The sequence below is a fragment of the Cherax quadricarinatus genome, chromosome 3 (genome assembly GCF_038502225.1).
Source record: "Cherax quadricarinatus isolate ZL_2023a chromosome 3, ASM3850222v1, whole genome shotgun sequence".
Taxonomy (NCBI): domain Eukaryota; kingdom Metazoa; phylum Arthropoda; class Malacostraca; order Decapoda; family Parastacidae; genus Cherax; species Cherax quadricarinatus.
The window spans coordinates 10,670,756-10,742,844 of NC_091294.1; the positions used below are offsets into that span (position 1 = coordinate 10,670,756).

General features: G+C 40.5%; 1 protein-coding gene across 3 annotated transcripts; it reads left to right on the forward strand.

Annotated features, from left to right (window-relative positions):
* The first annotated feature begins 11,485 nt into the window (after window positions 1-11,485).
* On the forward strand, window positions 11,486-40,828 carry LOC128705434 (uncharacterized). Of its 3 annotated transcripts, none has more exons than XM_070090146.1 (3): window positions 11,486-11,732; window positions 37,298-37,442; window positions 37,751-40,828. In XM_070090146.1, the coding sequence occupies exons 2-3, from the start codon at window positions 37,305-37,307 to the stop codon at window positions 40,751-40,753; spliced, it is 3,141 nt and encodes a 1,046-aa protein (XP_069946247.1). In that variant the 5' UTR covers window positions 11,486-11,732; window positions 37,298-37,304; the 3' UTR covers window positions 40,754-40,828. The 3 variants fall into 3 exon arrangements, with proteins under 3 accessions (XP_069946247.1, XP_069946243.1, XP_069946252.1); XM_070090142.1 differs by having other exon boundaries at window positions 11,487-11,736; XM_070090151.1 differs by lacking the exon at window positions 11,486-11,732 and adding an exon at window positions 16,942-17,050.
* Window positions 40,829-72,089: the final 31,261 nt, after the last annotated feature.

Genomic DNA, 72,089 nt, shown 5'->3' on the forward strand with positions numbered 1-72,089 from the left:
TTCGGTACTAGTCCCTCTAGGATTTTCCAGGTGTATATAATCATGTATCTCTCCCTCCTGCGTTCCAGGGAATACAGGTTTAGGAACCTCAAGCACTCCCAATAATTGAGGTGTTTTATCTCCGTTATGCGCGCCGTGAAAGTTCTCTGTACATTTTCTAGGTCGGCAATTTCACCTGCCTTGAAAGGTGCTGTTAGTGTGCAGCAATATTCCAGCCTAGATAGAACAAGTGACCTGAAGAGTGTCATCATGGGCTTGGCCTCCCTAGTTTTGAAGGTTCTCATTATCCATCCTGTCATTTTTCTAGCAGATGCGATTGATACAATGTTATGGTCCTTGAAGGTGAGATCCTCCGACATGATCACTCCCAGGTCTTTGACGTTGGTGTTTCGCTCTATTTTGTGGCCAGAATTTGTTTTGTACTCTGATGAAGATTTAATTTCCTCATGTTTACAATATCTGAGTAATTGAAATTTCTCATCGTTGAACTTCATATTGTTTTCTGCAGCCCACTGAAAGATTTGGTTGATGTCCGCCTGGAGCTTTGCAGTGTCTGCAATGGAAGACACTGTCATGCAGATTCGGGTGTCATCTGCAAAGGAAGACACGGTGCTGTGGCTGACATCCTTGTCTATGTCGGATATGAGGATGAGGAACAAGATGGGAGCGAGTACTGTGCCTTGTGGAACAGAGCTTTTCACCGTAGCTGCCTCGGACTTTACTCTGTTGACGACTACTCTCTGTGTTCTGTTAGTGAGGAAATTATAGATCCATCGACCGACTTTTCCTGTTATTCCTTTAGCACGCATTTTGTGCGCTATTACGCCATGGTCACACTTGTCGAAGGCTTTTGCAAAGTCTGTATATATTACATCTGCATTCTTTTTGTCTTCTAGTGCATTTAGGACCTTGTCGTAGTGATCCAATAGTTGAGACAGACAGGAGCGACCTGTTCTAAACCCATGTTGCCCTGGGTTGTGTAACTGATGGGTTTCTAGATGGGTGGTGATCTTGCTTCTTAGGACCCTTTCAAAGATTTTTATGATATGGGATGTTAGTGCTATTGGTCTGTAGTTCTTTGCTGTTGCTTTACTGCCCCCTTTGTGGAGTGGGGCTATGTCTGTTGTTTTTAGTAACTGTGGGACGACCCCCGTGTCCATGCTCCCTCTCCATAGGATGGAAAAGGCTCGTGATAGGGGCTTCTTGCAGTTCTTGATGAACACAGAGTTCCATGAGTCTGGCCCTGGGGCAGAGTGCATGGGCATGTCATTTATCGCCTGTTCGAAGTCATTTGGCGTCAGGATAACATCGGATAGGCTTGTGTTAATCAAATTTTGTGGCAATCTCATAAAAAATTCATTTTGATCTTCGACTCTCAGTCTGGTTAGCGGCTTGCTAAAAACTGAGTCATATTGGGACTTGAGTAGCTCACTCATTTCCTTGCTGTCATCTGTGTAGGACCCATCTTGTTTAAGTAGGGGCCCAATACTGGACGTTGTTCTCGATTTTGATTTGGCATAGGAGAAGAAATACTTTGGGTTTCTTTCGATTTCATTTATGGCTTTTAGTTCTTCCCGCGATTCCTGACTCCTAAAGGATTCTTTTAGCTTAAGTTCGATGCTTGCTATTTCTCTGACCAGTGTCTCCCTACGCATTTCAGATATATTGACCTCTTTTACCCGCTCTGTTATTCTTTTCCGTCGCCTGTAAAGGGAGCGCCTGTCTCTTTCTGTTTTACATCTACTCCTCCTTTTTCTTAGAGGAATAAGCCTTGTGCATACATCGAGTGCCACCGAGTTAATCTGTTCTAGGCATAAGTTGGGGTCTGTGTTGCTTAGTATATCTTCCCAGCTTATATCGGTTAGGACTTGGTTTACTTGGTCCCACTTTATGTTTTTGTTATTGAAGTTGAATTTGGTGAATGCTCCCTCGTGACTAATCTCATTATGTCGGTCTGGGGCTCCGCGCATACATGACTGAACCTCAATTATGTTGTGATCTGAGTATATTGTTTTTGATATGGTGACATTTCTTATCAGATCATCATTGTTAGTGAAGATGAGGTCTAGTGTATTCTCCAGTCTAGTAGGCTCTATTATTTGCTGGTTTAAATTGAATTTTGTGCAGAGATTTAAAAGCTCGCGTGAGTGTGAGTTTTCATCAGAGCTGCCTCCTGGTGTTATTACTGCAACAATATTATTTGCTATATTCCTCCATTTTAGGTACCTTAAGTTGAAATCCCCCAGGAGTAAGATGTTGGGTGCAGGAGCTGGAAGGTTTTCCAGACAGTGGTCAATTTTTAACAGCTGTTCCTGGAATTGCTGGGATGTTGCATCCGGAGGCTTGTAGACTACCACAATGACTAGGTTTTGGTTCTCGACCTTTACTGCTAAAACTTCCACTACATCATTTGAGGCATTTAGCAGTTCTGTGCAAACAAGTGACTCTGCAATGTACAGGCCAACCCCCCCCCCCCTTTTTCCTGTTCACTCTGTCACATCTGTATAGGCTGTTTGGCTTTCTTTATTAATTTGGTGAGAACTGTTGAATATTGTTTAAGAATATCTTTGTGTATTAAGCCCTGTCTATATTGCTTTTCATATTGGCGTTTCTTATCAATGGATTTCAGAATGCTGCTGGTTAGCCATGGGCAACCAAGCCGTTTATTCGTGATCTGTTTCGTTTTTATAGGACAATGTTTGTTGTATAGTCTAAGTAATTTGTTAAGAAAAATGTCTTTCCAATCGTCAATACCATTGGCATTGGAGAATTCTGTAGGCCAGTCAACAGTCTCAAGGTCTGCTGTGAAATTCCTTATTGAGGCCTCGTCATGGAGTCTGTTTGTTAAGAGGAAGGTTGGGTAGTGGTCAGTAGTGCTGTCTGTGATTATCCCTGATTTAAGGGGGGCTAGTATATTGGTCCATATGTGGTCTATTATGGTTGTACTTGTCTCAGTCAGCCTGGTTGGTTTAGTTATTGTTGGTATGAGAAGTGTGTTGTTCATATTGTTGATGAAATCAGTTACAGTTTTCTGAACCATTTTAGGCCAAGTTATGTCTAACTCACGACTAAAAGGTTAATAAGTATTTTACATATATGAGTATAAATGCATTATTAAAGATATACACAGAATAAAATTAATTAAAAAAATATGACAATAGAAGTAAATAAAAGCATAGTGTGACAACATAACAATAACAACAATTAATTAGTTATAATAATAACAAATAAAAATTTATTTTTTTGTTAACCTGGAGAGGGTTTCGGGGGTCAACGCCCCCGCGGCTCGGTCTGAGACCAGGTCTCGTGGTGGATCAGGGTCTGATCAACCAGGCTGATACTGCTGGCCACACGCAAACTGACGTATGACCCACAGCCCAGTTGGTCAGGTACTGACTTTAAGTGTCTGTCCAGTGCCTTCTTGAAGACAGCCAGGGGTCTATTGGTAATCCCCATTATGTATGCTGAACCGTCTTGGGCCCCTCATACTGTGTTGTCTCTCAGTGTACTCGTGGCGCCCCTTCTTTTCATTGGGGAATGTTGCATCTCCTGCCGAGTCTTTTGCTTTCATAGGAAGTGATTTTCGTGTGCAAGTTTGGTACTAATCCCTCTAGGTTTTTCCAAATGTATATTATCATGTATCTCTCTCGCCTGCGCTCCAGGGAATACAGATCGATGGCCTTCAACCGTTCCCAGTAATTTAGGTGCCTTATCGTAATTATGTGTACCGTGAAAGTTCTTTGTACACTCTCCAGGTTAGCAATTTCCACTGCCTTGAAGAGGGCAGTTAGTGCACAACAGTATTCCAGCCTAAGGTTACAATGTGTGTTTACATATCTTAATATGATTGGAACAAAGAAAGCCACTATCATGCCGTGGTATTTCTGGCAGACTTAACCTAATACTTATAGACTACTTAAGTCTAGACAGGTGGAGAGTGGTAGAATACACATAGTCAATATTTCACTCTATTATTACTTTGAGTTAGTATAATTTATGATGAAATCCTACATTTTTAAGTTTGTAATTAAGTTCTTTTACAGTGGTTCCCCTCAAGGAAGGTTCCTTGACGTTGGTGGGGGCTCTTGATCTAGGAAACTGGATCTGTGCTCCAGTTCCCTGAATTAAGCCTGAATACCTTCCACATCCCTCCATCCCCACAGAGATTTTTAGATTTTGCCACCGAAGTGGCTAGTTTATTGTGCACCCCATATCCATCCTGTGGACGGTAGCGCGAGAGCATATGGATACACAAAAGGCCTAGGAACTAGGTCCCAAAGGGTTAACAGGAATACATATGGATTTATATCTACATATCTATAGTTCACTTATCTGTTACAAGCAAATTTAGGAAATTTGCTTAGTATATCTGGTATCTTATTTTCATTAATAAGATATCTTGACATGTCACATAGGTTATTATACTGTCTGTCTCTGTATTCCTCAATAAGTGGGCAATTAAGCACATAGTGTTCAAGAGAGTGACCATATGCCTGATCACATAATTTACATTTAGTTTGATCATCATCTGTGTGTCTCCCAAACTGCCAGAAGTACTTGTAACCAAGCCTAAGCCTGGCCACTACAACATCAGTCAGTCTGTTCACATTGCAAGTTGCTCCATAAACATACTTATCTACGTTCATGTTATCATAGTGGGTTATAGATCTACTCAGGCTTCTAACTGCATTCCTATAACAATCATTTTCATTATTTACTTCTCTCCTAATATTATTCCTAATGCTAGACACAGTTATACCAAAGTTATATTCTACATTCTCCTTCTGGATACTCTTCTTGGCTAACATATCAACTTTATCATGAAGGAGTAATCCAATGTGTGATGGGATCCATAGCAATTGTACATTAATTCCTTTGTCCCTAATTTTTGAGTATCTATACCTGGCTTCCCCAATGAGCATGTTGTTGGAGTCATTATATGAGCCAAGAGCCTTCAATGATGACATAGAATCAGTAATGATGATAGAGTCAAGCTCAGTGTCATAGGTTAGCTTTAGCGCCATTAGGATTGCAAACAATTCAGTTTGCAGTGTAGACGCCCAGTTGTTAATTCTTATGCCTAACTCAACAAATTTATTATCGTTCTTAACTAGGGAGGTGGCAACAAGAGCAGATGCAGCCCTGCCAGAAGATTCCTGTTTAGATCCATCAGTGTATATAACTTGTGATAACTTGTTACTACCAGCTAGGTGAGAAATTTCTTCTTGAGCAGTTGCTCTAACAAGAGATTTAAGGAAGGGATTACTAGCAATGAGCTTCTTGGGAGGGATTTGTAGGTATGTGATATTAAATGAACACATCTTCCATGGAGGGGTGAAATGCTCTTGTTGCCTACAGTGATACAGTTCATGCAGGTTATAAAACTTAATGCAATTGCACGTTTTCACAATCCATTTAGATCTGTGTGTATTTACCTCTAGACACTTGGTAAGATTCACTGTGACAGTGTCTGGTTCGTTTCTCAACATTCTAATACCGAGTACAGTGTTAATTTCAACAATCCTATCACTGATACTAGAAATCCCAAGCTCCTTCCTCATGTTAAGAACTTTTGTAGATCTGGGACAGCCAAGAATAATCCTGAGAGCTTCATTTTGCATTAACTCCAAGGGTCGGAGAGAACTTTCTCTAGCTAATATCAACATGGGAGCAGCATAATCAATTAAGGACCTAACATAGGCTGTGTACATCATTCTCACGATTCTCATATTAGCACCACAGTTGGGATTGTAGCCAGCAACAGCTTCGAGAGCATTTAGCCTAGCTTTACGTTTCTTGTTTAGTTGTGGTAGAGTGGATTTGTTAAAGGGTACATCTACACCAAGATATCTGTAAGTTTTAACGTAGCTAATGATTTCACCCTGCAAATAGATGGGTGGGGGATGTCGTTTGCTTGTTAATATCTTAGTTTTAGAGGAAGATATTATGAGGCCTAGTCGATTACAAATTGCTTGAACTTCATTAAGAATGGTATTCATCTTCTTATGCCCTGTTGTATGGATCATGATATCATCAGCATAGCTTATAGCTATATGTTTAGGTGAGGCAGGTAGAGCATTTAGGAGAGCATTAATCAGAATATTAAATAGCATGGGACTAAGAACTCCTCCCTGCGGTGTACCTAAAGACATTTCTTTAGAATAACTTCTGAAGCCTTGGTAAAGGACAGAGGATACTCTATTTGACAGGTATCCCCAAAGTTATATTCTACATTCTCCTTCTGAATACTCTTCTTGGCTAACATATCAACTTTATCATGAAGGAGTAATCCAATGTGTGATGGGATCCATAGCAATTGTACATTAATTCCTTTGTCCCTAATTTTTGAGTATCTATGCCTGGCTTCCCCAATGAGCATGTTGTTGGAGTCATTATATGAGCCAAGAGCCTTCAATGATGACATAGAATCAGTAATGATGATAGAGTCAAGCTCAGTGTCATAGGTTAGCTTTAGCGCCATTAGGATTGCAAACAATTCAGTTTGCAGTGTAGACACCTAGTTGTTAATTCTTATGCCTAACTCAACAAATTTATTATCGTTCTTAACTAGGGAGGTGGCAACAAGAGCAGATGCAGCCCTGCCAGAAGACTCCTGTTTAGATCCATCAGTGTATATAACTTGTGATAACTTGTTACTACCAGCTAGGTGAGAAATTTCTTGAGCAGTTGCTCTAACAAGAGATTTAAGGAAGGGATTACTAGCAATGAGCTTCTTGGGAGGGACTTGTAGGTATGTGATATTACATGAACACATCTTCCATGGAGGGGTGAAATGCTCTTGTTGCCTACAGTGATACAGTTCATGCAGGTTATAAAACTTAATGCAATTGCACGTTTTCACAATCCATTTAGATCTGTGTGTATTTACCTCTAGACACTTGGTAAGATTCACTGTGACAGTGTCTGGTTCGTTTCTCAACATTCTAATACCGAGTACAGTGTTAATTTCAACAATCCTATCACTGATACTAGAAATACCAAGCTCCTTCCTCATGTTAAGAACTTTTGTAGATCTGGGACAGCCAAGAATAATCCTGAGAGCTTCATTTTGCATTAACTCCAAGGGTCGGAGAGAACTTTCTCTAGCTAATATCAACATGGGAGCAGCATAATCAATTAAGGACCTAACATAGGCTATGTACATCATTCTCACGATTCTCACATTAGCACCATAGTTGGGATTGTAGCCAGCAACAGCTTTGAGAGCATTTAGCCTAGCTTTACATTTCTTGTTTAGTTGTGGTATAGTGGATTTGTTAAAGGGTACATCTACACCAAGATTTACAGGCGCTGCAAAATCCTACGGGTTTAGGTCTCTCCCTTAATAATAACTTTACAGTGGTTGAATACAAATATTCTGTATTTCACTCTATTATTAATTTAAGGTAATACAATTTATGATACATTTTTAAGTTCGCAATTAAGTTCATACATTTTATTATTAATATGAGGAAGTGCAATTAGTGATACAAACATACATTTATATGTTTGTAATAATGGCTTAACAGTTAAGAGATAATAAAATATTTTGGGGAGTTGCTTTGAATTTGGTTGGGGAGATGATTTTTGAGTATGGTCCTAAACTGTTTTATGGGCAGGGGACCTCATGCTGCTTCAGGCAAAGAGTTCCAGATCTTCGGGCCCTTTATGTGCAATGGATTTTTGCAAAGTGTTAAACGGACACGAGGGATATCAAAAAATGTTTTGTGCCTCCTGTTATGCCTGTGTGTTCTGTTGAAGCTGTCGAAGAGAAGTTTGAGCGGAGGGTTGATATTGGAGTTTAATGTTCTGTATATGTAGTAGGCACAATAATAAGTGTGTATATTATATGTATATTAAGTTCATGTTTTTTTAAAGAGAGGTGGGGTGTGTTGTCTGGCACTGGAGTTTATGATCATCCGCACTGCCGCTTTTGTTGGGTTGAGGTGATTGGGTGTGGCAGATCACCAAGCACAAATACCATAGGTGAGGTAAGGGTTTATTTGACAGTGATATAAGCTAAGGAGGTGCCCTTTGGTGTATATAGTATCGTATCTTGGAAAGGATGCCTACTGTTTTGGAAACTTTTTTAGTTATATACTGGATGTGGGTATGAAATTACCGTCAAGGTGGAGACCTAGAAATTTGCCCTCAGTGTGTCTTGTAATGGGTGAACCATTTATCGATATGTTTAGCTGGATATTTAATGCTCTGTTTCCAAAAAAAAAACATGAAGTAGGTTTTGTCTATATTGAGAGTAAGTTTGTTAGTCGTCACCCTATTTGATATTTTATGTAGCTCGCTGTTTAGTGTTACTAAGTATAGCCGGGTTTGGGTGGGAGAAGACATAAGTGGCGTCATCTGCGAATAGAACTGGTTTAAGGAGTTTACCTGGAGTTTACCTGGAGAGAGTTTCGGGGGTCAACGCCCCCGCGGCCCGGTCTGTGACCAGGCCTCCTGGTGGATCAGCGCCTGATCAACCAGGCTGTTGCTGCTGGCTGCACGCAAACCAACGTACGAGCCACAGCCCGGCTGATCAGGAACTGACTTTAGGTGCTTGTCCAGTGCCAGCTTGAAGACTGCCAGGGGTCTGTTGGTAATCCCCCTTATGTGTGCTGGGAGGCAGTTGAACAGTCTCGGGCCCCTGACACTTATTGTATGGTCTCTTAACGTGCTAGTGACACCCCTGCTTTTCATTGGGGGAATGGTGCATCGTCTGCCAAGTCTTTTGCTTTCGTAGTGAGTGATTTTCGTGTGCAAGTTCGGTACTAGTCCCTCTAGGATTTTCCAGGTGTATATAATCATGTATCTCTCCCTCCTGCGTTCCAGGGAATACAGGTTTAGAAACCTCAAGCGCTCCCAGTAATTGAGGTGTTTTATCTCCGTTATGCGCGCCGTGAAAGTTCTCTGTACATTTTCTAGGTCGGCAATTTCACCTGCCTTGAAAGGTGCTGTTAGAGTGCAGCAATATTCCAGCCTAGATAGAACAAGTGACCTGAAGAGTGTCATCATGGGCTTGGCCTCCCTAGTTTTGAAGGTTCTCATTATCCATCCTGTCATTTTTCTAGCAGATGCGATTGATACAATGTTATGGTCCTTGAAGGTGAGATCCTCCGACATAATCACTCCCAGGTCTTTGACGTTGGTGTTTCGCTCTATTTTGTGGCCAGAATTTGTTTTGTACTCTGATGAAGATTTAATTTCCTCATGTTTACCATATCTGAGTAATTGAAATTTCTCATCGTTGAACTTCATATTGTTTTCTGCAGCCCACTGAAAGATTTGGTTGATGTCCGCCTGGAGCCTTGCAGTGTCTGCAATGGAAGACACTGTCATGCAGATTCGGGTGTCATCTGCAAAGGAAGACACGGTGCTGTGGCTGACATCCTTGTCTATGTCGGATATGAAGATGAGGAACAAGATGGGAGCTAGTACTGTGCCTTGTGGAACAGAGCTTTTCACCGTAGCTGCCTCGGACTTTACTCTGTTGACGACTACTCTCTGTGTTCTGTTAGTGAGGAAATTATAGATCCATCGACCGACTTTTCCTGTTATTCCTTTAGCGCGCATTTTGTGCGCTATTACGCCATGGTCACACTTGTCGAAGGCTTTTGCAAAGTCTGTATATATTACATCTGCATTCTTTTTGTCTTGCGATGCATTTGGGAGGTCATTGATGTAAATAATAAGAAAGAGTAAATGACCTAGGACACTTCCTTGTGGCATTCCAACAACTACAGGCTGAGTATCGGAGGTCACACCATTTGTGTATACATACTGGTGTCTACAACTAAGATAAAATTTTAGGCAATTGAGTGTCCTCTAACCCCGTAATGCTCTAGTTTTAGGTGCAAGATATTGTGGTCTACTGTATCAAATGCTTTCTGGAGGTCTATGAAGAGCCCTAGAGGATATTAATTTTTTTAAGTGCTGTATATAGTAATTCGAGCATCTTAATAATTTCATCATTCGTGCTTTTTTTTCGGCCTAAACCTCAACTGGCAGGGTTCAGTATGTTACGTGATAGGAAATAGGAGTAGATTTGTTTATGTATTATTTCTTCGAAGATTTTAGAGAGTAAAGGTAAGTTAGATATTGGTCTGTAGTTATTTAGTTCTGTAGGTTCGCCTCTGAGGATCGGGGTGATCCTTGCCATCTTGAGTATAGATGGGAATGTTGAAGATTCAACAGATTTGTTAAATAGTGTTGCAATAATGGGGGGACAGCACATGAACTGTTTTTTTTATACATGATTGTTGGCAAGTTATTTAGGTCTCCTGCCTTGTTTTTTAACTATTTAATTAGTGAGACTTCAATAGGATTTGTTGGTGCTATATATAGAGTATGTGGGTAATTACCAGTGAGGTAGTCTTGTGGCTGAGTATTTCCGTTTGGGATTTTTCTTGCTAGTTTTGATCCTATAGTAGAAAAGAAGACATTAAGTTTGTTGGCAGTGTGTTTAGGCTGTATGTGTGGTTCCTCTGTTTCGCTAAGTTAATCTCTGTTTCTAGACAGTTTTCTAGAGCCCAAAATTTCAGAGTTTTCCAGGTCTATTTCGTATCATTTTTTATTTCATTAAATCTGTTTACATAATACATTTGTTTGGACTTCCGTATTAGATTAGTAAGTATTGAGATATATCGTTTAGTTAGGTCTTGTGTTATTAGGCCTGTCTGAAAGACCTCAACGGATATGTCTGCTGTCGTCCTGGCTACACTGGGTTGCCTTGGATTATTAAGTCTCTGGGTTCATTATAGTTTTAGCTAAATATATGTATTATGCACCTCATACCCATCCTACGAGCGGTAGTCAAAAATTTACAGACACACAATGGGTCCTGGTACTGGGCCGCAAAGTTGTGACAGCTAAACAAGTTACAGTGGCAATGAATTATTTATGTTTATATCTGGTTACAGTCGTAATGAGTTATTTGTGCAGACATGAATTAGGTCACACACACACACATGAAATAATCCGAACAAAATTTTTATTTTCTATGATACGCGTAGAAATTTGTGCGGTAGCTAGGTTGATGCCGGTTGATGATTCAAATAAGGTATCGACGTCTTGTTCGACCAGCGTTGATATATTGGATCCATCCTATCCAGTTGGAAACATTTTCTTTCTTTAATATTTTTTATGAGGCTTGTCCCATTATCCTTCCTGACCTAAGGTGTCGCTCCGTAGCTCGATTGCCAGCGCACTCATCTCACACATTGAGGTCCGTGGTTCGATCCCCGGTACAAGTGAAAACATTAGGATGTGTTTCCTTAAGACACCTGCTGTCCCTGTTCACCTAGCAGTAAAATGGGTTCCTGGGTGTTAGTCGACTGATGTGGGTCGCATCCTAGGGACAAAATTAACCTAATTTGCCCGAAATACTCTGCATGACAAGGGACTCTCTATATAGTAGTATGTTATTAATGTTAGCTAGACCTGTATACCTTGTACTCGCAGAAACAATAATAATAATAATTATTATTATTATTAGATTTGGTCAGCAGGGTGGATACTGCGTACTGTGTGATGGCCCTATAAACCCACAACAAAGGAAGAACAAAGAAAAAAGGAGTCGAGACATTTCAGTTTATGTCTCAATTTGCAAAAAGAACTCCTGTTCTCTTTTCTTTCATTGCCCAGATTTGGGCAATAGTTCTTCCCCGTTCTTCGGGAAGCAGGACTTTAAACCTCTAAGAAGAAGAAAAGGAATAAGAATCTAAATCTAGGAAGGTGTAGGTATGAAGATTATTTTCTCTAGTACTTACCTATTAGTGGTTGCAGGGGTCGATTCACAGTGCCTGTTGAAAGTGTTCTTAGTGTATCTGAGGACTGTGCCACCACAGCTCATCTGAATGATCAATACGGGTTTAGTGCTTAAAAATTAAAACGATGTTATACTGATGTCATGTTCCAGTCTGTGTGGAAGGTCCAGGACACAACCTGTCGGGGCTCCAGGGCAGTCAATCTGGGGCGCCCCAGGACAAAAATGTTTTTTGGGCCTCAGAGTAAGCAGCCTGTGCAGGCGTCCTGGGTCTTGGACAAGCAATCTGTTGTGGGGTTCCTGGAAAAAATTCTGTGGGGACCCTAGGGCAACCAATCAGTGTGAGGGACCCCAAGAAAGAATTCTGTGGGAGCCCCAGGGCAATCAATCTAGAGGAATACAGCAAGCATTCTGTGGGGACCCTAGAAGCAAGTAACCATTTGGTGGTCTTTCCACTAAAGCTTTATTGTTAAACTGGTCAGTATTGGTAAAGTTTCTTAGTGCTAATTCAGCAATATTTCTTGATTAAAATCATCCAAAATTGATGTTGTTGGCAGAAAACATTCTTATCTGTTGTGATATTTTTTATTAACATATCAGCCATAATAACACAATAATATTTATTTATTTTTTTATTTAGTAATTTTAGCATACATACAGAGGTACAAAAAAAATACAGGTAAGAGCAGCATGCCAAAGCCACTTATACTATGCATAGCATTACGGGCTGGCTTAAAATTAACTTAAGATTAACTAAGCAATGATGAAATCAGTGATAATACATTATTGTAAACAGATAACTATAAAGTACAAGTGAGTATTACAAAGACAGGTCATATGGTTGCATGCATTGTTGTACATTCAGTAGAATGGAGTATTCTGTTAGGTAGTGTATTTAAAAAATAATAAAGTTAGATTGGGTTTTAGGTTTAACATTTATGTGATATAATTGTGAGAAACATTTAAGATATACAATTTATAAGGTTCAGTTATTCAGTATTTATTTGGTTTTGAGAGAGTAAGTGATCTTTGAGAAGAGACTTGAATTTATAAACAGGTAGTGTTTCTTTTATATTTACAGGTAATGAATTCCAGATTTTAGGGCCTTTTATGTGCATTGAGTTTTTGCATAGTGTGAGATGGACACGAGGAACATCAAAGTGTGATCTGTGCCTTGTGTTATGGTCATGTGTTCTGTTGAGGTTGGCAAGGAGATGTTTGAGGGGAGGGTTAATATCAGAGTTAAGTGTTCTATGTATGTAATAGGTGCAGTAATAAGTATGGATGTTTTGTATGGTGAGTAGGTTGAGTGTTTTGAATATTGGTGGAGTGTGCTGCCTGTAGTGAGAATTTGTTATCATTCTAACTGCAGCCTTTTGTTGGGTAATTAGTGGTCTGAGATGGTTAATTGTTGTTGAGCCCCATGCACAAATTCCATAGGTGAGATAGGGGTAAATAAGAGAGTAATAAAGGGCCAGGAGGGCTGACTGTGGAACATAGTACCGTATCTTTGATAGTATGCCTACAGTCTTGGAAATTTTCTTAGAAATTTGTTGTATATGTGTATGAAATTTGAGTCTATTATCAAGGTGGATTCCTAAGAATTTTCCCTCTGTTAGCTTTGTGATAGGTGATCTGTTTATCGTTATGTTAAGAGGTACATCTGTAGCTCTGTTACCAAACTGAATGAAGTAGGTTTTGTCAATGTTTAGTGTAAGTTTGTTAGTCCTCATCCAGGTAGATATTTTCTGTAATTCGGTGTTTACAGTATTGGCTAGCGTGACTGGGCTCGGGTGAGAGAAGACGTATGTAGTGTCATCTGCAAAAAGTGTGGGTTTGAGTAATTGTGAAGCATTTGGTAGGTCATTTATGTATAGGAGAAAGAGAAGAGGGCCAAGGACACTTGCCTGTGGGACACCAACTGTAATTGGTTGAGCGGAAGAGCTTGCCCCATTTGCGTACACATATTGGCTTCTGTTGCTGAGGTATGACTTGAGGTAGTTGAGGGAGTGCCCTCTAATACCATATTGTGACAATTTTACGTGGAGCAAGTCATGGTCAACTGTATCAAAAGCTTTACGTAAGTCAATGAAGATCCCCAGTGGGACTTCTTTTTTCTCTATTGCAGTGTATATATGTTCTAGCATGTGTATAATAGCATCATTAGTATTTTTATTAGGCCTGAATTCAAATTGGCAGGGGTTGAGAATGTTTTGGGAGATGAGGTAGGAGTAGATTCATTTATGAATTAATTTTTCGAAGATTTTTGAGAGAGGGTGTAAATTGGATATTGGCCTATAGTTATTCAACTCTGTTTGGTCTCCTCCTTTATGGATCGGGGTGACCCTTGCTATTTTGAGAGCTGTAGGGAAGGTGGAGGATTCAATGGATTTGTTAAAGAGTGTTGCAATGATTGGTGATAGTACTTGTGACACTTTTTTGTATATAAAGGGTGGTAAGGTATTTAAATCTCCTGCCTTGTTTTTTAGTGCGTTGATAATAAGGGAGACTTCGTATGGGTTAGTTGGAGCTAGGAACAGTGTGTTCGGGTAGTTGCCAGTGAGGTAGTCATTTGGTGGGGTATCTGAGCTTGGGATTTTATTGGCAAGGTTTTGTCCTATAGTGGAGAAGAAATCATTGAGTCTGTTTGCTGTTTCTGTTGGTGGGAGTTGGGGTTCATCTGATTTTGCTAATTTTATTTCGCTATTTCGTGATATCTTTTTTGTTCCCAGAATTTCTGATAGGGTCTTCCAGGTCTTTTTTATATCACCTCGTAAGTTGGATAATCTGTTCTCATAATACAGTTTTTTTGCCCTTCTTATCAGGCTGGTTAGGATTGACGAGTAACGTTTTGTTTGGTCTCTGGTTATGTGACCAATTCTGTACTGTTTTTCATATCGGTGTTTTGTATTTATGGATTTGAGAATGCTGGGTGTTAGCCAGGGACTGTTCAGTCTCTTAGCTGTCATCTGTTTAGTTTTTTTAGGGCAGTGCTTGTTATAGAGGTATTGGGTCTTTTTTAGAAAATTATTAAAACATTCGTCAATATCTGTATAGATTTCTAGCTCAGTGTGCCAGTCAATATTTGTTACTGCTGTTGTGAAGTTATTAATGGCTGCCTCATTGTGAAGTCTGAAGGTGACTTTAGTAGTGTCTTGGGGTATTTTACCAAGAGTTGTTATGAGGAAAGTAGGGTAGTGGTCTGTGGTATTATCTGTAATTATGCCTGATTTTAAAGGGGATATGGTGTTGGTCCAGATGTGGTCAAGTAGGGAAACACTAGTCTCCGTAACTCTTGTAGGTTTTGTTACTGTTGGTAGCAACATGCAGTTACTCATTGTGTTTGTGAATTCAGTAACGTGTGGGTCCTGGTCTTGCAGGAGATTTATAATGAAGTCACCTGAGAGTAGTAAGTGATCTTTGTTCATGCGTGCATCAGTTATCATACTTCCTAGGTTTTGACTAAATTGGCTAATGTTTGATTGTGGAACTCTGTAGATGTTTATCACTGTGAGAAGTTTTTGTAGGTATTTGGATTTGAATTTAGCTATTATATATTCCCCATGTTCATCCCTTGTGCAAGTATTAGTGATACATTCTAGTTGGTCTGAGTAGTATATAGCTGTGCCACCCCCTTGTTGGTCTGGCCTACAGTTGTGTATGGCTGTGTAACCAGGAATGGCATAGACATCTGTAGTATCAGGCTTTAGCCAGGTTTCAGTTAGTGTAATGATGGACATATTGGCATGCAAGGAATTTAGTAATGCTAGGAGGTCATCGTAATGCTTGCTTAAAGATCTGATATTGTAGTTAAAGATAGTTATGTTGTTGTTGGCTCTGAGAAGTGCCTTTGATTGTTCTGCTGTGTAGTAATTACAGTAACTGTTTGAATCATTTAAGTCATTAAATAAGAGGTTGGTATCAGGATCAATGCTTGTAATCATAAGATTTGTAGTGAATCTATAGTTAGAATTAAGTATAAAACAAAGTAAATATTCTAAAGCTAAAAAAATAGCACCTGAATTTTTTAACAAATGTAAAAATAATGAGCTAAGGTAGTTTTTTAAAGCTAAAATAAAGGAGACAATATAAAAGGGACTAAAATAATTTGTGGTGAACAAATAAAGTGATGATCAAAGAGGTTATATGGCAGTACAAGGTAATTAAGAGTACTCTAAGATAGTAAATGTGGTATTAAAACAGGTAAAGGTAGTTAGACAAGTAATGGTTATTAAATGTCAAAAATGTTAAGAGTAAATTGAAATTATAGTAAAAATGATAATTATTAATTTTAGTAAGTAATATCAATTGATAGTATTTAAAAAAATATGAGGTAGTAATATGGACAGAGAAAGTATCAATTCAGCTAATGTTTAAGCAAACAATAGTAAATAAGAAAATTACATAAGGTGACTTATGCTTACTAGTAAAATCACAAAATGAGGTAGTTGATTATTTAATTACTAAGAGATTGTACAATGAAATTTGAACAATAATGGAGCAAAACATACACTACACTACGTAGGTGGAGGTGGATCGCTGGGATGCTGGTCGATGAATGCTGCCTCACCACCAACAACACTGACCCACATGCTGCTACACACTGTCTTTCATCACTTCCTCTGTCAATATTTTTTTTTTTTTTTTAGGTTTGGTTAGGTTGGGTTAAGCTAAATTATGAAAGATAGTGGGGTGATCTGGGCGTGTGTAATGGTGTTGCTTGTTGGTGATGCTGTGACTAGTGACCAACTGGTACCAGGTCCTGTCATTATTATTATTATTATTATTATTATTATTATTATTATTATTATTATTATTATTATTATTATTATTATTATTATTATTATTATTATGGCTGATATATCAGTAAATAATAATTTCCACGACAGATAAATGTTTCCTATACACCCACATTAATTTCAGTGATTTTGATCAAGAAATAGTTCTGAATTGGGATCAGGGTATTTTATCAATAATAACTGCCTTATTTCATAATGATGTTGTTACACAGCATATTGACCAGCTCTGCCTTTGTTTTCACTAAAGTTTACCCTCAGCATCATATTTTTGTGACTAGATTGTGGGACTTAACAAAAGTACCCCAGTTGTTTCCCTTTCCCTTTTAACCCAGTTCTGGTCCAGTGCAACATCTCAGATGCTACTCCTCTAATTTCCTTAGCTTTATTCCAGCAGATTTGGGCAGTAATTTAACCCCAGTCACTGGAAGGTTAAGCTCAGGTTAACTTGTGCAGTAGTGGCCCTTCTATAAAAGCAACTACTACTATAACAGTAGGTAGACTTATTTCTTGTATGTTCTGTGTTTAAGCACATGTATGTATTTTATATAGTATTTTGGTCATTAATGAATTTCTATAGTAACTTAAATCTAGAAAAAAAAGGTTTCAACATGTATGACTGGTTCAAATTAGCATAAATAATGTTAATACACAGTATGGGTCTTTTGTTTTTTCAATAGATGTGTTCCTGGCCAATGGCACAAAGCATATTCATATAAACCTGTAAAAGATTGGGATTTATTTTGAGACTTGTTTCACACGTGCACCAAATCATCACATAAAAAAGTAAATGAATTTGGCAAAAAAACTGAGATAAAATATAATGTAATCCCATATTCAATCATAATCCCTTTGTAACACAAAACTGGGCAAAGACTACACGTTTTTTTTCTTTTCTTAACACACCGGCTGTTTCTTACTGATGTAGGGTGACCCAAAAAAGAAGAAACTCTTTCACCATCACTCATCCCCATTGCCATCTTGCCAGACATGCACCAACGTTGCAGCTCAGATGTCTCTCCGAACTGCAATATCCCAACCCTCAGGGCTCAAGTTTGGCTATTCAGTTTCCCTGAATCCCTTCATAAATGTTACCTTGCTCATACTCTAACAGCACATCAAGTCATAGAAACTGCTTGCGTCTACTCACTCATTCTTTTACTTATTTTTACTAAAAAAAAAAAAAATATGAGCATACCAGATAGATGCCAAATGTCCATACAACAAAAAGTAAATGCAGCTTGTTAAAAAAATGAGAAAAAAGTTAAATAAAAAAAATCAATCATAATCCTCCTCGCTTTTACCTTAACTCCTTCAGCAAACCAGCCTTTCATTGTCTGAGATGAAATATACTTATGAACCTGTGAATAAGAATCTCCATACTATTATTTCCATATTTCCTTCCACCCCTAGTCCTGCCTCTTTGTTAGAACAATCTAGGTTTGAGTGGCTGGATATCTTTTTTTTTTTTTTTTTTTTTTTGACCTGGTACAAGACACTTACATTGAAAACCAATCATAGGATTTCAGTCGGAACTAGCTCATTGGATTTACCACACCCTCTTCTAATAGGGAGAGTGGGTGACCAGTAATGGTGACAGTGATGGATAGAGATGAGATTGTTTTGCTGTGATTGTAACAATAAAGGTGAATTCTTTAAGCAATGAACTTTGTTTGTTGTGTCCAGATCAACCAACCTGGTAGATTTTGCCCCTTATTTCCAAAGTCCATTAAATTGAGGTCTTTTAAATCGAGTGTTTACCTTTAATTCTTAATAACGTAGCTATCATAAACTATATATTTCCTCTTTATCATTTCTCAAGATCCTCCCTTTGGTTTAAATTAAGAGATACAGTAGTTATGATGAGGAGGGAGACACTATGAAGGATTTGACCACTAGATGCAGATATGAATCAAATGTGCTACCACTGCACCAATATACATGCTACCACTGTGCCAATATATATGCTACCACTGTACCAACATACATGCTACCACTGTACCAACATACATGCTACTGCTGTACCAACATACATGCTACCACTGTACCAACATATATGCTACCACTGCACCAACACACATGCTACCACTGCACCAACATATATGCTATCACTGCACCAACATGCTACCACTATACCAACATATATACATGTACATACATACTACCACTGCACCAACATGCATGCTGCCATTACACCAACATAAATGCTGTCACTGCATCAACATACATGCTACCACTGCACCAACATACATGATACCACTGTGCTAACATACATGCCTCTTATGAATGCAAATTTCAGTCCTGATATCAAACTCTTATAGAACTGCACAAATAATCCTAACAGTAATTGCCATTAGTACACTGCTAGTCAGGCTAAAACTCTACTCAGTGCCAACAGGAACATTACAGTTTTCATCTATAATGTTAGATCATTGAGCAAACACTATGATGACCTCCTTGCATTACTGAAGTCTCTAAATACTACTATAACTTTCATTATTCTTACTGAAACCTGGCTTAAACAAGATATGACAGACATATTTACCATACCTGGTTACACAGCCATACATAACTGTAGACCTGACCAACTAGGAGGAGGCACTGCCATCTACTACTCTGATGAACTAAAATGTACGGAATTTACTTGCACAAGGGACGACAATGGTGAATATATAATAGCTAAATTCACATCAGAAACCTTAAAAGACCCATTACAGTTGGAGCAGTCTACAGACTGGCACACACAAATACAGTGGATCCCCAGTTAACGATATTTTTTCTCTCCAGAAGTATGTTCAGGTGCCAGTACTGACCGAATTTGTTCCCATAAGGAATATTGTGAAGTAGATTAGTCCATTTCAGACCTCCAAACATACACGTACAAACGCACTTACATAAATACACTTACATAATTGGTCGCATTCGGAGGTGATCGTTATGCGGGGGTCCACTGTACTTACACTGTTATTGGTAACCTTAGAAACATGATAACTGAGTCAGAGTTGAATAAACACCACCTGGTACTTACAGGAGACTTCAACATAAACCTCATCCAAGCAACTGACCCTTCAGTAGCTGATTTCACAAACACTATGAACAACTGCTTGCTACTACCTTCTATAACTAAGCCAACACAAATCTCTGAGACAAGTGCCTCATTACTTGACCATATCTGGACCAACACGATATCCCCGCTATGATGTTAGGTAAGACACATATGCAACAGTTAGGTATCTTTATTATGAAACGTTTCGCCTACACAGTAGGCTTCTTCAGTCAAGTACAGAAAAGTTGATAGAAGCAGAAGATACTTGAAGACGATGTAATCAGTCCATCACCCTTAAAGTTTTGAGGTGGTCAGTCCCTCAGTCTGGAGAAGAGCATTGTTCCATAGTATGAAACAATATGGAGATGAAGTGACAGAATGGAGCTTTTTATAGCGCCAAGAGGTGAGACGTAGGCCACTAGGAGAGGTAAGAACTCAGATGTTGAAAGGTCAGGTCCCTCTCAAATCCAGCCGCTCTCACTAGTGGAAGTTGTGGAAGTTGATTGCAGGTCTGTACCAAGATACCCTTGTGTTGCAGTGTCTGACAAATTGAACATTAAAATGGTATAAAATACCGACAGGTTGTTAGGTAAGACACATATGCAACAGTTAGGTATCTTTATTATGAAACGTTTCGCCTACACAGTAGGCTTCTTCAGTCAAGTACAGAAAAGTTGATAGAAGCAGAAGATACTTGAAGACGATGTAATCAGTCCATCACCCTTAAAGTTTTGAGGTGGTCAGTCCCTCAGTCTGGAGAAGAGCATTGTTCCATAGTATGAAACAATATGGAGATGAAGTGACAGAATGGAGCTTTTTATAGCGCCAAGAGGTGAGACGTAGGCCACTAGGAGAGGTAAGAACTCAGATGTTGAAAGGTCAGGTCCCTCTCAAATCCAGCCGCTCTCACTAGTGGAAGTTGTGGAAGTTGATTGCAGGTCTGTACCAAGATACCCTTGTGTTGCAGTGTCTGACAAATTGAACATTAAAATGGTATAAAATACCGACAGGTTGTTAGGTAAGACACATATGCAACAGTTAGGTATCTTTATTATGAAACGTTTCGCCTACACAGTAGGCTTCTTCAGTCAAGTACAGAAAAGTTGATAGAAGCAGAAGATACTTGAAGACGATGTAATCAGTCCATCACCCTTAAAGTTTTGAGGTGGTCAGTCCCTCAGTCTGGAGAAGAGCATTGTTCCATAGTATGAAACAATATGGAGATGAAGTGACAGAATGGAGCTTTTTATAGCGCCAAGAGGTGAGACATAGGCCACTAGGAGAGGTAAGAACTCAGATGTTGAAAGGTCAGGTCCCTCTCAAATCCAGCCGCTCTCACTAGTGGAAGTTGTGGAAGTTGATTGCAGGTCTGTACCAAGATACCCTTGTGTTGCAGTGTCTGACAAATTGAACATTAAAATGGTATAAAATACCGACAGGTTGTTAGGTAAGACACATATGCAACAGTTAGGTATCTTTATTATGAAACGTTACGCCTACACAGTAGGCTTCTTCAGTCAAGTACAGAAAAGTTGATAGAAGCAGAAGATACTTGAAGACGATGTAATCAGTCCATCACCCTTAAAGTTTTGAGGTGGTCAGTCCCTCAGTCTGGAGAAGAGCATTGTTCCATAGTATGAAACAATATGGAGATGAAGTGACAGAATGGAGCTTTTTATAGCGCCAAGAGGTGAGACGTAGGCCACTAGGAGAGGTAAGAACTCAGATGTTGAAAGGTCAGGTCCCTCTCAAATCCAGCCGCTCTCACTAGTGGAAGTTGTGGAAGTTGATTGCAGGTCTGTACCAAGATACCCTTGTGTTGCAGTGTCTGACAGATTGAACATTAAAATGGTATAAAATACCGACAGGTTGTTAGGTAAGACACATATGCAACAGTTAGGTATCTTTATTATGAAACGTTTCGTCTACACAGTAGGCTTCTTCAGTCAAGTACAGAAAAGTTGATAGAAGCAGAAGATACTTGAAGACGATGTAATCAGTCCATCACCCTTAAAGTTTTGAGGTGGTCAGTCCCTCAGTCTGGAGAAGAGCATTGTTCCATAGTATGAAACAATATGGAGATGAAGTGACAGAATGGAGCTTTTTATAGCGCCAAGAGGTGAGACATAGGCCACTAGGAGAGGTAAGAACTCAGATGTTGAAAGGTCAGGTCCCTCTCAAATCCAGCCGCTCTCACTAGTGGAAGTTGTGGAAGTTGATTGCAGGTCTGTACCAAGATACCCTTGTGTTGCAGTGTCTGACAAATTGAACATTAAAATGGTATAAAATACCGACAGGTTGTTAGGTAAGACACATATGCAACAGTTAGGTATCTTTATTATGAAACGTTTCGCCTACACAGTAGGCTTCTTCAGTCAAGTACAGAAAAGTTGATAGAAGCAGAAGATACTTGAAGACGATGTAATCAGTCCATCACCCTTAAAGTTTTGAGGTGGTCAGTCCCTCAGTCTGGAGAAGAGCATTGTTCCATAGTATGAAACAATATGGAGATGAAGTGACAGAATGGAGCTTTTTATAGCGCCAAGAGGTGAGACGTAGGCCACTAGGAAAGGTAAGAACTCAGATGTTGAAAGGTCAGGTCGGTATTTTATACCATTTTAATGTTCAATCCCCGCTATGAGCAGGTATAATCACAGACAATACTACAGACCACTACCCCACCTTTCTCATAACTAGCTTATGTAAATTGCCTCAAGACTCAAGAAAGATCTCATTTCGCCTGCATGACAAGACATCGGTAAATAATTTAATATTAGCACTAGGTGACATTGATTGGCAGAGAGAGCTATCTGACAGCAATAATACGTATTGACAAAGATGTCAAAACGTTTTATATATAAAACATATAAAACCCAAAACCTTTATAACAAGCATTGTCTGATCAAAACAAAGCAGATCACAGAAAAGAGACTAAACAGCCCATGGCTAACAAATAGTATCCTCGGATCCATTGATAAAAAGCACCATTTTGAAAAACTGTCCAGATTAGGCTAATTACTAAAGACGCTTATGCAACATATTCCCATATGTTGCATAAGTGTCTCAATCTTCAACTTGTTGGGTTTCAAAACCATTTATCACACTGATTACTAAAGAATTGGCTAAACGATACACATCAGTACTCACAAAACCAATACGAAAATCAAAGCAAATGTATTACAAAAATAGAGTTATTGAATAAAAGGTGATATGAAAAGTACCTGGCAAACCCTCTCCAAAATTTTGGGCTCAAGAAAACTGTCTGGAAACAGAGAAATAAACTTAACTAAACCAGATGAACCTCACATACAGCTTATAGACACAGTCAACAAATTTAATGTCTTCTTAAAGCAGGGGACAGGCTGTAACTATCAAGTTGCCACCCAGTGGGCCTAGCCTCAATTGTGGGCAAATTACTAGAGTCAGTTGTGGCTGATATTGTGGGAAACCATCTTGATGAGCATGGTTTGATTGGTGATACTCAGCATGGATTCACGAGGGGCCGTTCCTGCCTAACTAATTTCTTAACCTTCTTCAGTGAAGCTTTTGAGGCCGTTGACCATGATAGAGAGTTCGATGTTGTTTATTTGGATTTTGGTAACGCTTTTGATAGAGTGCTGCACCAGAGACTGTTGGGGAAGGTGGTAGCTCGTGGCATGGGGGGGGGGTGCTGTCATGGATCGGGTTGTGGCTCACCGATGGGAAGCGGAGAGTGTGCTTAAATGGGGTTGGGTCCGAGTGGGGATCTGTAACGGGTGGCGTTCCGCAGGGGTCAGTCTTAGGCCTGTTGTTTATAATATATATCAGTGACCTTGATGAAGGAATTGCTAGTGATATGAGCAGGTTCGCCGATAACACGGGGATGGGTGGGATGGTTGATTCAGATGTGGATGTCACGGAACTTCGGGAGGATTTGGACAAACTCGGTACCTGGTCGGAAGGGTGGCGGATGCGGTTCAGTGTGGATGGGTGCAGGGTTCTGAGGCTCTGGAGTGTCCGTAACCCTAGTATTTGTCAGTTAAATAGCGTAGAACGTGGCCATACAGATTGCGAAGGGGACTTGGGGGTTGTGGTGGGCGGCAGCCTTGAACCGGGAGAGCAGTGCCTAAGCACACGTAACAAAGCAAACAGATTACGTACTGGGATTTATATCTAGAAGTGTAGCAACAGAAGTCCAGCGGTTATTTTACAGCTTTATACATCATTAGTAAGGCCTCACCTAGATTACGCAGCTTAGTTCTGGTCTCCATATTACAGAATGGATAACATGATGGAAGTGTATAAGTGGAAGATGGGTATTAACAAAGGGGATATGAATAAGGTTTTGAGGTTATCCCTTCAAGAAAGAACTCGCAATAATGGATTCAAATTAGATGAGTTTAGATTTTGAAAGGATATAGGAAAGTATTGGTTTGGAAATAGGGTAGTTGATGAGTGGAACAGTCTGCCTAGTAGAGTTATTGAAGCTAAAACATTGGGTAGTTTCAAATTTAGGTTAGATAAATACATGAGTGAGAGGGGTTGGATGTGAGTGAGACTTGCATAATGAGCAAATAGAATCATCAAAACTTATTTCCTGGGTAGCATTGAAAATTGGGTTGGGAAAATATTTTGTTAGTGGGCCATGGGCCAACAGGCCTGCTGCAGTGTTCCTCCTTTCTTATGTTCTCTACTGTAGGATCAAAGCTTGCAAGTAATATTCCTAGCTCAGACACCCAGCTGAAAGACTACCTCACTGGCAACCATGCAAATACTCTATTTCTAGCTCCAACTAATTCTACTGAAGTCTCACTTGTAATCAAATCATTAAAAAACAAAGCAGGAGATCTTGATGACTTATCACATTCATGAGAAATTGAGACACTTATGCAACTTACGGGAATCTTTACTGAAGAAACATTTCGCCACACAGTGGCTTCATCAATCCAATACAAAGTAGAAATGGGTAAGGAGAGGAGGAGTTTGAGGTGATCAGTCCCTCAGTCTGGAATCGATGTGTTCAGTTCATCACTCTTGTAGGAAGTACAGCATAGGGCCAGAGAGGTGGCTTAAATACGGCAGTCAGGTGAGTTGAAGCAGGAGGGGGCAGGATCACAGTGGGACCTGCCACTAGTGTAAGTAGATCGTCGTCCAAAGGTTGGACAAGCGTTGAAGAATTCTTTGTACCAAGATCCCATGATGTTGCAGTGTCTGACAGATGTGATGAATGGTCTTGAAAACCGACAAGTTGAAGAATTGAGACACTTGTGCAACATATGGGAATCTTTATTGAAGAAACGTTTTGCCACACAGTGGCTTCATCAGTCCAATACAAAGTAGAAATGGGTAAGGGATCTTGGTACAAAGACTTCAATGCTTGTTCAACCTTTGGACGATGACCTACTTACATTAGTGGCAGGTCCCACTGTGATCCTGCCTCCTGCTTCGACTCACCTGACTGGCCCTATGCTGTACTTCCTACAAGAGTGATGGACTGAACACATTGATTCCAGGCTGAGGGACTGATCACCTCAAACTCCTCCTCTCCTTACCCATTTCTACTTTGTATTGGACTGATGAAGCCAATGTGTGGCAAAACGTTTCTTCAGTAAAGATTCCCATAAGTTGCGTAAGTGTCTCAATTCTTCAACTTGTCGGTTTTCAAAACCATTCATCACATCACCATTCATATATAAAAAAGCTGCACATGTGCTGTAACCCATTATTGCAACAATGTTTAATAAATCTGTAGAGTCCTCAACCTTCCCATCCATACTCAAGACAGCAAGGGTCACCCCGATCCTCAAAGGAGGTGATCCAATGGATTTGAACAACTACATGTATAGACCTACATCAGACTTCCCTTACTTTCTAAAATATTCAAAAAAAATAATACACAAACAACTTTACTCCTACCTTATGTCCAACAACATACTTAGCCCCTGTCAGTTTGGGTTTAGACCAAAAAAAGAGCACGAATGATGCTATTATACAAATGCTTGAACTAATATATACAGCCCTCGATAAAAATGAATATCCTCTGGGGCTCTTCGTTGAGCTACGAAAAGCATTTGATACAGTGGACCACAATCTCCTGCACCTAAAGCTAAATCATTATGGCATCAGAGGACATTCCCTCATTTACCTAAAATCTTATCTTAACCCTTTGAGGGTTTTCGTCGTACTAGTACGTCTTGCGCGTAGGGGTTTTTGACGTACTAGTACTCATAAATTCTAGCGGCCTCAAATCTAGTGGGAGAAAGCTGGTAGGCCTTCATATGAAAGAATGGGTCTATGTGGTCAGTGTGCACAGTCTAAAAAAAATCCTGCAGCACACAGTGCATAATGAGAAAAAAAAAACTTTCACCATTTTTTTTTAATAAATCAGCAACTTTGCAGTGTATTTTCGTATGGTACTTATTGTTGTATTCTAGTTTTCTTGGTCTCATTTTATAGAATGGAAGACATATTACAGAAATTGAGATGATTTTGACTGGTTTTACAAAGAAAGGTGCCTTGAAATTGAGCTCAAAGTAGCAGAAATGTTCGATTTTTACCAAACTTCAAAAGTAAACAAATCGTGCCAAGCGTGCAATACACGTCAACTAGTGAGTCTAATATTCTTTCACAAGTGCACCAATAATATTTATACCATTTTTTACACTAATGCAGTAGTCTGCATAACAGTAAATCTTATATTTTTTGTGAAAATAAAAATTCAAAGTGGAAAGCAAAAGAATATAAGAGGGGCCTTGAGACATGACTAATGACTAGAGGAAATGTCATTTTAGTGCCAGGAATGTCTTTCTTGTTTATTCTGGACCCTATTCGGAAATTGGCATCTTTTGAAATTTGTGTGAAATTGGCAAAATTGCTAAATTCTGACCACTGTACTGGATAGTTGAATTTCATAAATGAGTGGTTTCTTGCACCCATTCGATAGAAAAAATGGAGTTCTAGCGAAATATTCATGTTTTTTGTCGACTAGTACAGGGAAATTGGCCGAAAATGGGGCTCAAAGTGGGCAAAATCGCCGATGCGTAAACATCACCGAGACCGCTAACTTTGCGAGAGCATAATTCCGTAAGTTTTCTATCAAATTTCAAACTTTTGGTGTCTTTATGATCGGAAAAAGATTCTCTATCTTTTCATAAGAGAAAATAATTTTTTTTTTTTTTAAATTTGGCCGACCCTGAGAACGAGTTTTGGAGAGGGCCTGTCGACCCTCAGATGGTTAAAGATAGACACCAGTATGTATATGCAAATGGAGTCAACTCCACTATCTAGCCTGTAGCTGTCGGAGTGCCCCAGGGTAGTGTCCTAGGCCCATTCCTCTCTCATCTACATCAATGATCTTCCCAATGTATCCCAACTCCTTAAACCAGTTCTGTTCACAGATGACACTACAGTGGTTCCTTGACTTAAGAGTTTAATTTCTTCTGTGACCTAGCTCACAACTCAATTTGCTCGTACAATGGAACCTCAAATATCGAACTTTCTTCGTTCCAGACGGCTGTTCAAGTGCTGTTACCAAACGAATTTATTCCCATCAGGAATAATTTAAAATTAGATTAGTTTATTTCAGACCCTCAAAAATACAGTTATACGTACAAGCACTTACAAAAATACACTTCCATAATTGGTTGAGTTGGGAGCAGTTCGATATTTGAGGTTCCACTGTATATCAAATCAGTTTTCCTCATTGAATTTGATTAAAAAGCGATTAATCTGTTCCAGCCCCCAAAAAACCACCCAAATTTTTTTGTTTCGGATTTTTAAATAAGAAAAATGTATTTATGAGTAAGAAATATTATATAAAAACATAATAAAAGAGAATGTAAAGAAATAAATTGGTTTTATAAAGTGTATTTACCTTGGAGATCAGACAATTTGGACTAACAGAAGATGCTGGTGGAAGTGGAGGGTGGAAAAGATAGGCAGAGGAGATTGGAGGTGTTCGTTTCATTTCGTGCTTTTTCAGTCGCTTTCATTCGTCATAAACTCTGTTGCTTAATCACTTAACTTACTTGCTACACTCTTAATGCTACACTTTATCGCTGAACTTAATTGCTACAATTTTCCTTCTGCTTTAGTATGGTACATATCGTAGGAGTACTACGCACGTACTGCCTCCCCAAGTTGACTACATACACACCTCGCTTGTGTTTTTCTGTGATTTCATGCTTTAATTCAATGGATATCATCCTCTTCTTCTTCTTCTCAGCACTGTCCTCTGCACTTACTTTCTTAGGACCCATGGTTAGAAAAAAGAAATTTGGCAAAATAACTGCACAAAACACAAGCACAACACAAGAGAGATGCTTCCACGGCATGGTAACCATGTGCACTGCACTCGGGATGCTGGGTGGATGTTGTAGCATTTGCTGCGCCAACTAGTGGCGGCGTATCTGAAGCTTGCTCGTAACTCGGATTTTGGCTCGCAACTCAAAGTAAAAAATCGACCGAACAACAGCTTGTAACTCGGAAAATTCGTAAGTCGGGGCACTAGTAAGTCAAGGTACCACTGTACCTTGACTTACAAGTGCCACAAAAACCCAGCTAAAAATATATACAGTGGTACCCCGAGTTTCGTACAGCTCCTAACTCGAACAATTATGTAAGTGTATTATTGTAAGTGCTTTTGTAAATGTATTTTTGGGGGTCTGAAACGGACTAATCTAATTTGCATTATTCCTTATGGGAATAAATTCGCTCGGTAACGGCACTCGAACAGCCTTCTGGAACGAATTATGGCTGAAACTCTGGGTACCACTGTGCTTGGATGATGACCAATAAACTCACTCTCAACATAGACAAAACATACTTCATGATGCTTGGAAACAGAGCCTTAAATATCCAACTTAATATCTTCCCCTTGACTGTCATCTTAAATTTCATTCCCATCAAACATATCCAAGAAAATTTCCAAATCAGTAGGCATCCTTTCCAAAATACGATACTATGTACCCCAAATGACACTCCTTACCCTATACCTCTCTTTAATATATCCCTACCTCACCTGTGGTATTTGTACCTGGGGATCAACCACAGCCAGCCACCTTAAACCTTTAATAACCCAACAAAAAGCTACTGTGCAGATGATTACCAGCTCCTGTGCTAGACAATACACACCACCACTTTTCAAAAGCCTGAACTTGCTAAATATACGAGATATACACTCATATTATTGTGCCTTCTACATATACAGAGCATTAAACTCCAATTCAAACCCTCCACTCAAACTTCTCCTTGATAGCTTCAACAGAACTCAGTTACAATACAAGGCATAAGGCACTCTTTGACATCCCTCGTGTCAGTCTCACACTATGCAAAAATGCAATGCACATAAAGGGTCTGAAGATCTAGAACTCTCTACCTGAACTGGTAAAGGATCCCCTGACTACCTATAAATTTAGGACTTTGCTTAAAAATCATCTCATCCCTCAATACTAACCAAACTAACCAAAACAACTTCTAATCAGTTATTATATTATGTGACCTTTAGTTTATTAAGCATCTGTTAATTTATGAAATATTGCTGCTTGAACCATTAATTGTAATATTGTTTTTATTATGTGCATCTTCAAGATTATTTTTCTTATAAACCTCCACCTTGACTACCTCACATTAGTATTAAGATTAAATAAGATTTTAATAAACTTAACCACCATTATCTTGTCTAGATTTATGCAGTTATTATGTACAGTGGACCCTCCCTATTTGTTGGGCTCTGTTTTCGCGCATTTCTGTTATCGCCAATTTTTTCCGTAAAGTTATTGGCTCTGTTTTCGTTGCTTTCCTCTGTTCTCATCGGTGGTATGGTAAAAATATTGGTTCCATTTCTGTTGCTTTCCTCTGTTCTCGTCATTGGTATGGTACATGTCCGAATGTGCCACGCACACACAACCTCCCACATATGCATTCTGAGGAGGCAGTGTCGCTTTGTTTCGCGGTGAGTGAACAGTATCACGTGAGGCCATAGGAAGCATTTCGTAATAATTCATTGTTTTTTTGCACTTGTTTATTCTGTATGGCTGCTAAATAAGCCACCAAGAGCCCAAAGCTAGTGCCAGCCTGTTGATAAAGAAGGTAAGAAACACGATAGAATTCAAGAAAAAACTCGAAGCACAGTACCAAATTGGAGGAGGAGGAGGAGGAGGGGAGAATGTGCCGCCTTCAGTGATTCAGCGATTCTACGATGTGTATGATACTAAAGCAGCAAGAGTCGATAAAGGCTATAGCACCAGCCAGTGATAAAGTGTAGCATTAACCCTTTCAGGGTTTCAGCCGTACTAGTACGGCTTTCGTGCCAGGCTCCTTGACGTACTAGTACGCATAAATTCTAGCGCCTTCAGATCTCGCGGGGAAAGGCTGGTAGGTCTAGATGTGAGAGAATGGGTGTGTGTGGTCGGTGTGCGCGGTAGAAAAAAAATCTGGGACCCAGTGGTGCATTGTGGGAATGCCATTTTAATAGACCTTGTTCACCATGCTTCGCGGTAAGAAGCTCCTCACTCCTTGGTGAATTGGGACACTTTTGTTCCCCAGTGACAGTTCTAATACAGATGGAAGTGCCAGTGAAGATGAGTTTCAAGGTTTTGGTGAGGTTTTGACCGAAACTAATGACCATAATATTGGTAATAGTGAGGAAAGCCCAGACGACCCTCAGCCTTCCACTTCTGCTGCTGGGCTGTCTTGTTCACGTTCAGTTGTACCAGAATCAAAGAGGAAACTCCTATTTTCCCAAATCCCGGACTCAGATGTGAGCATTGGAGATGATAGTGATAGTGAATATGAACTACAAGCTCTTGAAACCAGTTCCAGTAGTGATGGTGAAGTGCAATATTCTCCAGTGAAGCGTCAGTATATACGACGATATATGCGCTCTGGTAGTGTGCCATATGCTATTCCAAGGGGAAGGAGTACATCTCGTAGTACATCCCGTGGCTGTACAACAGGACCAGACAGTGAAAATGACAATGATAGTATTGCAATTGCGATGGAAACTGTGCATGGTGGTGGTAGTGGTGGTGCCGGCGGTGAGGCACCAGCAGTGGGCCATGCTGCCACCCACGCCACTGCCTCAGCTGATCTACAGCAAAGGCCACTATCCCCCACCCACCCACCACACCAGCCTCCACAACCACAACCTCCACAACCACAACCACCTGTCATTGTCCAGTACCCACCAGCAGACTGCACCTGGGATTGGCAGGAAGCTGTTAATTTTGTTCCAAATCCCCACCAGTTTGATGAAAACCAAAGTGGAATACGGCCATGTTGTACACTGGGGAACAATGCCACTGAACTGGAATGTTTCGAGTTATTCTTTGACGAACCCCTGATGAAATTATTGTCAGGGAAAGCAACAGATACTACGAGTACACCATGGCAAACAAAATACTTTCACCAAGCTCATGGCTACACAGGTGGAAGGAGACAACTGTGGCTGAGATGTATCTTTTCTTTGCCACAATAATGCTTATGCCACATGTGTATAAGCACAGTGTGATATCATACTGGTCAATAGACCGCCTGATTGCAACCCCAGGTTTCAGTGATATAATGGGAGTGAATCGATTTGTGCTACTATTACGTATGCTTCACTTCTCAGACAAAACCAGGCCTGACAGAAACGACAGGTTATATAAGATTAGGAATGTGGTTTGTGTATCTGAAAGAGAAATTCAATATGTATTTTTATCCCTTCAGGAAGCTTGTAATTGACGAGTCTTTGATTCTGTTCAAAGGAAAACTCTCTTTCAAGCAGTACATACCAAGCAAGAGGAAATGCTTTGGTATAAAGTTGTTTGTGCTTTGTGATTGTTACACTGGTCTGGTATTGGATATTATTGTGTACACTGGAAGTTATACATTGCAAAATACCAGGAAGTTATTGGGCATCTCTGGTGATGAGGTTAGAACAATGATAGAACCATACCTTGGTAAGGGGCATATATTATATACTGATAACTGGTACGCAAGCCCCTCACTCAGTGATTTTTTGCGAGTGAACATGACAGATGTGTGTGGCACAGTGCGTGCAAATCGTAAACATATGCCCAGGTTTGACGCTGGCACTCGTACAGGTGAGGTGCAGGCGTTTCCTGCCAATGACATCATGGCATTTCGGTGGCATGACGAACAAGATGTCACACTGTTGTCATCAGTTCACCCTAACGAAATGACAAACACTGGCAGGCAGCATAGAGAGAGCAATGAACCCATTCTAAAACCTGCAGCTGTGATTGATTACACCTTCGATATGTGCTCAGTGGACAAATGTGACATGCAGATTAGGTTTGCTGATTGTGTTCGCAAGAGTTATAAGTGGTACATAAAATTCTTTTTACATCTTCTGGACATTTCCATGCTCAATGCTTATAATATGCATAAGATGAGGACCAGAAACAAACCATCATATGGCGAATTCTGTTTGTCTGTCATCAGACAAATAGTATTCAAGCACCAAGGAACAACACCTGCAATAGACCGCCCACTAAATTGTCAACAACTACCTTCTCGTCTGAAGCATGATCACTTCCTAGTAAAACTGCCTGCTATTGCTTTCAAGAAAAAGGCTCAGAAGAGGTGTTACGTCTGTGCACATACAAAAAAACTCCCACAACAATGCAGAGATACTTGTTTTATGTGTGAGGAGTGTAAAACACCATTGTGCATGACACCATGTTTCAAAGACTTCCGCAGCCTGCAGAACTTCTAGAAACATTCCCTGTGACTGTATATGTGTTTTTAAAATATAGAAAAATAGTAATAAACAACATTTTATATCATTTGTGTGTGAAAACAACAATTATAAACAATATAAGGACAGCAGTGTTTGTGGAGTTATTGTGTAGTAAATAAAGAGAAAAAACTTATAAAATAGTGCTAATATTGGTCTCACAGGCCATAAAAGTTACCTGTAAAAAAAAAATTAAAAAATTATAGAAAATAGTACCTAATTGAGGTTCAGACATGTATGCGTGGAGCCCCAGACCGACATAATGAGATTAGTCACGAGGGAGCATTCACCAAATTCAACTTCAATAACAAAAACATAAAGTGGGACCAAGTAAACCAAGTCCTAACCGATATAAGCTGGGAAGATATACTAAGCAACACAGACCCCAACTTATGCCTAGAACAGATTAACTTGGTGGCACTCGATGTATGCACAAGGCTTATTCCTCTAAGAAAAAGGAGGAGTAGATGTAAAATAGAAAGAGACAGGCGCTCCCTTTACAGGCAACGGAAAAGAATAACAGAGCGGCTAAAAGAGGTCAATATATCTGAAATGCATAGGGAGACACTGGTCAGAGAAATAGCAAGCATCGAACTTAAGCTAAAAGAATCCTTTAGGAGTCAGGAATCGCGGGAAGAACTAAAAGCCATAAATGAAATCGAAAGAAACCCAAAGTATTTCTTCTCCTATGCCAAATCAAAATCGAGAACAACGTCCAGTATTGGGCCCCTACTTAAACAAGATGGGTCCTACACAGATGATAGCAAGGAAATGAGTGAGCTACTCAAGTCCCAATATGACTCAGTTTTTAGCAAGCCGCTAACCAGACTGAGAGTCGAAGATCAAAATGAATTTTTTATGAGAGAGCCACAAAATTTGATTAACACAAGCCTATCCGATGTTATCCTGATGCCAAATGACTTCAAACAGGCGATAAATGACATGCCCATGCACTCTGCCCCAGGGCCAGACTCATGGAACTCTGTGTTGATCAAGAACTACAAGAAGCCCCTATCACGAGCCTTTTCCATCCTATGGAGAGGGAGCATGGACACGGGGGTCGTCCCACAGTTACTAAAAACAACAGACATAGTCCCACTCCACAAAGGGGGCAGTAAAGCAACAGCAAAGAACTACAGACCAATAGCACTAACATCCCATATCATAAAAATCTTTGAAAGGGTCCTAAGAAGCAAGATCACCACCCATCTAGAAACCCATCAGTTACACAACCCAGGGCAACATGGGTTTAGAACAGGTCGCTCCTGTCTGTCTCAACTATTGGATCACTACGACAAGGTCCTAAATGCACTAGAAGACAAAAAGAATGCAGATGTAATATATACAGACTTTGCAAAAGCCTTCGACAAGTGTGACCATGGCGTAATAGCGCACAAAATGCGTGCTAAAGGAATAACAGGAAAAGTCGGTCGATGGATCTATAATTTCCTCACTAACAGAACACAAGAGAGTAGTCGTCAACAGAGTAAAGTCCGAGGCAGCTACGGTGAAAAGCTCTGTTCCACAAGGCACAGTACTCGCTCCCATCTTGTTCCTCATCCTCATATGTGACATAGACAAGGATGTCAGCCACAGCACCATGTCTTCCTTTGCAGATGACACCCGAATCTGCATGACAGTGTCTTCCATTGCAGACACTGCAAGGCTCCAGGCGGACATCAACCAAATCTTTCAGTGGGCTGCAGAAAACAATATGAAGTTCAACGATGAGAAATTTCAATTACTCAGATATGGTAAACATGAGGAAATTAAATCTTCATCAGAGTACAAAACAAATTCTGGCCACAAAATAGAGCGAAACACCAACGTCAAAGACCTGGGAGTGATTATGTCGGAGGATCTCACCTTCAAGAACCATAACATTGTATCAATCGCATCTGCTAGAAAAATGACAGGATGGATAATGAGAACCTTCAAAACTAGGGAGGCCAAGCCCATGATGACACTCTTCAGGTCACTTGTTCTATCTAGGCTGGAATATTGCTGCACACTAACAGCACCTTTCAAGGCAGGTGAAATTGCCGACCTAGAAAATGTACAGAGAACTTTCACGGCGCGCATAACGGAGATAAAACACCTCAATTACTGGGAGCGCTTGAGGTTCCTAAACCTGTATTCCCTGGAACGCAGGAGGGAGAGATACATGATTATATACACCTGGAAAATCCTAGAGGGACTAGTACTGAACTTGCACACGAAAATCACTCACTACGAAAGCAAAAGACTTGGCAGACGATGCACCATCCCCCCAATGAAAAGCAGGGGTGTCACTAGCACGTTAAGAGACCATACAATAAGTGTCAGGGGCCCGAGACTGTTCAACTGCCTCCCAGCACACATAAGGGGGATTACCAACAGACCCCTGGCAGTCTTCAAGCTGGCACTGGACAAGCACCTAAAGTCAGTTCCTGATCAGCCGGGCTGTGGCTCGTACGTTGGTTTGCGTGCAGCCAGCAGCAACAGCCTGGTTGATCAGGCTCTGATCCACCAGGAGGCCTGGTCACAGACCGGGCCGCAGGGGCGTTGACCCCCAGAACTCTCTCCAGGTAAACTCCAGGTAAAGAACCAAAAAAAAAAAAATACCGGGTGATGGCAGTCAGCGATGTTACCATATATGGGGCATTTTCTGTCAAGTTCACGCCTCCATATCTCGGTAAGAATTGATGGTAAAAAATTTTTGTTTAGCCTATAATGTTTAGAAAAAAAACTATCTTTTCATAAACAAAAATAATTTTTTTTTTTTTTGAAATTTGGGGGACCCTGAGAACAAGTCTCTGAAAGGGCCTGGGGACCCTGAAAGGGTTAACAGTGTAGCAAATAGGTTAAGCGATTAAGCGATGAAAAAAAGCATGACATGAAACTCACTCCTCCATTGTTGTTTGAGGTATATAGGGTACTGGCAAACATATGCTGCCCTGCCTATCTTCCACCACCCTAAACCAATGCCAGCATCTCCGAAGTACAGTAAGTGTAAACATTTCTTATTTATAAATTAAAGTGTAAATATTTTTTATTTATTTCATATATTTATTTATTTATTTATTTTGTCTTTGCAAACAGTACATTGAGATTTTGTATTTACAATAGTGGGTTGCAATGCAAAGAGAACCTCTATTATGCCTAGGCATTATGGGTCGACTTAACATTATTGGCTTACAGTCTACTTAATACTAAGGAGTATATCATAGTTGTACAGTAGGATAGTAATTATTTCATAGTTGTACAGTAGAATATTAATTATAAATTAATCAAAATTTCTATAAAACAAAGATTTATTTATATTCAAAAACACTTTTTGTGAAAACAATGATTCAATTATATTCCTGTCAACAATGGATAAAAGGTTCAATGTGATTGTTTCAGCTATGATGTGGGAGTACATAGGTGAGTAAGTGTGTACTGAGTATTTAGCATTTAGTCTAGGGTGATTAAGTGGCTTTTGAGAAGAGTCTTAAATTGATTTTCAGACTGGGTTACTTTAATATCTTCTGGTAATGAATTCCATATTTTGGGGCCTTTTATGTGCATAGAGTTTTTACACAGTGTGATATGGATACGAGGTATATCTTGTGTTGTGGTCATGTGTCCTGTTTAGGTTGGTGAGGAGAAGTTTGAGTGGGGGGTTTATATTTGCATGTATTGTTCTGTGTATGTAGTAGGCACATGAATAAGTATGGATGAATAAGTATGGCACATGGATAAGTATGTAGTAGGCACATGAATAAGTATGGTGAGCAGATTCAGGGTTTTGAAAATTGGTGGAGAATGCTGGCGGGAGTGGGAATTTGTTATCATTCTTACTGCTGCCTTTTGCTGGGTTATTAGGGGTTTTAGGTGATTGGATGTTGATCCCCATGCACAGATTCCATATGTAAGATAAGGGTATATGAGTGAATGGTACAGTGCCAGGAGAGCTGACTGTGGAACGTAGTACCTTATCTTTGACAGTATGCCTACAGTCTTGGAGATTTTCTTGGTGATTTGTTGTATGTGTGTCCGGAACTCAAGGCTACTGTCAAGGTGGATACCTATGAATTTTCCCTCTGTGAGTCTTGTGACTGATGATCCATTATAAATTGCATACAATGTGTGAATAGTGTTGGTGGCTTCTGCTGCCACCTACACTACCACTAATATGTACGGCTTCTCTCAGTGGCCCTTAAAACCCAACAACATCACCACCACTTACTCCTCACATACATAATGACATATTTTATTAATTCTAGAGTATATACTGTATCATGTTTCTGTGTTATTAATATTGTTTATTATGTCATATTAGATGAATTGTGATAGATAAATAAACCGTGGAATATAGTTCTTCTCTATAAAATGTATTTTTTGTTTATACTTTTGGATATCTCAAACAGATTTATTAGATTTACATTATTTCTTATGGGGAAAAATAGTTTCAATTTTAGTCGATTTCACATTTTGTTGGACACTCTGGGGCGAATTAAAGATGAAAAGGGAGGGTCCTCTGTACTAGGATTAGTCTGTTCGAAATACCCCAGCATGATAGTGGCTTTCCTTGTACTTATTTAACCAAAATTGTAATTAGACTTTATAACCTTTACAAGGAAATAAAATCTTTATGCTACCACTACAACAAACATGCTACCACCATGTTATCACTGCCTTTTCTGTGATAGGTCCTACTGTTACTGCAAATAACAGTCTACAGAATTCCCAATACCAGTTTGGAGCATTGTCAAAATTTGAAGGACCACTGTAAGTTTCAGTTTTTGTTAGCATTCTGTTAATACAGAGTTGTACAATGGTAGTGTCTATCTTTACCTGTACTGTATAGCAGATGATTGAGTCTCTTGTGGTTCCTCTCTCTCCCCTTGTTACTTTCACTATACTTCTGGGAGATTTTATTTTGTAGATAAGATTTATGGTGTGAAAAAACAATTGATTTTTGTCTACTGTATATCTTATGTATGTTTCAGGAGCACAATGCCACGAAAATGTGTTTTATGTGGGGCCTCGCACAGCATCACCCTCTCAGTGTTTGCATTTCCCAAATCAAGCCGTCAACGAGCTGCCTGGGTGACTGCCATTCAACAGATTATTCCTACATTTTGTGACCCGCAGGTGGGTAAGATGAAGCAGTTCAGATTGTTGATGTTGTTCAGCATTCATTGTGCCTAGCCAGTACAGTACAGGGTGTTTTGCAACCATTTTCTTCATGAGTTATTACATACCTGCAATATCTGCTGCTGGCTGTACAATCCAGTTAAATTCCTCAGGTCAAGCCCTGCTGATCTTATTGTTTTCCCCTCTGTATTTTTATCAGGTTCTCATTTTGAGCCATTTATTTTTTACTAGTGTTTAGGTACAGTACAGTACTGCAGTATATTTATTTGCATACAGAGTAACCAAAAGCAGTTTTTTTTCCCCAGACTGATGGTCATTTGGCTAGTGCTCGTAGTGGAGTATGTGTGAGGCATTTCCACCCTGAATATGTAAAAAAGGGCAAGAAGTCGAGCCTTAACCGAAAAGCTGTTCCACTTGTAGTGGCTGACCTCAGCATCAATGGAAATTTTACTCATGCAAAAAATAACCTTGCAGCATCCTTCTTGGTACATGAAAGTAGCAAAACAAGAGAAAGTTTCTTGATTGATGATGATGAAACCCTTAGAGGTCCTCCTGAGGTGGCTTCTGAGAGCAAGAAAGGAAACAACTGGCATGAAGACCAACTGAAAGCTGAAAATTGCTTGAGTATAAATATTGATGATTATCTACCAAATGAAGATTCTTATGTGGAGTCAAGCAAGGCCATCACTGATCATGGATTTGCCTTTAGCAGTAAGGAAATATCAGAAAAATATATTTGTCTTGTTTGTGGAAAACATGACAAAAATTATAGTTTAATATGTATTTTCAATGTCCATGATTTTCCTGGTAACATTACTGTGAGTTTGTTGTCAAAAATTGTTGGTAGGTCAAAGCAAGAGGTTCTTTGTGTTAGTATGAAAATTTGCTCCATGTGTGAGAATCTTCTCCAAGAGGTTGCACAAATTGAAGAAGATTTAAAACTGAAGAAGCAGACAATAAGACAAATGTTTGAGACTACTCTGGAAGAGCACAAAGGGAAGTCAGATGTGGTAGTAATGGCTTCCAAACCTTTGGATGTTTATCCAGAGGAAATACAATGTAACAGAAGTTTAATATCGGATTCAGGTTCTGTTGAGAATATGGGCGATAAAAGTGACAGTGGTACAAGTGAGCAGCTGTCAGACAAGGTGAGAAAAAGTTCCCGAAGGCTAGCATCAGCAAAGAAATACCGTTGTCCTCAGTGTAAGGAAGTTTATTCCAGCCTTGCATTATGGGTTCATCATTTATCAAAACATTCAGATATGGAAGATTTACCATTGCAAAATAAAGGCAAACAAATGCCTTCAAGAATGAAGAAGAAACATAAAATGGGTATCCATACTTGTGAGGAATGTGGTAAGACATTCTTTTGTAAGCAGACCCTTGTGGCCCATGCTGCTGCACATCAGAAAGGTTCTGAGTGTTCTGTATGCGGAAGGTATCTAACCACTAAAGCCAGGCTCAAAGCTCATCTCTTCAAGTTTCATGGAATAGGAGAAGAGAAAAATAAGGAAGTAGCATGTCAAGATTGTGAAAAATGCTTTGGGACCAAAGCTGGACTGCGTTATCATCGTAATGTTGTGCATCATGTAGGCACCAAGTATGTGTGTGAACACTGCAGCAAGATATTTTATTATCATGTGCCATTCAGAAGTCACCTATTATATGCTCATGGGGAAAAGAAAATAGTGTGTGAAACGTGTGGGGAGAAATTTTTCACTATTTCCAAATTAAATACCCATATTAATGCTGTTCACAGAAGTGCCCAGTCATGGACGTGTGATGATTGTGATTCAAAGTTTACAACTTACACAGCATATCGCCATCATGTGAATGTGAAGCATCTCAAGGTGCAGCATACGTGTGATTATTGCAGTGCACAGTTCCGAAAGAAGTCTTCACTGATGTTCCATCTATGGAAGCACTCTGTTTACATTTGCCAACTATGTAGGGAAAGTTTTTCCAGTAACATTGACTTGCGAAGTCACATGTCTGTTACTCATGGTAAGGAATTTAACTGGAAGGGCAAGAGGAAGCAAAATATTCAAATACCAGAGAAGAAGCTTGTGGAAGAGGATGAATTGCAGAAAAATTCAGGATCAGATGAACACATTCAGCAAAATGATCATGTAACATCCATTGTAATAAATGATCTCCTTATGACTGCAGAATCTTATGATAACAGCAGCCTTCAGCCCTTCTCTTTGTCATCATGTGAAAAACTACCAGAGAAGCATTCATATACAAATGAAGATATGAAAGTAAAATCTCTAAGTATTATTGATACATCACAAGACCTCAGGGGTGTTGATTCTGTACAGTTTGACACAGTGGAGACATTGGAAGTAAAGTCCTCTCATGATCACATTGAAATGACACCTGGAGTCTCTCTCATCAATGTGCAGATTCTCGGAGACATGGAAATTTCCCAGAGTGATACTCTGGGAGACCTGAAAAGCACTATGTTGGTAGATGCTACAGACCATTTGTCCCATGATGGTCAGCTAGATAATGAGGATAATATGGCTAGCCACTTGGCTGTTGAAACACATCTCTCAGGTGAACATCTTGAAGTTGGAGGTGGCTTGGAAACCGCAAACCATTTGGAGACTACATGTCATTTAGAAGCTGCTGAACATTTAGAATCACCTTGCCACTTGGAGGTTACAGACCACCTTAGTACTGAAAGTCATATACAAGTACCTAGCCAATTAAAATCTCCTCACCATCTTGAAACAGGAGACCACTTAAAGGTTGCTGGACATATTGACATCACAGACCACTTGAATGCGACAGGTCATATTACTGATTCTGTAAATCTTAACTCTAATCCCAGTATGGTAGCCACAAACCACCTTGAAAGCTCAGACAATTTAGAGCCAACAGAGCATCTCCACATGCCAACTAATATTAATGATTCTTCACAATTAGATTCAAGTCATTTAGAACATGCTGATCAATGCTCACTCCCATCAATGATCAGTCAGATAGAGGGGGAAGTGGATGAACATATGGTAGACCCAGTTAATGGTCCTCTGGTAACAGAAATGGTTCCGGTAATCCATAATATGGCAAGTGAAGTTAATAATGATATAGAAGAATGTACAAATGCACACTCAAGTCAGAACATTGACCAGCATATACCAAAGGAAACAGATACAGAGATGATGAACCAAAATTTAGACAAAGAGATTGAGAAAATTGATGAAGTAGAACTAGAACCATTTTCTGTTACTTTGGATGGGAAAGAAGTTCAGTATCAGTATGTGATGTACATATCTGCTTCTGGGGAAGACAACTGTAGATGAAGTAAATATATGCAGCTGCACTCTTGTGTCTGCACTTAACTCTTTGTGGATTTAGCAACTAAACTACAGTAAATGTATTTTGTGTTATTTCTATACCTTGTCTTATGTCATTTTCATTCTTGAAATGGTTAGAAATCAATAGAATGTGTGGATGCAAATATGAAAAAATACCACAGTAAAAATATTAATAGAACAGAAACAGTTCAGCACTAGTGTGTTTACACACTGGAGATACTAGAGACAAAAATCAAGGTTAGCACATTTTATAGGCTGCAAAATAGTTTCTTAGTGAGGTGCTAAGGTACATGTCAGAGAGGTTGAATAAGCAACTACATACTCATTCTTAATCCTTTTACTGTCTCTGATGTAGATCTATGTCATTGACACCAGTGTTGCACACACAGATCAATGTTTTAAGCACATCATCCTCAAATATGCTCTGAGCAGTAAATTTTGGTCAAGACATGAGAATAGGTTTGTGTGGGGGGGCTGCACAATATAAAAAAAATCCTGCCCCATGCAATGTATGATGGGAAAAGTATGCTTCTGACCCTATTTTTTTTTTTTTTCAAGTTTTTATTTATTTGCAAAATTTACAATGTGTGACTGACATATTATAAGGAGTCTATTTCCATGCATAGTTTACAATGTTAACTTACAATATTGATTTGCAAGTGCAATGAAAGCCAATATCATGCCGAGGCATTTTGGGCAGACTACACCTAGTACATAACAGACTATACTTAACCCTTTTAAGGTCTGTGCCGTAGATCTACGGCTTTACGTCGAGGGTCCAAACTGTAGATCTACGCCGTGAGCTCAGCTCACACTGATAAGCTGTGAGCGGTGAATTTGGGCCTAGATATGAGAAAATACATCTATGTGGTATGTGTGCACCACATAAAACAAATCCTGCAGCACACAGTGCATAATGAGAGAAAAAACTGAGACCGTAATTTTCGATTAAAACAGCAACTTTGCAGTGTTTTTTGTATGTTTTTTTATAGTTGTATTTGTGATTTCTTGGTCTCATTTGATAGAATGGAAGATATATTACAGAAATAGAGATGATTTTGATTGGTTTTAGTACTAAAAATGGCTTGAAACTGAGCTCAAAGTAGCAGAAATGTTAAATTTTTGCCGATGTTCAAGAGTAAACAAATGACCTCACATGTCTAATATACGCCAGCTGGTGGGTCTAATATACGTTCACAAATGTGCTGATATTATTTATACAATTATTACAATATTGCATAACAGTAAATCAAGAAAGAAGACAGAAGAAAGAAGAAGATGAACGACACCCCCAACCGGGGGCCACAGCCTGGTCACCATATGGAGAAGACCCGGGCCGGAAGTACCGGCGAACCTCTAATGAATGAATGAAGTAAATCTTCTATTTTTTTGGTTTGAATAAAAATTCATTATGTTAATAAAAAATCAAAATGGGATTCATTTGTAAAGCCTGAAAACATAACTAATGAACAGAGGAAATTTTAGTTTAGTGCCAGGAATGCCTGCATTGTTTATTCTGGACCCTATTTTGAAATTGGAATACAGTGGACCCCCGGTTAACGATATTTTTTCATTCCAGAAGTATGTTCAGGTGCCAGTACTGACCGAATTTGTTCCCATAAGGAATATTGTGAAGTAGATTAGTCCATTTCAGACCCCCAAACATACACGTACAAACGCACTTACATAAATACACTTACATAAATACACTTACATAATTGGTCGCATTGGGAGGTGATCGTTAAGCGGGGGTCCACTGTATTTTGAACTTTGCACTAAATTGGCCAAATTACCAATTTCCAATCATTTTTTTTTGTAGTTGAAGCAGTTGAGTTGGCGATTTCTTGTGCTCAGTTGATAGAATAGAAGTAATACTAGTGAAATAGCTAAGAATTTGGTCGACTGGAATAAGGTAATTGGCCTAAAATGGGAGTCAAAGTTGGCAAAATCGCCAATGCGTAAATATCACTGACACATCAAAATTCGCGAGAGCATAATTTTGTCAATTTTCCATCAAATTTCGTACTTTTTGTTTTATTACCTTCAGAAAAAGATTCTCTGCCATTTCATAAGAACAAATAACAAAATTATTTTTCGAAAATTCTTGGACACTGTTGCACACTTTGAAATTTGGCATCTGGACCCTGAAAGGGTTAATACTAGATATATATCATAGTTGGTTCAAACTGAACATTGATTTTTTATATATCAGCAGAGGTAGTTAGAGTATTATATTTTAGCACATGGACAAGCTAATATTAACTTAAGATTAGTAAGGCAATAACAGATAATTGTGTGGACCTTTGATGAATTATGATGAGTAAGTACTGTAATTAAAGGTTTAAAGTTAGTTTACAAAAATTTCATTATTACAAACAATGGTACAATTTGAATTATTTTACAGTGTGGAAATATTACAATGGTACAATTTGAATTATTTTACAGTGTGGAAATATTACAATGGAACAATTTAAAAAACAACTTACAATATGAAATTACTACATTATTATTATTATAATCAAGGGGGAAGCGCTAAACCCGGAGGATTATACAGCGCCTGGGGGGGGGGGGGATGTGGAAGGCATTCAGGCTTAATTTGGGGAACTGGAGCACAGATCCAATTCCCTAAATCAAGAGCCCCTCACCAACATCAAGGAACCTTCCTTGAGGGGTGAAATTACTACAATTTGGCACAATTTTGAACAATTTAAAACAATTTACAATATGAGATTATTAAAATTTAGTATTATTTAATACATTGGAATTCAAGCATCTAATTTTGAAGTAATGAGTTTATGGTTGAGGAATCCTTTGCACAATACAGTGGTACCTCGAGTTACGAACTTCATTCGTTCCAGAAGGCTGTTCAAGTGCCGTTACCGAACGAATTTGTTCCCATAAGGAATAATGTAAATTGGATTAGTCCATTTCAGACCCCCAAAAATACACTTACTTAATTGTTTGAGTTGGGAGCTGTTCAAAACTCGAGGTACCACTGTATACAGTAATGAAGTTGAATTAAGTTTAAGTTGAGCATTCTTAAGTTATTTATTAGTTTTTTGTATAGCTTTTGAGTAACTGGTAGGTATTGAGTATGGTTTGACTGTTTAATTTTGGGTGATGAGGTAATTTCTAAGTAGAGCCTTAAACTGATTTGCAGGTAAGGGTCCTTTAGTTTGTTCTGGTAATGAATTCCAGATCTTAACCCTTTGACTGTCACAAGCCCCTTTCTGAAACTCATTCTGTCGAAAAAATTTTGGAAAAAAAAAATTATTTTTTCTTATGAAATGATAGAGAATCTTTTCCCGATGGTAATGACACCAAAAGTACGAAATTTGGTCAAAAACTCACGGAATTACGCTCCCATGAAGTTAGCGGTCTCGGCGACATATACGCATCGGCGATTTCGCCGACTTTGAGCCCTGTTTTTGGCCAATTCCATTGTTCCAGTTGACCAAACTCATAGCTATTTCTTTAGAACTCCATTTTTTCTATCAATTGAGTATAAGAAACCGCCCATTTACCGATTTGAACTACCCAATAAAGTGGTCAGAAATTGGCAATTTGGCCAATTTCACACAAATTAAAAAAGATGCCAATTTCAAAATAGGGTCCAGAATAAACAATGTAGACATTTTTGGCACTAAAATAACATATCCTCTGCTCATTAGTCATGTCTCTAGGCCTCTCTTACATTACTATTGCTTTCTATTTTGATTTTTTATTCATACAAAAAATACAAAATTTACTGTTATTATTGTAAAAATTGTATAAATAATATCAGTGCACTAGTGAAAGAATATTAGACTCCCCAGTTGACGTGTATTGGACATGTGGTGTGATTTGCTTAATTGGTAAAAATCGAACATTTCTGCTACTTTGAGCTCAATTTCAAGGTCGTTTTCATCGTGAAACTAATCAAAATCATCTCTATTTCTGTAATATGTTTTCCATTTTATCACGCGAGACCATGAAAACGAGAATACTATATGAAAATACACCTCAAAGTCGGTGTTTTAATCCAAAAAAACGGTCAGTTTTTTTTTTTTCTCATTATGCACCGCTTGCTGCAGGATTTTTTTTATGTGATGCACACTGACCACACAGACCCATTCTCTCACATGTGGGCCTACCAGCTTTCTCCTGCTTGATTTGAAGCCGCTAGAATTATTGAGTATATATACAGTGGTCCCTCATTTATCGTCATTAATCCTTTCCTGGAAGTGCGACGATTATCGAAATAGACGATTTTCAAATAAATTTTCCCCATAAGAAATAATGTAAATACAATTAATCCATTCCTGACACCCAGAAGTATTAAAACAAAATTGTTTTTACATGAAATATAGATGTACATCTACCATCCGACTTACGACTGTGTTCGGTTCCGAGAAACCGGTCGTAAGTCGAAATGGTCGTAAGTCGAGCTTTACTACTGAATATCAACAAAACATTTTTGTAATGACTTTATTTTATTGTTTTATTTTGTATTTCATGTTTTACTTTACTTTTTATGTTGTTAGTACTGTATTTTATACTGTAAGGTTTAGGATAAACACTGTGTACAACACAAATAGTTGTTTATGTCCCAGAAATTTGGCATAAAAAACACGGTCATAAGTCGAGTGGCCATAAGTCGAGCAGGTCGTAAGTCGGATGGTAGGTGTAGTACATAAACAGTACAATGGGATATGATGAATGAAACATTAACAGCATAACACTTACCTTTATTGGTGATTCTTCTTAGTGTATGGAAGACTGGAGGAGGAGAGAGATTGAATTAGTTACTGTTTGGAAGGGGAATCCCCTTCCATCAACACCTCAGGTACCAAGTGCTTTTCTGGGGTTACTTTTCTTCTCTGTTTCTTAATGCCACTAGGACCAGCTTGAGAGTCACTGGAGTCCTGTCTCACAAAAAAAGTGTCCAGAGAGCTCTGTTTCTGGCATCTCTAAAACTTCCCTAAAATGGACCAAGACTCTGTCACTGTACAGGTTGCCGATATGGCTTGCAACATCCTTCTCAGGGTGATGTTTCTCGATAAATCTTTCCATCCTACCCCACATTTCACCATGCCTTATCACACTGTGTATGCCACTACGCTTCTTAAATCTCTCAAACCAACCTTTGCTGGCCTTAAATTCACAATTATCAGTACTCATTGCAGGCAATTTCTTTATCAGATCATCATGCAACTGCATAGCCTTTTCACAAATAATCGACGTCATAAGACTATCTCCTGCTAATTGTTTCTCATTTATCCACACCAATAATAACTTCTCAACATCTTCGAGTACTGGTGATCTCATTTTTGTCAGCATATTTACCCCCTTTGCAACAACAGCTCCCTTGATTTCCGTTTTCTTGGCCACGATGGAAGATATGGTTGTACGGGATTTGTTATACATCCTGGCCAGTTCAGCCACACGTATGCCACTTTCATATTGTTCAATGATGTTTTTCTTAAATTCAGTTGTATTTCTCACCTTCTTTACCAAAGGCTTGGCACTAGTAGCTTTCTTTGAAGCCTTGGTAGCTTATTTAGCACTTGCAAGCACTAAAATAAATGGAATACAGTGGTCCCTCGCTTTTTGTAGTTCTCGGCAATCGTAAATTTCGCCAATCATAGGGGTATTTTCGTATAAACATGGACTCGCTTTTCATAGGTTGACGCGAATAGTAGTTCGTCCGGGACACGTACGCACGGTGTGAGCCGGGGAGGCCTCCCTACCCAGCCAGTCTGGCATTGTTTACCAGTGAGTGAAGGTCCCCTCAAGTGCTCCTACGAAATATTTCATAATATTGCACTCATTTTAGTGCTTGCAAGTACTAAATAAGCTACCATGGCTCCAAAGAAAGCTCCTAGTGCCAAGCCTGTGGTAAAGAAGGCGAGAAATATGTACAGTGACAAAGTCTTGGGCCATTTTAGGGAAGTGTTAAAGAGACACCAGAAACAGAGCTCTCTCCACAGTTACTTTGCGAGACAGGACTAGAGTGACTCTCAAGGTGGTCCTAGTGGCATTAAGAAACAGAGAAGAGAAGCAACCCCAGAGAAGCAATTGGTACCTGAGGTGTTGCTGGAAGGGGATTCCCCTTCCAAACTGTAAACAATCCAATCTCTCCCCTCCTCCAGTCTCCCATACACTAAGAAGAATCTCCAATAAAGATAAGTGTTATGCTGTTAATGTTTCATTCATCATTTCCCATAGTATTGTTTATGTACTACATGTATATTTCATGTAAAATTTTTTTTGTTTTAACCCTTTCAGGGTCCAAGGCCAAAATCTGAAGTGGTGCTCCAGTGTCCAAGAAATTTTGAAAAAAAAAAAAAAATTATTTTTCTTACAGAATTAAAGAGCATATTTTTGTGAAGGTAATAAGACAAAAAAAAAAAAATCTGATCAGTACTTACCGAGATACAGTGCCAAGAAGTCTGTCAAAAATGATGTGGTGGCGGCAACATCGACGAATTCCACATACTCGCATTACATTATTTTGTGGTTTTAGTTGTTTTTTCTTTTCTTTTCCATTTTTTTTCTATTCCTACTAACATTTGGGGCCTGAGAGACCAATACTGTATATAATGTATATATATAAACTCACTGTATTGAACACATTAACCGCACTAAAGTTATTATCATATTATTGTTTACCACTGTTGTTTATTACAATAAACATGCACAAATATTGTATAATACTAATGTTCTATCATATATTTACATATTTACAATCACTGGACATGGTTTTAAAACTGCTGGAGCTTGTGGAACTCCTTGAAACAAGGCACATGCACAGAGGCACCTTACATTCCTCACACATAAACCGAGTGTCTTTGCGTCTTTGTTGCCGTCGTTTTGTTTGTGCACAGACAATGCATCTCTTCTGAGCAAATTTCTTCTGAGTTGAAGGAAGCTGTATTATGAAATGATCACCTTCTCTCCTCAAACGCTTGGGTATATCCTGAGGAATTCGAGGACCATGTTGTATAGCAGGTGTTGTTACCTGGTACTTCATTATGAGTTGTCTGACAACAGACAAACAAAATTCACCATACGGTGGTCTGTTGCCAGTCTTTATTTGGTACATATTATATGCATTGAGCATTGAAATGTCCATGAGATGGAAGAAAAGTTTCATGTACCACTTGTAACTCTTATGAACACAGTCAACAAAACCAATCTGCATGTCACACTTGTCAACCAAGCGCATGTTTTGTGTATAATCAATCACTGACACTGGTTTTCGAATACGTTCATTAGTCACTCGATCAACTTTGCCACTGTCTTGCATTTCATTACGGTGAATGGTTGTCAACAATGTGACATCTCGTTTGTCATGCCACCGTAATGCCATGATGTCATTGGCAGTAAACACCTGCACGTCATCACCACGAGCACCTGTGTTGAGCCTGGGCATATGTTTACGATTAGAACGCACTGTGCCACACACATCTGTCTTGTTCACTCGCATGAAATCACTGAGTAATGGGCTTGTGTACCAGTTATCGGTATATAATGTATGCCCCTTACCAAGATAAGGTGCCATCATGTTTCTCACTACGTCACCTGAGATACCCAATAACATCTTGGTATCTTTCAATGTTTTACTACCCGTGTATACAACAATATCCAACACCAGGCCACTGTCACAATCACAGAGTACAAACAGTTTTATACCAAAGCGTTTCCTCTTGCTCGGTATATACTGCTTGAATGACAGTCTACCTTTGAACAAAATCAAAGACTCGTCAATTACAAGATTCTTGAATGGATAAAAGTATATGCTGAACTTTTGTTTGAGATACATGAAAACATTTCTAATTTTGTATAACCTGTCACTTCTGTCAGGCCTGGTTTTGTCAGAGAAGTGCAACATACGTAAGAGTAAGATAAACCTGTTCACTGGTATGATTTCACTGAAGACCGGGGTAGAAATTAGCCGATCTGTGGACCAGTATGCTTTTATATTATGCTTATAGACGTGAGGCATAAGCATTATTGTTGCAAAAAGCAAATACATTTCTGCAACAGTCGTCTCTTTCCACCTGTGTAGTCTTGACTGTGGTGATAAGATCGTATTTGCCATGGTGTACTCAAAATACTTATTACTTTCCCTGACAATAATTTCCATCAATGGCTGGTCAAAGAATAATTCAAAGAATTCCAGTTCATTGGCCGTGGTTCCAAGGGGACAAGTAGGTAGAATTCCACTTTGAGAATCATCAAAGTGGTGAGGCTTGGGAACAAAATTGGGATTTTGCTGCCAATCCCACATACGGTTTGCTGGTGGATACTGGACATCATAGGCTGGTTGTGCGGGTGGTTGTGGTGGGCTGGTGGCTGGCGCTCCGCTTTGTCCTTGAACTGACGAGTCAGCAGCGTGGGTCCCAGCGTGGCCTGGTGAGTCGCGCATGGCGGTGCCACTACCATCACCACTAACACCATCCACTGATGCCTGTGGTCTATCCATGCCAAGTGTAGCCACATCATCCTCACTATCACTACCTAAAACTGGTGTTGGGCCACGGGATGTACTCCGGGATGTACTCCATCCCCTGGGCACAGCATAGGGTACACTACCCGAGCGCATGCGGCGGCGAACATACCGACGCTTCACTGGTGAATATGATTCCTCACTATCACTACTCGATTGATCGTCAAGCGCAATAAAATCACAGTCCACGTCACTATCATCATCATTACTGAAGTCAGAGGCATGGCCACGCTAAAATATTAGTTTTCTCTTGCGATGAGGAACAACTGACCGTGAGTCACGAGTGCCCACACCAGAGGTAGAAGGTTGAGGATCGTCAGGGTTTTCTGCACTATTATCGATATCCTGGTCGTTCTTTTCGGTCACTAACTGATCAAAGCCATAGAATTCGTCTTCATTTCCACTTCCATTAGTGTCAGAACTATCAGATAGGAAGAGGAGAGTCCCAATTTTCCGGGGAGTGAGAGCTGACTTGCGACGAGGCATGGTGAACAAGGGTAACTGAGCCGGCGTTCCCACAATGCTATGCAGGCGCCTAGATTTTTTGTTTATGGCGCACACCCACCATGCAGACCCGTTCTCTCACATGTAGGCCTATGAACATTTTCGCGCTAAATTTGACGGCGCTAGAATCTTGGTGTAGATCTACGGTTTGGACACTCAACGTAAAGCCGTTGATCTACGGGACAGAGCCTGAAAGGGTTAATTCTTCTGAGTGTCAGAAACGGATTAATTGTATTTACTTTATTTCTTATGGGGAAAATTGATTCCCAAATCGTAAATTTCGTTTATAGTAGCTCCTCCAGGAACGGATTAATTACGAAAAACGAGGGACCACTGTATTATGAAATATTTCTTATGAACAAGTGAGGGGACCATCTCTCACTGGTAAACAATGGCACACTGGCTGGGAAGGGAGGGCGAGGCGGCTCAGAGCGTGAGTATGCGTCCCGGAAGAAGGACGATTAGCGAGTCAACTGACCATTTGCGAGCCAATGTTTGGACGAAAATGACGCGATGATTTCTGAAAAGAACGACTATCGAGCCGGATGATTATTGAGGGGCCACTGTACATGTCCGAAACACTGGCTCGTAAGACGTATATGTACGACCAAAACTGCCAAAGGGTTAAGTCCCTTTATGTGAATAGCATTTTTGCATAGGGAGAGATGGACACGAGGGATATCGAAGAGTGATTTGTGTCTTGTGTTATGGCTATGTGTTCTGTTATAGTTATTATTAATAAGGAAGAGTTTGAGAGGAAGGTTTATATTTGAGTATAGTGTTCTGTGTATGTAGTAGGCACAATAATGGTTTATTATACTGATTTTGCGATGTTTTCTAGGGTGATTTTTATAGTTTTATTGGCTGTTCTTTGTCAGTTAATGTAATGGAACACATACTAGAGTATTAGAGATAATTTTGGTTGGCTTAAGACCAGTAGTTTGAAATAGGCCTCAAAGTGGCAGAAATATTCAATTTTTGGTGATTTTCCTGAGGAAGGGTAGGGCCTCTCTTTCCAGCCTTCCCTTTCCCCCCAGTCTGATTTACTAGATCTGTTTCAATTATTGGAACAGCATAAACCATGACCAGTCATTCTTGGTTTTATTTTATTAATTTGATGAATAAGGTAAAAGTTTTTTTTTTTTTTTTTTTTTTTTGTGATGAATTTGAGATGGAATGTTAGTGTTGTATAGAAGAGGCCTGGGGATGACATGATTAATGAACAACGGAAAGCTTGCTTTAGTAAGGCTGGAATGTCTTCTGTGTTTATTTAGGGCTGTTTTTAAATTGGAATGTGTTGAATCTTGGGTAAAATTGAGCTAAATCAGTAGAATGGAAGAATTACTACTGAAACAGCTAGGAATTGAGCAGTGTAATTATCTTAAAATAGGATTCAAAGTGGGCAAAATTGCCGATGTGTAAATTTTACTCAGACTACCAACGTTGACCCTGCCAGTATTTTATAAGTTTTCCATCAAATTTTGCATTTTTTGTGTCACTATCTTCAGAAAAAGACTCTCTCTTGTTTCAGAAGATGAAATGATATTTTTCTTGAAAAAATAGCAAACTGTCAGCACTTTTAATTTTAGGGGTTGTTACAGTGAAAGGGTTAACTGTACTTTAGGCACTGGATTTAATAATTGCTTTAAAATACCTCAGCTACAAACCATACCACGGGCAGGGATAGAACCCATGATCAGAGAGTCTCAAAACTCCAGACCGTCGCGTTAGCCACTGGACCAGCTAGCCACAATAAGATTCCAGTGGCTAACGCGACATTCTGGAGTTTTGAGACTCTCTGATCGCGGGTTCTATCCCTGCCTGTGGTATGGTTTGTTTGCAATCATGTCATTACGATTTCGTGAGTCACCTCAGCTACAGTTAACCCTTAAATGGTCCAAACGTATATATACGTTTTTTCAAGATCTGAAAGTATGTAAAAAATGCAGATGATCTTTTTTGTTTTACAATTGATAACGTGTAAAAAAAACTTTTATCTACATTTTTTTTTTGTTATATTTGAAAATATGTAAAAAAAGTAGATCTACTTTTGTAGCAATACGAATTTGAACGTTGATCTCTTTGGACCGTTTAAGGGTTAAGAGTGAGTAGCATAGGCCAATAAACCCAGTGCATTAGTGCTATAGTCTTAGATACTTATGTTACTAAAATTACAATACATTGGACCCCCACCTTATGAACGTATCGCCTTACGTTAAATCCGCCATACGAAGCATTTTAACGCAAAAATTTTGCCTCGCCTCACGATAAAAAAACTCGCCTTACGTGATTCGTCCGGGACGCGTCCCACTCATGGCCTCAGCTGCCCAGTGGGTGCCAGTGTTTACAAGCCAGCCAGTGCGGTTGCATCTAAGCATACATTCGGTACATTTCATATTATCACAGTGTTTTTAGTGATTTTAACTGCAAAATAAGCCACCATGGGCCCCAAGAAAGCTTCTAGTGCCAACCCTGTGGTAAAAAGGGTGAAAATTACTATGGAAATGAAGAAAGAGATAATTACTAAGTACGAAAGTGGAGTGCGTGTCTCGGAGCTGGCCAGGTTGTATATTAAACCCCAATCAACTATCGCTACTATCTTAGCCAACAAAACGGCAATCAAGGAAGCTGTTCTTGCAAAAGGTTCAAGTTTGTTTTCGTAACAGATCGCAAGTACTCGAAGATGTTGTGAGACTGTTATTGGTGTGGATAAACGAAAAACAGATTGCAGGAGATGGCATCTCTCAAGTGATCATATGTGAAAAGGCTAGGAAGTTGCATGACGATTTAATTAGAAAAATGCCTGCAACTAGTGGTGATGTGAGTGAATATAAGGCCAGCAAAGGTTGGTTTGAGAGATTTAAGAATCGTAGTGGCATACATAGTGTGATAAGGCATGGTGAGGCTGCCAGTTCAAACCAAAAAGTGGCTGAAAAATATGTGAAGGAATTCAAGGAGTACATAGACGGTGAAGAATTGAAACCTGAACAAGTGTTTGTGACGAAACAGGCCTGTTTTGGAAGAAATTGCCAAGCACGACCTACATTACTCAGGAGGAAAAGGCACTCCCAGGACATAAGCCTATGAAAGACAGGCTTACTCTTCTGATGTGTGCTAATGCTAGTGGTGATTGCAAAGTGAAGCCTTTATTGGTGTATCACTCTGAAACTCCCAGAGCGTTCAGGCAAAACAATGTCGTCAAGGCTAATTTGTGTGTGCTGTGGAGGGTAAACAGTAAGGCATGGGTCACTAGGGACTTTTTCTATGGCTGGTTACATCATGCATTTGCCCCCAATGTGAAAAATTACCTAATGGAAAAGAAATTTGACCTTAAGTGCCTCCTGGTATTAGACAATGCTCCTGGTCATCCTTCAGACTTGGCAGAGCGATTTTCTGGGGACATGAGCTTCATTAACCTGGAGTTTACCTGGAGAGAGTTCCGGGGGTCAACGCCCCCGCGGCCCAGTCTGTGACCAGGCCTCCTGGTGGATCAGAGCCTGATCAACCAGGCTGTTACTGCTGGCTGCACGCAAACCAACGTACGAGCCACAGCCCGGCTGGTCAGGAACCGACTTTAGGTGCTTGTCCAGTGCCAGCTTGAAGACTGCCAGGGGTCTGTTGGTAATCCCCCTTATGTATCCTGGGAGGCAGTTGAACAGTAAGGTCAAGTTTTTGCCTCCTAATACCACTCCTCTCCTGCAGCCCATGGACCAGCAGGTCATTTCAAACTTCAAAAAAATCTACACAAAAGCTATGTTTCAAAAGTGCTTTGAGGTGACCTCAGACACTCAATTGACTAAGAGAGTTTTGGAAAGATCACTTTAGTATCCTCAGTTGTGTAAACCTTATAGGTAAGGCTTGGGAGGGAGCGACTAAGAGGACCTTGAACTCTGCTTGGAAGAAACTGTGGCCACAATGTGTAGAAAGGGATTTTGAAGGGTTTGAGGCTAACCCTGAGAAGCATATGCCAGTTGTGGAATCCATTGTGGCACTGGGGAAGTCCTTGGGGTTGGAGGTTAGTGGGAAGGATGTGCAAGAGTTGGTGGAGGAGGACAATGAAGAACTAACCACTGATGAGCTGCAAGATCATCTTCAACAGCAAGAGGCCAGACCTGAGGAAACTGCTTCAGAGGAGGGGAGAGAGAAATTGAGGAAGTTGCCTACTTCAAAGATTAAGGAAATGTGTGCAAAGTGGGTTGAACTGCAAACCTTTGCAGACGAAAATCACCCTGACACAGCTACTGCAAGCTGTGTTGGCAACCTGTACAATGACAGTGTTATGGCCCATTGAAGGAACAGGAGGTACAGAGCTCTATGGACAGATTTGTTGTGCGACAGAGATCCAGTGACTCTCAAGCTGGTCCTAGTGGCATTAAAAGAAGGGAAGTAACCCCGGAAAAGGACTTGCTACCGCAAGTCCTAATAACAACTTCCACACACTCCCCTCCTCCCATCCCATCAATCATCACCAGATCTTCAATAAAGGTAAGTGTCATGTATTCTATTCTTAGTAGAGTAGTAATTGTGCATGTCTTCTTCAGTTTGTGTGTATTAAAATTAATATTTCATGTGGTAATATTGTAAGGCGGGGGTCCACTGTATTTAAAAATTTCAATAGCTGGAGTTTATCAAACCTAGTTTTCTCATACATTGTTAGGCATAATTGTACAATAATTACTTGAGTTTGAACAGAGTTTATAATGGCCATAATTAGTTAACCCTTAAACTGTCCAAACGTAGACCTCCGTTGACGTGCGTAGCTTTCCGACCTCGATTTTCTCCATTTGAAAGCATGTAAATTCGGACATAGATCTATGTTCGGAGCACTACGGACATCAACATAGATCTACGTTTGGACAGTTTAACCCTTAAACGGTCCAAACGTACATATGCGTTCTCTCGCGTAGGGCCCCAAACGTTTATATACGTTTCGTTTGTCATTCATTCAACATTGGCACAATAGGCCTGAGTCGCCTAGACATGAAAGAATGGGTGTGCGCACTCAGTGTGTGCAATATGAAACAAATTTGGGACGCCTAGGTACCACATACTCTTTTTTCCTATAAAAAAAAAAAAAGATTTTTTTTTCTCAAAATATTCGGGGCACTGCGCAGGTGAACATATATACATTTGGACCATTTAACCCTTTCAGGGTCTGTCCCGTAGATCTACGGCTTCACGTTGAGTGTCCAAACCATAGATCTACACCAAAATTCTAGCGCCGTCAAATTTAGCGCAAAAACGCTCATAGGCCTACATGTGAGAGAACGGGTCTGCGTGGTGGGTGTGCGCCATAAACAAAAAATCTAGGCGCCCGCATAGCATTGTGGGAACGCCGGCTCAGTTACCCTTGTTCACCATGCCTCGTCGCAAGTCAGCTCTCACTCCCCGGAAAATTGGGACTCTCCTCTTCCTGTCTGATAGTACTGACAGTGATGGAAGTGGAAATGAAGACGAATTCTACGGCTTTGATCAGTTAGTGACCGAAAAGAATGACCAGGATATCGATAATAGTGCAGAAAACCCTGATGATCCTCAACCTTCTACCTCTGGTGTGGGCACTCGTGACTCATGGTCGGTTGTTCCTCAATGCAAGAGAAAACTAATATTTTAGCGTGGCCAGGCCTCTGACTTCAGTAATGATGATGATAGTGACGTGGACTGTGATTTTATTGCGCTCGACGATCATTCGAGTAGTGATAGTGAGGAATCATATTCACCAGTGAAGCGTCGGTATGTTCGCCGCCGCATGCGCTCGGGTAGTGTACCCTATGCTGTGCCCAGGGGACGGAGTACATCCCGGAGTACATCCCGGAGTACATCCCATGGCCCTACACCAGTTTTAGGTAGTGATAGTGAGGATGATGTGGCTACACTTGGCATGGATAGACCACAGGCATCATTGGATGGTGTTAGTGGTGATGGTAGTGGCACCGCCATGCGTGACTCACCAGCCCACACTGGGACCCACGCTGCTGACTCGTCAGTTCAAGGACAAAGCGGAGCATCAGCAACCAGCCCACCACAACCACCCGCACAACCAGCCTATGATGTCCAGTATCCACCAGCAAACCGTATGTGGGATTGGCAGCAAAATCCCAATTTTGTTCCCAAGCCTCACCACTTTGATGACTCTCAAAGTGGAATTCTACCTACTTGTCCCCTTGGAACCACGGCCAATGAATTGGAATTCTTTGAAATGTTCTTTGACCAGCCATTGATGGAAACTATTGTCAGGGAAAGTAATAAGTATTTTGAGTACACCATGGCAAATACGATCTTATCACCACAGTCAAGACTACACAGGTGGAAAGAGACGACTGTGGCAGAAATGTATTTGCTTTTTGCAACAATAATGCTTATGCCTCATGTGTATAAGCATAATATAAAAGCATACTGGTCCACAGATCGGCTAATTTCTACCCCGGTCTTCAGTGAAATCATACCAGTGAACAGGTTTATCTTACTCTTACGTATGTTGCACTTCTCTGACAAAACCAGGCCTGACAGAAGTGACAGGTTATACAAGATTAGAAATGTTTTCATGTATCTCAAACAAAAGTTCAGCATATACTTTTATCCATTCAAGAATCTTGTAATTGACGAGTCTTTGATTTTGTTCAAAGGTAGACTGTCATTCAAGCAGTATATACCGAGCAAGAGGAAACGCTTTGGTATAAAACTGTTTGTACTCTGTGATTGTGACAGTGGCCTGGTGTTGGATATTGTTGTATACACAGGTAGTAAAACATTGAAAGATACCAAGATGTTATTGAGTATCTCAGGTGACGTAGTGAGAAACATGATGGCACCTTATCTTGGTAAGGGGCATACATTATATAGCGATAACTGGTACACAAGCCCTTTACTCAGTGATTCATGCGAGTGAACAAGACAGATGTGTGTGGCACAGTGCGTTCTAATCGTAAATATATGCCCAGGCTCAACGCAGGTGCTCGTGGTGATGATGTGCAGGTGTTTACTGCCAATGACATCATGGCATTACAGTGGCATGACAAACGAGATGTCACATTGTTGACAACCATTCACCGTAATGAAATGCAAGACAGTGGCAAAGTTGATCGAGTGACTAATGAACGTATTCGAAAACCAGTGATAGTGATTGATTATACACAAAACATGCGCTTGGTTGACAAATGTGACATGCAGATTGGTTTTGTTGACTGTGTTCGTAAGAGTTACAAGTGGTACATGAAACTTTTCTTCCATCTCATGGACATTTCAATGCTCAATGCATATAATATGTACCAAATAAAGACTGGCAACAGACCACCGTATGGTGAATTTTGTTTGTCTGTTGTCAGACAACTCATAATGAAGTACCAGGTAAGAACACCTGCTATACAACAAGGTCCTCGAATTACTTAGGATATACCCAAGCGTTTGAGGAGGGAAGGTGATCATTTCATAATACAACTTCCTTCAACTCAGAAGAAATTTGCTCAGAAGAGATGCATCGTCTGTGCACAAACAAAACGACGGCAACAAAGACGCAAAGACACTCGGTTTATGTGTGAGGAATGTAAGGTGCCTCTGTGCATGGTGCCTTGTTTCAAGGAGTTCCACAAGCTCCAGCAGTTTTAAAACCATGTCCAGTGATTGTAAATATGTAAATATATGATAGAACATTAGTATTATACAATATTTGTGCATGTTTATTGTAATAAACAACAGTGGTAAACAATAATATGATAATAACTTTAGTGCGGTTATTGTGTTCAATACAGTGAGTTTATATATATACATTATATACAGTATTGGTCTCTCAGGCCCCAAATGTTAGTAGGAATAGAAAAAAATTGGAAAAGAAAAGAAAAGAAAAATGTAAAAACCGCAAAATAATGTAATGCGCGTATGTGGAATTCGTCGATGTTGCCGCCACCACATCATTTTTGACAAACTTCTTGGCAATGTATCTTGGTAAGTACTGATCAGAATTTTTTTTTTTGTCTTATTACCTTCACAAAAATATGCTCTTTAATTCTGTAAGAAAAAATAATTTTTTTTTTTTTTTTTTCAAAATTTCTTGGACACTGGAGCACCACTTCAGTTTCTGGCCTTGGACCCTCAAGGGGTTAAGGGATAAGGGTTAATAACACCCTCAAAGGTATGGAGTTGCTCAAGTTACTTCTGTGATATGTCTCTTTCCACTTTACTAAGAAACTGCTGAGTAACCTATATAATGTGCTAATCTCTGTTATTTTTTTAGTTACTCCTGAAATGCATAAATGCATGAGAGTGCTCGGGTGTTTTGTCCTGTTAATGTTTTAATTCTTGAAATAAGGTCAATTCAGTTTTCCCTACAAATTCACCAGGAGCTGCTTTCCTAGAGGATCATGAAAGAAGTAACCAGAAATAATACAAAAAAAGGTCTCTTAAAAGTTTTTTTCAGATATAGGTTCATTTTATACTTCATTTTATACTTTATTATATATATAACTTTTATTTTAAGTCATCAGAAATAAGCAGAATAATAAAAAAATTTAAGCATGGGAAAGCAAGTGAGCCAGAAAAATACTGGATAATTGGGTCTGAATTTTTCACTGGTTTCCCAATACTTAACATGTTGGACAGTTGAACTCCACTAATGTGGCAGCCATCAAATTTGTAGAACTGTATAGTAAAGCTTTGTCATTCACATAACTATATTATTTGTGGGATCCCATCCACAAACTCCTCTTTGATTGTGAATATGATAGTATACTACAGTACCAACAAGCTGATAAGTAAGACACGTACAACAGTTAGGTGTATTTATTCCAAAACATTTCTCCTACACAGTAATCTTCTTCATTCAAATACAGAGGAGAAAAAAAAGATACAGAGGAGGCAGCAGAAGCAGTAGAGATGTAAAGACAATGTAGTCAGTCTATCACCCTGGAAAACAATTTTGAGGTAGTCAGTCCTTCAGCCTGGAGAAGTTCTGCTCCATAGTCTGGAACAATGTTCCAGGTTATTGAGCAGAACTCTTCTCCAGACTGAGGGACTGAAGCAAAACTTTTTGGAATAAAGATACCTAACTATTGCACATGTCTTATCATCATCTTTGATTACATATTGGTAGAGAAAATCAAGTAATCTTACAAGTTGTGTATTAGTGGATCTTATCTTTCATGGGAAACTGATATTCTTTGCCTTATCTAAAATTAACTATAGAGAACAGTTGTATTCTTAACCTTACACAATGCCTCTCTAGCCTAGTTAATGTCTATTATTATTCATTTTGTGTGGGGCTTTTCATAATTTTATCAGTACCACATTCATCTATGTCAGATCAGCCGTGCTGTGTAGTTCAATGGGCTGCCACCACATTCATCTATGTCAGATCAGCCGTGCTGTGTAGTTCAATGGGCTGCCAACAGCAATAGTCCGGCTGAGGGGGTGTGGGTGGGTGTGAGTTGGACCTGACTAGCTTGTGCTGCTGAGTCTGGTGCCATGCTCCATCCTTGAGTGGAGGTGACCAGACTGGGTAGGTCATTGGGCTAATCTGGGGGGGGGGGTCATTGGGCTAATCCCAGGGGGGGAGGACATGGACCTGCTCTGCAAGGGTCAGTAGGCCTGTTGCAGTGTTCCTTCTTTCTTATGCTCTTAAGTATTTCCTGCTGAGAGCTTGTGTGTGGAGTCTAATGCTCCTTTCTTAGAGGATTGCTGTCATGTCTATTATATATCTATTTTTCATTCTGTTTTCATGATCTTCATGAGCTAGTACCTTATAAAGATAGCTCCTATTGTTGATCCTTTATTCTACCCTTTCAAGCTATACTTTTAGACTGTCAAATCCTTTTTTTTTTTTTTGTCTCATTTCTTTCCCTCTACCTTGAGAAATCCCTTTAATCCAATTTTGCCCTCTCTTTCCATTCCCAATGACTCATTCCTCTGTTTGGATTCACTCTCCCTCTTTCTTAATTATCAGGTTTCAATGCTACAATGCTATATACTAGTAGCTCAAAATCCTATACTGAAGTACAATATGCTTATGTCATGCCCGACTGTGTTTGGCAAAGTCAATTGTAGCAGTTAGGTTGTATTTTCACTACCATTATTTATGTTGGTATCATGGCTTTTATATAATTTTGTTGTGATCTTATGCATGTTGGTAGAACTAGGGCTATTCTTCCCTTCCTATGATTGTAGCTGATTACCCTCACCCTTCCAGTCCCAAGTAAGAATAAGAACTTTATTTAAGCATGATATATATTTGTACAAAGGAGTATAACAATTGAGTGTACATGCCAAAAGCCCCTATATATGCAGAGCATTACGGGCAAACTCAAGACAAATTTAAGATTAATAATGCAATAACAGTGCAGTAAATTTGTACATATGGTCATTAGGTGAGTTTACAATGAACACAAGAGAATTGGATATCTATTAGTTCATGCTATGTGGCTTTAATAGGTTTGGTAGAGAGGAATTACAGTTTTGATTATTAACCTAAGGTAGATGCAATACAATGATTAATATTTGAGAAGATTACAGATATTTAGAGTAAGTATACATATATTGATTATAATGTTTTATCTATGTTCATGATATTGAACAAATGCATGTATAGTTTTTGCATATGTATTTATGATGGGCTGGGATAGCTTAAGGAGATAAGGTGTTTTTTAACTGTAGTTTTAAAAATGCTAGTTGAGTCACTGGTTCTGGAGATTTCTGGCAGAAAGTTCCAGATTTTGGGTCCTTCTATGCACATTGAGTTTTTAAAAAGATTTAGCCTGACACAGGGAATGTCATAGAGATTTTTGTGCCTAGTGTTATGTCTATGGGTCCTATTGCAACTGGCAAGAAAGTGCTTCAGGTTGAGATTAATATTAGAATTGATTGTTGTGTAAATGTAGGTCGCACAGTAGTACGAGTGAATGTTTTGTATAGTGAGTAGGTCGATTGTGTGATCATTCACACTGCAACTTTCTGTTGGGTTATTATTGGGTTTAGGTGATTTGTCATTGTGGAACCCCAGGCACAAATAGCATAGGGGTAGAGGTACATCAGTGAATAGTATGGTGTAAGTAGTGCTATTTGTGGTACATAGTAACGTATCTTTGAGAGGATACCAACTGGTTTAGAACATTTTTTTTTGTTGTGTTGGATATGGGTGTTGAATTTCAGGTTGCTGTCAAGGTGCAGACACAGGAATTTTCCCTCATTATGTTTAGCAATAAGGATGTTGTTAAGCATAATTAATGTTTAGTTGGACCTCACTTGCTCTACTCCAAAACATAATGTAGAAGGTTTTGTCTATAGTTAGTGTAAGTTTATTGACAGTCATCCAGGTTGCTATTTTTGCCAGCTCTTCATTAACAATAGTGTTGAGTGAGGCTAGATTAGGATGGGAGACGACAAAAGTCGTGTCGTCAGCAAAGAGAATAGGCGTAAGTTGTTGTGATACACTTGGAAGATTGTTGATGTATAAAAGGAGATGGAGAGGGTCATGAATGCTTCCCTGTGGTACACCAATGTCCAGGGGTCTTGTTGAGGCAGTTGTATCCTTGATAGAGAAATATTGCTTTCTGTTAGTTAGGTATGACTTGATATATGCAAGTGCTTGGCCTCTTATACTGTAATGATCAAGCTTGAGGAGTGGGATGTTGTGGTCTGTTGTATCAAAAGCCTTCTTAAGGTCGATAAAGAGTCCGAGTGGTTATTCATTTTTTCAAGTGCTTTGTAAAGTAGGTCTAGCATATTTATTATTGCATCATTTGTGCTTTTGTTTCTCCTAAAGCCAAACTGGCAGTAGTTGAGGATGCTTTGTGATGTTATGGAGTATAACCTTTCGTGTATGAGCTCGAAGATTTTGGAAAGTAAAGACAAGTTTAATATTAACTTATAGTTGTTTACATCTTTTGGGTCACCACCTTTGTGTATTGACGTAATCCTTGCTATTTTAAGTGATGCCGGGAAAGTGTTGGTTTCTGATGATTTGTTAAAGTGTAATGCAATGGTTGATGAAAGGACTTGAGCTGCTCGCTTGTACAGTAGTAGTGGTACTTGGGTTATACTGTATTTCCTGATTTGTTTTTTATAGAGTTAGTAATCATGGTAACCTCAATGGGCTCTGTTGGTGCAAGTGCTGTGTGATTCTTACACATTTAGTTCTCCACAAAAATAATAATGTCTTGGCTCAAAGAAAATTGCAGACAGTCAAAGCCCTCATTTCTTCCATTTTTTTTTTTTTTTTTTTTTTTTGTTCCGCTTTGTGTATTTATTTAGTAAACAAAAAGGTTATCTTATGCAAGGTCACTAGTAGTTGCCATTTTCTAACCACTGACTAGGTGTGTCATAGAATTTGTGGGGGTGCTGGAAGACTCACTAGTGTGCACTGGAGACTAGTACACTGTTTCCAGTAGTGCTTTTCATAAATATATTAGTAGTTTGCTTATCTTATGCTTGTTGTTATGCCCATATTATTGACAAAAATGTGTAATGAACACTGACACTTTTTCTTAAAAAATATGCCTTCTCCTCCCATATAACACTGAATGATCTCACAGATTTAGCACTTCTCATGAATATTGTGTTATTATTCCTTTGTTAATACAGTACTGGAATGACTTAATTTCCTTTTATACACAGGACATTTATCTAACATCCATAACAGATGTCTCGTATATATACAAAACAAGTATGGTGGCCTGTGGCCTGGTGGCAAAAGCTCTTGCTTCGTATGGTGAGGGTCCGGGTTCGATTCCTGGCAAAGGGTGGAAACATTGGGCGTGTTTCCTTACACTGGTTGTTCATGTTCACGCATCAGTAAAAATGGGTACCTGGATGCTAGTTGACTAGTGTGGGTCGCATCCTGGGACAAAATTGACTTAATCTGCCTGAAATGTTCTACATAACAAGGGGCTTTCTGTATAGTAGTGTCATTGATGTCAGCTAGGCCTGTATACCTTGTACATGTGCTTGTAGAAATAAAGATGATAATAATAATAATATATTATTATTATTAAATACATATTCAGTAAACTGTGTTCTCTCTAAGGCAGTGGTATTCACTGCGCTGCTTGCGAGCCGCTGGCGGCTCGCGATGACTCGATTCACGGCTCTCGAAAAATATATAAACTAATTAATAAAAAAATATATAGAAAAATAATTTTTCAAGTAAGATACATATTTTCACGAGGTGAGATGGAAGACGAAGTCACAGTAAGAGGTAACATTCTAACATCCCTACCCTAGTCGTACAGAAATCATACGTGTCCACTACGGGAAACTGATCAGGGACACGTCTAGCTCTAGGCGTCGGTGATATCGCTGAATCAGTTGAGTTCAAGCTTTCAGGGGAGACTGGACATATTTCGTTACTCTTGGAGATTTGTGTTTGAAAATAGGCAACAGATATTTGAGACTGCGGCAACATATATGAAAGTAATGACTTAACTGTTGCTGCTTGTAGAAGCTAGCTGCAATGGGCTAGTTTTACTTGAAACCAAAGTGCAGTCAAGTAGTGTCCGTTATGATGGATCGATTTGAGTTAAGCAGTAGCTGGCACACTTCCGCTCATCACAGCATTAAGTAAGTTTGGTCTTTATTTTGCTATTAATAACAAGATATGCAGGCTAATATTACCATGTCTAATTTTTCTCATTTACTATATTGCACTAGCAGCTCAGTACTACTTAATTTAGTTGAGTTACGCTAACTTGCAGTAGCTGCGGCTCTCTCAATCAATGTGTTTAACCAAAGTGGCTCTCTTGCAAAAATTAGTGAATAACACTGCTCTAAGGCCTTACATCTCGTGTACTGCAGGCACATGGACTCTAAATATTTCCCACATTTCATTTGTTTTTAATGATCTGTATTACAGTATCAAGTGCCAGTACACAAATCTTTACTGGCAGTAAGTGTTAAAAGCATTCAACTAATAAATGAAAAGTTTCTGGGTTCTAATAAAAGGTAGGGCAAGAGTATTTAGGCCCATTGCCCCCCTTCACCAAGGAGGAATTAAGTATACTACAGTGGGCCCGCGGATTATGACATTAATCCGTTCCAGAGAGCGTGTCTTATACCGAATCTGTCGTAATCCAAATTAATTTTCCCCACAAGAAATAATGGAAATTCAATTAATCCGTTCCAGACTCCCAAAAGTATTAAACAAAATAATTGTTTTACCTGAAATATACATTTCCCTACACAGAAAACAATGAGATATGCAGAATAAGTAAATAATAAAGTGGTACTTACCTTTATTGAAGACTTATTGATGAGTGATGAGACAGTTTTTCCTTATTATTATTATCAAAAAGAAGCGCTAAGCCACAAGGGCTATACAGCGCTGCAGTTTTTCCTTAACACACTGGGATTTTCAGTGATACATGAGTAAAGGCTTTACTTTGCGGTCCCCACTAGCATTAAAACAAAACATGAGAGTTAGCCTGTCTTTCATAGGCATACGTCCTAGGAGCGCCTTTTCCTCCTGAATAATGTAGGTCCTGTTTGGCATTTACTTCCAGAACAGGCCTGTTTTGTCACAATTGAACACTTGTTGGGGTTGGGATTTTTCAGTTTTGCCATGCCTTATAACACTGTATGCCACTACGATTCCTAACTCTCTCAAACCTTAAATTCACCAATATGAGCACTAGTTCCAGGCATTTTTTCCTGTTCACCTGGATGTTAGTGGACTGGTGTGGGTCACATCCTGGGGGACAAGATTAAGGACCCCAATAGAAATAAGTTAAACATTCCTCGATGACGCACTGACTTTCTTGGGTTATCCTGGGTGGCTAACCCTCTGGGGTTGTTTCTCGAATAATTGTTTCTTGCTGATCCACACCAACAACAGTCTCTCCACATCTTCGAGTAGTATTTGCGATCTCTGTTTTGTAAGCATATTTGCACCATTTGCAACAACAGCTTCCTTGATTGCCTTTTTCTTGGCCAACATTAAGCAGCAGTGGCAGACAACATGAAGCAGCAGTGGCAGACAATATGAAACAGCAGTCACAGACAACATGAAGCAGCAGTGGCAGACAATATGAAACAGCAGTCACAGACAACATGAAGCAGCAGTGGCAGACAATATGAAACAGCAATCACAGACAACATGAAGCAGCAGTGGCAGACAACATGAAGCAGCAGTGGCAGACAATATGAAACAGCAGTCACAGACAACATGAAGCAGCAGTGGCAGACAACATGAAGCAGCAGTGGCAGACAATATGAAACAGCAGTGGCAGACAATATGAAACAGCAGTGGCAGACAATATGAAACAGCAGTCACAGACAACATGAAGCAGCAGTGGCAGACAATATGAAACAGCCATCACAGACAACATGAACCAGCAGTGGCAGACAACATGAAGCAGCAGTGGCAGACAATATGAAACAGCAGTCACAGACAACATGAAGCAGCAGTGGCAGACATGAAGCAGCAGTGGCAGACAAAATGAAACAGCAGTCACAGACAACATGAAGCAGCAGTGGCAGACAACATGAAGCAGCAGTGGCAGACAATATGAAACAGCAGTCACAGACAACATGAAGCAGCAGTGGCAGACAATATGAAACAGCAGTCACAGACAACATGAAGCAGCAGTGGCAGACATGAAGCAGCAGTGGCAGACAATATGAAACAGCAGTCACAGACAACATGAAGCAGCAGTGGCAGACAACATGAAGCAGCAGTGGCAGACAACATGAAGCAGCAGTGGCAGACAACATGAAGCAGCGGTGGCAGACAACATGAAGCAGCAGTGGCAGACAATATGAAACAGCAGTGGCAGACAATATGAAACAGCAGTGGCAGACAATATGAAACAGCAGTCACAGACAACATGAAGCAGCAGTGGCAGACAATATGAAACAGCAGTGGCAGACAATATGAAACAGCCATCACAGACAACATGAACCAGCAGTGGCAGACAACATGAAGCAGCAGTGGCAGACAATATGAAACAGCAGTCACAGACAACATGAAGCAGCAGTGGCAGACATGAAGCAGCAGTGGCAGACAATATGAAACAGCAGTCACAGACAACATGAAGCAGCAGTGGCAGACAACATGAAGCAGCGGTGACAGACAACATGAAGCAGCAGTGCCAGACATGAAGCAGCAGTGGCAGACATCATGAAGCAGCAGTGCCAGACATGAAATAGCAGTGGCAGACAACATGAAGCAGCAGTGGCAGACAACATGAAGCAGCAGTGGCAGACAACATGAAGCAGCAGTGCCAGACATGAAGCAGCAGTGGCAGACATCATGAAGCAGCAGTGCCAGACATGAAATAGCAGTGGCAGACAACATGAAGCAGCAGTGCCAGACATGAAGCAGCAGTGGCAGACAACATGAAGCAGCAGTGCCAGACATGAAGCAGCAGTGGCAGACATCATGAAGCAGCAGTGCCAGACATGAAATAGCAGTGGCAGACAACATGAAGCAGCAGTGGCAGACAACATGAAGCAGCAGTGGCAGACAACATGAAATAGCAGTGGCAGACATCATGAAGCAGCAGTGGCAGACAACATGAAGCAGCAGTCACAGACAACATGAAGCAGCAGTGGCAGACAACATGAAGCAGCAGTGGCAGACATCATGAAGCAGCAGTCACAGACAACATGAAGCAGCAGTCACAGACAACATGAAGCAGCAGTGGCAGACATCATGAAGCAGCAGTGGCAGACAACATGAAGCAGCAGTCACAGACAACATGAAGCAGCAGTGGCAGACAACATGAAGCAGCAGTGGCAGACAACATGAAGCAGCAGTCACAGACAACATGAAGCAGCAGTCACAGACAACATGAAGCAGCAGTGGCAGACATCATGAAGCAGCAGTGGCAGACAACATGAAGCAGCAGTCACAGACAACATGAAGCAGCAGTGGCAGACATCATGAAGCAGCAGTGGCAGACATCATGAAGCAGCAGTGGCAGACAACATGAAGCAGCAGTGGCAGACAACATGAAGCAGCAGTGGCAGACAACATGAAGCAGCAGTGGCAGACAGCATGAAGCAGCAGTGGCAGACAACATGAAGTAGCAGTGGCAGAGAACATGAAGCAGCAGTGGCAGACAACATGAAGCAGCAGTGGCAGACAACATGAAACAGCAGTGGCAGACAACATGAAGCAGCAGTGGCAGACAACATGAAGCAGCAGTGCCAGACATGAAGCAGCAGTGCCAGACATGAAGCAGCAGTGCCAGACATGAAGCAGCAGTGCCAGACACGAAGCAGCAGTGGCAGACAATATGAAACAGTGGCAGACATGAAGCAGCAGTGGCAGACATCATGAAGCAGCAGTGTCAGACAACATGAAGCAGCAGTGGCAGACAATATGAAACAGTGGCAGACATGAAGCAGCAGTGGCAGACATCATGAAGCAGCAGTGGCAGACAACATGAAGCAGCAGTGGCAGACAACATGAAGCACCAGTGGCAGACAACATGAAGCAGCAGTGGCAGACAACATGAAGCAGCAGTGGCAGACAACATGAAGCAGCAGTGGCAGACAACATGAAGCAGCAGTGGCAGACAACATGAAGCAGCAGTGGCAGACAACATGAAGCAGCAGTCACAGACAACATGAAGCAGAAGTGGCAGACATGAAGCAGAAGTGGCAGACATGAAGCAGCAGTGGCAGACAATATGAAACAGCAGTGGCAGACATCATGAAGCAGCAGTGGCAGACAACATGAAGCAGCAGTGGCGGACATCATGAAGCAGCAGTGGCGGACATCATGAAGCAGCAGTGGCAGACATGAAGCAGCAGTGGCGGACATCATGAAGCACCAGTGGCAGACATGAAGCAGCAGTGGCGGACATCATGAAGCACCAGTGGCGGACATGAAGCAGCAGTGGCAGACATGAAGCAGCAGTGGCGGACATCATGAAGCAGCAGTGGCGGACATGAAGCAGCAGTGGCGGACATCATGAAGCAACAGTGGCAGACATGAAGCAGCAGTGGCGGACATGAAGCAGCAGTGGCGGACATCATGAAGCACCAGTGGCAGACATGAAGCAGCAGTGGCGGACATCATGAAGCAGCAGTGGCGGACATGAAGCAGCAGTGGCGGACATCATGAAGCAACAGTGGCAGACATGAAGCAGCAGTGGCGGACATCATGAAGCAACAGTGGCGGACATGAAGCAGCAGTGGCAGACATGAAGCAGCAGTGGCGGACATCATGAAGCAACAGTGGCGGACAACATGAAGCAGCAGTGGCGGACATCATGAAGCAGCAGTGGCAGACATGAAGCAGCAGTGGCGGACATCATGAAGCACCAGTGGCGGACATCATGAAGCACCAGTGGCAGACATGAAGCAGCAGTGGCGGACATCATGAAGCAACAGTGGCAGACATGAAGCAGCAGTGGCGGACATCATGAAGCAACAGTGGCGGACATGAAGCAGCAGTGGCGGACATCATGAAGCAGCAGTGGCGGACATGAAGCAGCAGTGGCGGACATCATGAAGCAACAGTGGCAGACATGAAGCAGCAGTGGCGGACATCATGAAGCAGCAGTGGCAGACATGAAGCAGCAGTGGCGGACATCATGAAGCAGCAGTGGCAGACATGAAGCAGCAGTGGCGGACATGAAGCAGCAGTGGCAGACATGAAGCAGCAGTGGCAGACATGAAGCACCAGTGGCGGACATGAAGCACCAGTGGCAGACATGAAGCAGCAGTGGCGGACATCATGAAGCACCAGTGGCAGACATGAAGCAACAGTGGCGGACATCATGAAGCACCAGTGGCAGACATGAAGCAACAGTGGCGGACATCATGAAGCAGCAGTGGCAGACATGAAGCAACAGTGGCGGACATCATGAAGCACCAGTGGCAGACATGAAGCAACAGTGGCGGACATCATGAAGCAGCAGTGGCAGACATGAAGCAGCAGTGGCGGACATCATGAAGCACCAGTGGCAGACATGAAGCAGCAGTGGCGGACATCATGAAGCACCAGTGGCAGACATGAAGCAGCAGTGGCGGACATCATGAAGCACCAGTGGCGGACATCATGAAGCACCAGTGGCAGACATGAAGCAGCAGTGGCGGACATCATGAAGCACCAGTGGCGGACATCATGAAGCACCAGTGGCAGACATGAAGCAACAGTGGCAGACATGAAGCAGCAGTGGCGGACATCATGAAGCACCAGTGGCAGACATGAAGCAACAGTGGCAGACATGAAGCACCAGTGGCAGACATGAAGCAACAGTGGCAGACATGAAGCAGCAGTGGCGGACATCATGAAGCACCAGTGGCAGACATGAAGCAACAGTGGCAGACATGAAGCAGCAGTGGCGGACATCATGAAACACCAGTGGCAGACATGAAGCAGCAGTGGCGGACATCATGAAGCACCAGTGGCAGACATGAAGCAACAGTGGCAGACATGAAGCACCAGTGGTGGACATCATGAAACACCAGTGGCAGACATGAAGCAGCAGTGGCGGACATCATGAAGCACCAGTGGCAGACATGAAGCAAAATCTAATCGGAACGTGAGCATCATCACACACATGTACACATTTGTGAAAGCATTTAAAGGAAACGTGATGGTTGCATAGTAGAAAACCATGGAACTATGTATATATACATATAACAACACTGCACTAGCCAACCAGTCGAACCCATGCTGTGTTGGCCCACCTCATGGTGAGAGAAAACGCATAGCACAATTTATGTAGTCTATATATATATATATATATATATATATATATATATATATATATATATATATATATATATATATGTGTGTGTGTGTGTGTGTGTGTGTGTGTGTGTGTGTGTAATTCCATGGTTTTCTACTATGCAGCAATCACGTTTCCTATGAATGCTTTCACAAATGTGTACATAAGCGTGTGTGATGATGCTCACGTTTCTCTCCTCTCTTGCAACACCACTAAAGAGAGATCTGTTTTGTGCTCTTCGCTCTGGTATATATATATATATATATATATATATATATATATATATATATATATATATATATATATATATATATATTCATAAATACATACGTGTGTGTGTGTGTGTTAGTTACCATTTTGCCCTAGGCACATGTCGATTAGACAGTAGGCATGTTGCATATGTGTATGTTTGTATGTACTCACCTATTTGTGGTTGTAGGGGTTGAGTCATAGCTCCTTTCCCTTCCTCTTCACTGATTGCTACTAGGTCCTCTCTCTCCCTGCTCCACGAGCTTTATCAAACCTCGTATTTAAACTATGTATGGCCCGGTGGCTAAAGCTCCCGCTTCACGCACGGAGGGCCCGGGTTCGATTCCCGGCGGGTGGAAACATTCGACACGTTTCCTTACACCTGTTGTCCTGTTCACCTAGCAGCAAATAGGTACCTGGGTGTTAGTCGACTGGTGTGGGTCGCATCCTGGGGGACAAGATTAAGGACCCAAATGGAAATAAGTTAGACAGTCCTCGATGACGCACTGACTTTCTTGGGTTATCCTGGGTGGCTAACCCTCCGGGGTTAAAAATCCGAACGAAATCTTATCTTATCTTATCTTACATCACTTTCTAGGCAATTCCACTTCCTGACAACTCTATGACTGAAGAAATATTTCCTAACATCCCTTTGACTCGTCTGAGTCTTCAACTTCCATTTGTGACCCCTTGTTTCTGTGTCCCATCTCTGGAACATCCTGCAGCGCTGTTTGGCTCTTGTGGTTTAGCGCTTCATTTTTAATTATAATAATAATCTGGAACCTCCTGTCTTTGTCCACCTTGTCTATTCCACGCAGTATTTTATACGTCGTTGTCATGTCTCCCCTGAGCCTCCTGTCCTCCAGTGTGGTCAGGCCAATTTCCCTTAACTTTTTTCGTAGGACAATCCCTTTAGCTCTGGGACTAGTCTTGTTGCAAACCTTTGCACTTTCTCTAATTTCTTGACGTGCTTGACCAAGTGTGGATTCCAAACTGGTGCTGCATACTCCAGTATGGGCCTGATGTATATGGTGTACAGTCTTCAACGATTCCTTACTGAGGTACGGGAACGCTATCCTTACTTAGGTTTGCCAGACGCCCGTACGCTGCAGCAGTTATCTGATTGATGTGCACCTCAGGAGACGTGCTTGGTGTTATACTCACCCCAAGTGAGGTTTGCAGTCTTTGGCCACCTAGCCTATACTCTGTCTGCGGTCTTCTTTGCCCTTCTCCGATCTTCCTGACTTTGCATTTGGCAGGATTAAATTCCAGGAGCCAGTTGCTGGACCAGGCTTGTAGCCTGTCCAGGTCTCTTTGTAGTCTTGCCTGATCCTCTACCGATTGATTCTCCTCATTAACTTCACATCATCTGCAAACAATGACACTTCTGAGTCTATCCCATCCGTTATGTCTTTCACATATACCAAAAACAGCACAGGTCCTAGGACTGACCCCTGTGGAACCCCACTTGTCACAGGCGAACATTCTGACACCTCGTCACGCACTATGACTCGTTGTTGCCTTCCTGTCAGATGTTCTCTGATCCATTGCAGTGCCTTTCCTGTTATATGTGCCTGATCCTTTAGCTTTTGCATTAACCTCTTGTAAGGAACTGTGTCGAAGGCTTTGCAGTCCAAGAAAACGCAGTCTATCCGCCCTTCTCTCTCTTCTCTTACTTCTGTCACCTTGTCATAAAACTCCAGTAGGTTTGTGGCACAGGATTTTCCTTCCCTGAAACCGTGCTGGATGTCGATTATACTCTCGTTTCTTTCTAGGTGCTCCACCACTCTCCTGATGATCTCCATGTGTGTGTGTGTGTGTGTGTGTGTGTGTGTGTGTGTGTGTGTGTGTGTGTGTGTGTGTGTGTGTGTGAGTGTGTGCGCGTGTGCGTGTGTATTTATGTATGTGTTTGAATCTGCACGCACGCACGCACACACGTACGCACGTGTGTGCGTGTGTGTACCTATTATAATCTTACCGTGTAAAGTCGTGAAGAATATTATGTGAGTGAGGCAACTGAGGTTTGCTTGCAAACACTGAGTCTCCCTCACGAGACAACAAGCATGACCTCTGCCTTGTCTCTTGCCTCAGGCCCCCTCCCCCTATCCTCCACACACACCAGGTGTTGCACACTATCTCCTCGTCAGCATCTGAGGGTCGCAGCCACCAGCAGCACCACACGTACACAGGTCAACTTGGCGTGTACTTACACAAGTGAGCTGGGAGGTGCTAGGACGGGTCACCCAGTGGTACTCACCTGAGGTACATGTGTGGCGGAAGATGTGGTCTAATGTACTCATTGAATACCCACCCACCTCTGTGTGTATATACACTGAGATTTACACTTCTGATTGTATATGCGCTGAGATTTACAAATCTCTGAGTGAATTTCCACTGAGTGTAACATATATCA

Coding starts and splice junctions, on each gene's coding strand:
- LOC128705434 (XM_070090146.1), top strand. CDS start 37,305: ATGCCACGAAAATGTGTTTTATGTGGGGCCTCGCACAGCATCACCCTC. Junction 37,443..37,750: donor CTACATTTTGTGACCCGCAG/GTGGGTAAGATG, acceptor TTTTTTCCCCAG/ACTGATGGTCATTTGGCTAG.